The sequence below is a fragment of the Paramisgurnus dabryanus genome, chromosome 1 (genome assembly GCF_030506205.2).
Source record: "Paramisgurnus dabryanus chromosome 1, PD_genome_1.1, whole genome shotgun sequence".
Taxonomy (NCBI): Eukaryota; Metazoa; Chordata; class Actinopteri; order Cypriniformes; family Cobitidae; genus Paramisgurnus; species Paramisgurnus dabryanus.
Window position 1 is genome coordinate 39,802,337 of NC_133337.1, and position 72,032 is coordinate 39,874,368.

The 72,032-nt window shown below is 38.7% G+C and overlaps 1 protein-coding gene across 9 annotated transcripts; it reads left to right on the forward strand.

Annotated features, from left to right (window-relative positions):
- The first annotated feature begins 15,351 nt into the window (after window positions 1–15,351).
- pax2b (paired box 2b) lies at window positions 15,352–48,675 on the forward strand. Of its 9 annotated transcripts, none has more exons than XM_073814980.1 (10): window positions 15,352–16,191; window positions 17,332–17,509; window positions 18,344–18,553; window positions 22,500–22,579; window positions 24,071–24,190; window positions 33,833–34,008; window positions 37,937–38,038; window positions 43,087–43,188; window positions 44,392–44,478; window positions 45,732–48,675. In XM_073814980.1, exons 1-9 carry the CDS (start codon window positions 16,149–16,151, stop codon window positions 44,476–44,478), a joined length of 1,098 nt encoding a protein of 365 aa, XP_073671081.1. In that variant the 5' UTR covers window positions 15,352–16,148; the 3' UTR covers window positions 45,732–48,675. The 9 variants fall into 9 exon arrangements, with proteins under 9 accessions (XP_073671081.1, XP_073671080.1, XP_073671078.1 ...); XM_073814979.1 differs by having other exon boundaries at window positions 45,713–45,851; XM_073814977.1 differs by having other exon boundaries at window positions 15,355–16,191; window positions 17,344–17,509; window positions 37,937–38,042; window positions 45,732–48,673.
- Window positions 48,676–72,032: the final 23,357 nt, after the last annotated feature.

The following is a 72,032-nucleotide window of genomic DNA, read 5'->3' on the forward strand; positions in this document are numbered from 1 at the left end:
AAACCCATTTGCTCTTGTAAGAAACAACATAAAAGAAGAACTCTTCACTTTAAAGAACGACTGAAGTCTGATCCAAAATGATGGTTTTGTTGTCCTGGTAAAATAACAGCATATGGGTTTGGAAAGACCTAATGGGGAAAAAATTAATAACAGAAATCTTATATTTTTTTGGGTTCCATTAATGTTTTGAAACCTGAACCATAGGTGTGATGTTTTGATATCAAGAGAACAGTCAGTACAATCAAACACACATGAGTTCAGGAACATGGGCCATTTGTCAGGACACAGTGATAATAGTGTGTTGTGTACGGCGGAGGGGGGGTTACTCACAGCATTCACAGACAATTTGTAAAGCGCTCTGTGGACGCTGGGCTACAGACAGCAGAACAGCTGGGGTTCTGTGAGATGGATACGCGAGAGCTGCGAGCGGTCCATTTCAATCTCAATGAAGACAAAAGAAGCGCAGACGCAGCGAGCGTTGCCCGTCAGAACCATTAGGTGACGATTTCAGGCCGACCCAGAACTCCGGCCTGCCTGTCGTACAGACGCACAAACACACACACACACCCATTCACAAGGTTAAATGGGAGTTCATCACCCCGGGCTAATTAGCATTTTTATGTAATTTTAAGTAAATGCTCTTTTTGTCAACAACTCTATAATTAATTTACCCTTCAGACCTGACACCACTAACACACAAAACCACAATGTAAACAGATTTAGGTTAAACATTAATAGAGGGAAAACTGAAATTGAATAAGTTCAGCCTGAATACTCCTGTAGAAGTTGCTTTCTGTGTATTCAATGCATTTATGTGTGTATTTTTCACATGCACATCAGCATATAACTTGCAGTAAAATGTAAATCTAGACTGTGTTACAACAAATAAACATAACAAAAAAAGATGCCATTGTAGGAAAAAATATTAATAATAAATCGTGAATGTAACAAAATATTGGCTGAAGGTAATGCGGAGACTATCCATTAAACCTAAAGTGTATACACTTAACAATGCTGCCTTATTTTTAACCTGTTGGGTCAAAAAGGAACAAAGCCAACCTTTGGGTTAAATTAACACACATTTGACCCAACAATGGGTTTTAACCCAGCACTGGTTGAATTACAACCCAAAGGTTGGGTTTATCCCATTTTAACCCAACGCTGTGTTGAAAATAACTTATTTTAAGTGTAATGTTTATCTGTGATGGTTCAATTTCATTTTAAGACTGAATGTGTGTTTACTTGCATATCTTTTTGTCAACTCAAATCTGACAGTCACAGTTCACATTTTGGTAAAGAAATATATTCTTTTTTTTATTAGCAGTTATTATTGCACAGGTAGTTCCCTTTCAATACGGTTCACTTCGCATTGCGTCAGTTAGCTGACGCTATGGGGGGGAAACTCCTGTTTACTCCGTGACTGAAGCCTATTGGTTAACGTCTGTACAAAGTACAGACCAATGACGTTTGAACCCGCGCGCGGGAGGAACGCGTCCCTATATAAGCGCGGTTCAATCGTCAGGAGCTCATTATTTTCTCCTTCAGCGCGAACCTCTCGCTGCTCCGAAGAAAAAGAAGAAGCCTTACCTCGCCGTTGACAAAAGCCCTGCAGCGGAGTCCAGGCCTAGCGTCTTCCCCTGCCGTTTTCCGGCTGAGAACCGAAGATAGCAGAGTCCAGGTCTAGCGTCTTCCCCTGCCGCTTTCCGGCCGAGAACCGAAGATAGCCTTCGCTTGCCGTGGTACGAGCCCTGTGCAGCGGACACACGCCTGACGAGGTCTCCCCTGCGGCCGCCCGGTAAGATCAATATTTTTAATATAAAGCTATAAGCTAAAAGAGCAGGCGCTGTTGTAATAGCGTCCAGCACAGCGGCTCGGTGAGCCTCTCTGCTATGAATTTCCTCCGAGCGCGTTACCGGTCTGGCACCTCCCACGCCGGGACCGCGCTTATGCTTTGGTTGTCTTATCCATGTTTCGTGCTCCCCCTGCTGTTCCTCTCTCGCCGGGATGAACACACGGCGAGCCATGAGACTAGATGGATGCATAGACAAGCACACACGGACTAACCCCCCCTGTGTTCTGTCACACCGCAACCGTTCATGCTTACAGAGTCCCTTCGCTCCTCTTACATTCAGTGGCGAGATCTCTGGCACATATATTAATCCCCCGAGTGCATCGGGTGATACCGTCACGACGCATGGCTGTTCTGTCTGTGTTGCTGCTCCCCTCTGCCGTTCCTCTCTTGTTGAGATGAACAAGCGGGGAACCGTAGACCTGGATAGATGCATACGACAAGCAAACACGGGCGGTCTGCCCCTGTCTCTGTCATAGCACAGCCACTCGTGCTCCACGCTCGCGGAGTCCCTCGCTCCATTCCCCACAGTGGTGAGGTCTCTTAACGGCTTAGCTAGCACGCGGTATTACGGCTCGCTGCCTCTAAATGCAGCTGTCCAGTGTTCAACGATTACAGAGCTTCATGCCCCTCCCCTCTGGAGCGGCGCGATCTCATTCGTCTGCTCGATAGGGCCGATTCGCCGCTATTGGAGCACCAAGAACACTCATTATAAGAGAGCTTCATGCCCCTCCCCTCCTGGAGCGGCACGATCTCATTCGTCTGCTCGATAAGGCGGACACGCCTCTATTGGAGCGCTAAAACACTTATTATAGAGCTTTACTGGCCTGAGCCGATCTCACTTCAGATAGCTCATTTTTCGTCTGCCTGGTAATTTCTCTCTGGTTTAGACGGAATCAGAGGCAGAACGAATTTGTTTATAATATACTGAGGCCCGAATACCTCCCTTTATTCAGTCCTGTCCTATATCAGTGCGCTGAATATTGGTACATTCTATATACCCGGTTTTTCTGCCCTTTTAATAAACGGCAAAACCGCGGGCCTCACGGCAGACTTCCTCTCTGCGATGGGTTCAGTCTGACATTAAACCACCTAGACATACTACCCTGCTCCGTGAGCCGTTCGGTCACCGTCACTACTGAGGCTTGTGCACCTGAACGGCTGAGCTCTGGTCTCCGCAGCACAGCTGCATCAACAGAGAACGAAACTGTCTGGGAGAAAAGGGGTTATGTCGCGCCTCGGCTGGACTGCCCTGAAATGTTTTCTGTGTGCTGTTTATCCAAACATACTGTGTAATACTGTCGGCTATGCGACCTCACTATAGTGGCGAACGGTATTTAATTCCTCTAAAAAGAGTAATTTCCGTGCTTACTATACTGTGTTTTGACACCCACGGTTGTACGGTGTCTCTAAACACTTTATCGCCTTACTGACAAGCAATCAGTAATACGCACACACGGCCCGCTGTCCATAATTCTATCGACGCTAGCCGAAAAAACCCCGGTTTGGCCATATACTGTGTATTGACACCCCACGACTGTACGGTGTCTCTAACACCTTTCTGCCAAATTCGCTCGCAGCCCACCTCAGTTTCTCCGCTACGATGCTGATGGCGCAAACGAGCACGGTCTTACGGCTGTTATTCTCTCTTCCTAGAGGAAGGACAGCCTCAGACTTTTGCATGGCTCCAAGCGTTTGAATCGCGCCCTCTCCGGACGGCCACTCAAAGGCTTACAGCCAAGCGGTTTATGACGTTTTTCGGCCATATAGCTGATTTATATTAGCGGATCCGAAGACGCTCACACCTCCGCTCCAATACTCGGAGATATTAAGGGTAATATCAACCTCAAGTGAGCTTGCTACCCGCCACAATAAGTTTCAAAGCTTAAAGCGCGCGCACAGTCAGACGCGCGCGGCATCTCGTTTAAGACGGGCACACGTACCCCTCTAACGAGCCTCAGAAAGCTGAATATCGTGGCATTCTGTTCATAAGTCCACTTCAGTTTGACTAAGCAAAGGTCCCGCCCCGAGCTGACGGCCGGGAAGCTTGCTTAAGTTACACACGGTTGCATGAAGTGCTGTCATTACGAGCTAGCCCAGCATCTGCTGTGGGTTGAACACGCTTTACGACGGCAATCAGCCTTCGGCGCGTGGAACGCCGTTTGTCTCATATAAATCACCTTGTACTGTGAATACGGTACATTAAGAGGATGATTTAGCACTGCAGCACTCTCGACCGTGTTATTGTGATAATGCGGTCGGGCAATCTACGGTGGTTTCATTATTTACCGAACCAGACTGAGATCTCGCCCCCTGAACAAGCTGACGAGTCATCTCCTTTATAAACTCATTGCATCGCTTTATAAGCTATGTTCAATCAGAGTGATACGCATCTCATGCTTAACTACCAATATTAACCCATTACGATGGGCGTGCGGAGATGGCATCCGTGGGACACGACCTACATTACGTGCCTTATGACACATTGACACAAGCTGCTAGGACCCCTTTCACGAGGCGTCCTTATGCAAAGTCTGATCCATTCTGTCTAGTGACATTTGAAAGTCAAAACCCCCCGCGAATCGCCGGTGGAACACTTTTCTCCTCACTACAGAGGCACGGCGGCTCTCTCCCCTACCTATATCTATGTGGCCGTGATAACAGCGAACCACGCTTTTACGACCGACCATTCATTTAATTCACAAGCCTGTCATCTCTCAGATGCGGACGGCGGCGGTAACAGCGAACCATGCTTTTACGGCTGGCCATTCACTTTATTCATAAGCCTGTCATTTCTCAGATGCGGACGGTGCCCGAGGCACAGCGCTCTGGAACTGTCCAAGGTCCTGTATGACACATACGTCTGACGTACATCAGACGATCAGCTGTTCATCTGCGTCACAGATCACTCACTAGAGCACCTGTCAATACAGGCTATTTATGGATCGTTGACGTTATCACCTCCCGTGACAATTATGCTCACTTGTCTTAGAGCATGGGCATGGTCTTAGAGGTTTCTCATTGACAATTGTGACACGGCCGGCTGGTCCCCGCCGTCCACGTTGTCAGTTTACAGCTTCGACATCCCTGCTTCGCGCACTACTGAGGTTTGTTGCATTAAAGGTGCGCCCATTAGCTCACCTGTATGCACGATATGGTTTTTAATTATATGCGTCCACCGTGCGCTTAGAGAAGCTCACATGTACACGCTATAACATTTTGGTATACAATAAGATGCGCTTGGGAAAGCTCACCTGTATACACAGCTGTGTTATGCTTTGTGACACATACATTGTTGTTCATCTGTGTACGTTCACGGTGCGTTGGGTGCCCACCGTTACGTTCATCAATCATATCTGTACACATTCACGGCGCGTTCTGTGCACTGATTTATCTATACGCATTCACGGTGCACTGAAGAGTTCACCCGTGTGCGCACAATTTATTATCAGAACACATGACGGCGCGCTCGAGAATCTTGCCGGCCTGTGCATTATAACACTCTGATTCATCTATATGCATTCACGATGTATTCAAGTGTTCACCTGTGCCCGTGCAATTTATAGTCAATACACATTTACGGCGCGCTTGGAAAGCTCACCGATCTGTGCACTATAATACTACCTATATGCATCCCGATGCGCTCGAGGGTGCACCTGGGTTCACACTATTGTGGTATCTGTATAATCCCACGCTACGAACCGTTCTGCCGCATATTATAGTCAGATCGGCCGTTCGTGAGCTGCGCAGATCACTCACTACGTATGTCTGTTGCTAACAGTGGTTATTTAGATGGATCGTTGAAACCATCGCACTGGCTCACGCCCCTCTATGAGCTATGTCCTATATAGAGCCCACTCTGTGCGAGTTTGGCTTCTTCATGAACTTGGTCTACAGGGGTATCTATATTTGATATCTGCTACGCGGCCGGCTGGTCTTCGCCGTCTACGTTGTCAGATTGTACAGCTTAGACGTCCCTGCCCTACGAGCGCAGGTTCTCTCGGCTCAATCATGCACGCTCATGCGTTTTATGTGTACACCACGGTGCGCTCAGCGAGCTCACCAACGTGACTCTGAATTTACTTATCTCGCACAGCCGCGGCGCGCTCGGTACCTCGCCGTCTTGTGCTATGTTATGTGCCCCCGGTGCGTTTAAAACCCCACCGTGTGCGCGTCAACAATTTATATGGTGCTTACACATTTGCTTTTAAAGCTGTGAATATGCCGGGTATAGGGCCACACGCAGTGTCTCTCCGGTAAGGCACTTCAGTACGTTGTGTATGCACGGCGTGATGGGATTACGTTCCCCCATAGCGTCAGCTAACTGACGCAATGCGAAGTGAACCGTATTGAAAGGGAACGCTTAGGTTACTCACGTAACCCCGGTTCCCTGAAATAACGGGAACGAAGCATTGCGTCTCTTGCCGTGCTACAAACGTCTACGCAGCGAGTGTTATTCGGCTGCGCGCTTCAGTCGAATATAATGAGCTCCTGACGATTGAACCGCGCTTATATAGGGACGCGTTCCTCCCGCGCGCGGGTTCAAACGTCATTGGTCTGTACTTTGTACAGACGTTAACCAATAGGCTTCAGTCACGGAGTAAACAGGAGTTTCCCCCCCATAGCGTCAGCTAACTGACGCAATGCTTCGTTCCCGTTATTTCAGGGAACCGGGGTTACGTGAGTAACCTAAGCGTTTGTAGTTATGACAATAAACAATAAACAGTGTATTGAAAACAACAAACATCTATGGCATGTACAAGCTAAGAATGCAATATGTTGCTGCCTTAAACTTTTACGTTTAATGAAATTGGCTATGCAATTCCTCTTACTTACCTTACTATTGTAAATGTTGGCTAGTAATGGGTTGCAGTAACTTATAAAAAAAAACAAGTTGAAATGGTTTAACTTAATCTGACAAGTTAAAGTAACACAAAACCAACCTATCCACCAACCCATACAATTGTTTTGTTCGTTTGTTCATGGGTTTACTAAATTAGCGCCTTTTATCTTAATATATGTATATAATTATAGATGTTTCATCGGACACACATGCAGTGACGCGATAACGTGTCTGAGCACAACTTAACTTCCGCTCTGTGTTTGTTTAATGGTTTGACTAGTGGCTAAACTGAACTCTTAAAGAAATAACTTGTAGAAAATTACATATTTTTTGGTTTCCTAAAGACGAGAGGAGACGGCCAGTCTTCAGGATTACTTGGAATGGGTTAGGGTTGGAACTAAACTCTGCAGGACAGTGGCCCTCCAGGACCCAGGGTTCCCCACTCCTGAACTAGAGGATAGAACAAAGATGTCTGCTAAACCCCATCTTTGATTGTGAAATAGCGTTGGCGCTCGTCTGTCTGGTGATCAATTTCGTCTTTACGTTAGCTAAGAATGTGAAGCGTTATTGGCTGTCGTGACCGATTGCTTCATGCTCTAATGTTTCGGTTTGATTTAACTCTGCGTTGCATTCATGGATTTCTTCAGTTCGCAAGGTTTTCTGACGTATAAGGCAAAAAAACGTTAAAAGGTAACCACAGGTTGTATAAGTTGCTGGCCACTAGAGGGCATTAATCGCTTAGATGTACCTTGACGTCATAATACGGAGTTTGCACAAACAAACTATTAGGACGTTATTTTAAGATGACAGTCTCACAAAAACATGAACACCTCAGATGCAAAAGCTGCTAAACGCCACCTTTGTCAAAAATGAGATAATGGTATTAAACGAATGCTCTCGGCATGTATTATACGTTTATTAAATACTTTCTCTTCAAATACGCTTAATCCTCAGTCTATTCAAAAATACCGCTTTGTTGGCAGAATCCATTAAGAGTCTAATAAAAAAGCAAATTTACAAGAAATCATGTCAGACACACCTAGCAGCTTTTCCATTAGATCTCTTCATACAGTATATTGATGTGGTTTAATCACACAATTTTTTACAGCGTGTATAACCTCTACTGGACACTGGGATGTGAGACTGACAGCTTGCTTGTTAACTGCAGTGTACTTTATACAACAACTGTCTGTTTTTTATGCATTTATAAACAATTAAATGTGAAGTGCTTAGATAAATAAAAGATCTGATAGATCTCTCTCTTATCTCTGGAGGTCTCTGTTAGACAGTGATGTATTTAATGCTCTGAGGGGTCAGATGGACTTTGTCCAACACATCACCTGCAATCAATAGTCTTAGTAAAACTGCTCAGCCTGGTATACACAAACCAACTAACATTAATATTCTCATAAACATCACAACACAACCAATCAATTCAATTAAAACCTAACACAAACAAACAATCCTGCACTGTTATTGCTAAAACTACATAAAGACTTGACTGTACGGATTTATGAATATATGTGGTATGGACTCTCTAAATATATGGATGCTGTTGTATTAGATAACAATTTTATTATATAAACTTTTACAAACAGTGAAAGAAAGAAATTAGACATAATATAAGAAAGAGCATGCATAGTATAGTTAATGACATCATTTTATGTCATCCTGCATGCTGAAGGTGATGTCATTCATGTGTCATTCCCTGTTTACCTGTTAATTACTCCATTGGTCCCTCGTATCTGCCGGTGCACACCTCCAGTACAGACACACACGATGAGCATGCCACGCCTTCACCCTGAGCTCGGCCTGCTGGGAGTCCTGGCAGATGTTTACCTGGCACAGGTGAGACCCTGAGATGAGAAGTGTTACAGCTTGTGTACGGTCTTCCCACAAACACACACATGCTCTAACACACAGCAACACGCCACCGGTTTCTCATTTTACAGGAAGCGGATACAGATGTGTGGAGTGAGCCGTAAAAAGGTGAACAGATTTATCAGCAATCCACAGTACGAGACCGAATTTCTACCGGAACGAGAAATAATCTCCGTTCAGAGCATTTACCCGAGCACACACGAGCCTACCGAGGTCTGAGACCCGTGGTAATGTGCTGTTTATGTGTTTGTTTGTTTGTGCGAGTTAGGAGTGAGTCAGGAATGATAAACGAGAGCTCGTTTCCTCCGTGTCACAGGATGGATGAGAGCGGTGAGGCCGTTGCGTCACAGCGATGGAGGGGGCAGTTAATTACTTGTGATGGACTGATTCAGCCACTGACTCCTGCCCCATGGCAGCCATATTGGGCCATCCAGTACAGGTATGAAATGTGCAGTCTAATTGTAATTGATCTTGGTTAAACTGTGGACCAGAATAGGACAGGTAGATGCTTTAAAATGTGTGATGAAGTACATCATAACTTGCATTGGTTTGTAACGCAACGTGAACTAAATGCATTGCTTGTTTGCAAGCTTAAATGCTTTGAAAAAAGCATCTGTTAAAAGAATAAATGTAAAGCTCATTTCCAAAACCTATGTGCTATATAGATGCAATGATGCTTTAAAACATAGACAACATAATTTTGTCGGTATTGCACGCGCACTAAAAGGAGAAGATTATAATGCAAGCTCAGTTTAAAAAAAAAAAAAAAAATCAAAAGTGGCAATGTTTAAATTTATATTCATTCAATATCAAAAAAATAATAATAAAAATGGATCTAGTTTTAAATTGATTATTGCATATTTTATCCAAATTTTAATTGTAATTTAATTGTTGAATGCTTTATTGGCTGAAAAATGTTCCATGGGTGTTGATTATTTTCTGTAAATCACACACCTAACTTCTCAAATTTCAAACTCAATGACAAGATAAGTTGGGAACATGCTATCACCAAACTATATTAAATCGTTTGTGGTTCAAGCCTCTTCATATGATGCACATTATCGTTGCACCCCCTTTTAAAAATAAATGTGCTTAAAAGGTCAGCGATGGCGTAGAAGAAACATTTTTTGGTTCCACAAAAATTCATTCAAATAATTTCAAAAATCTTTTTCCACCACAAAGAATCGTTTGTGATACAGATAGGTTCTTCAGATGTTAAAGGATCTATAACGGAACCATAACGCCCAATTTTTTTTTTTTCTATGGCATTGTGCAGTATTTACATTTAAAGGTGCAGTGTGTAAATTTTATGGTAAGGTCGTGAATTGCAACCAACAGCTCGGTCCACTGCTCAGCCCTTGTTTTGAAACGCATAGATAAGCGGTAGCCGCCACCAGGAAAACATGTCATCGTCGGACACAACTTAAAAAAGTTTGTCCGGTAAGGGTTTTTGTAGAAACATGGCGGCACAAAATTGGCGACTTCCATGTAAGGGGACCCTCGGTGTATGTAGATAAAAACGTCTCATTTTAAGGTAATAAAAACATAAAAGTTAATTATAAAAAAGTCTTCATACACCTAGATAATAAAGTTTTGTCTATTATTTTGCATTTTGTCAAGAGATACTTCTAAAAAGTACACACTGCACCTTTAAGTATGTACTTCATGTACAACCAAATTGGTAACGTTAAGGTTTCACTATAAGCAAAATATAGCAAAGCGGCTGACTTTGAAACCAAGTTTTTTGTTTTTCAAACATGTGCTCAATTAAAAGTAAAAACATGCCAAATCACCACACTCAATGAATGATGGCCTATTAACAACACAAATGAACAACAACAGTAATGAAACATTGAGGATAAGGCTCTCACAAAACCTGAGGAACAAGAATACTGATAATTGAAGGTAAAACAATGAAGGTTTGTCATTTAGGGGCAGTTTCCTGGACAGGGTTTAGATTAATCCAGGACTAGGCTTTAGTTATATTAAGACATTTAAGTGGTTTATACAAACAAACCATGCAAAAAGGAAAAATGGTGTTCATCTTGTGACAAAACAAATGGAAGTGATATATATTAAGATACGTCAGTATAAGATGTTTTTAATTAAGGCAGCTCAAACATGTTTTTTAGTCTGGGACTAGGATAAACCCTTTCTGGGAAACTAGTAATAAACATAAATGTGATCGCAGTGACACCGTGAGAGGAAAGTAGGCTGGATGGAGTTATAATATGTCAGATGTGTTTTATTTATCAAATGCTTCAATAGATATTTCTTGTGATGTGCCTTAGGACAAATATTATGAAAAACAAAAAGATAATTGTTTACATATAGAGTAAAGAGAAAAAAAAAACGTGTGGATTGCACTGCTCAGAAAGTTTGATCTGGGAAGAATTTGATGAGAAATTTGATGGCATTTCTTGCCGAATGAGACTACACAATGTTGAGCTCTCATCTGAGACACAAATTGCTGATGAAACTTACTCAACATGGTCTTTTCTCAGGATTCTTAGCATTCAGTTTAAAAGTCTCCATAAACTCTTCATTTAATCTTCTGGTGCTTTTGAAGAAATCCTAAATATTAAACAGACGCTATGATTAAAAGCCATTTTCTTTCTTTTAATATAGGTCAGCAAAAGCACACAGTGTGAATGAAAACGTACTGTATATGAGAACCAGAAAGAAAATAAATAGAGAAAAAGAAACACATTTACCCAACATTTATTTATCTATAGTCATCAAAGCATCATTAGAGGCAGAGTCAGAATGGACTCTCCTGCATTATCATCTCAAAGTATTTACCCTCTATATCATTCACTCAACAGTAGATATTTGTGTCCAGATAACTGATGAGAGTATTAGCATAACTACAGGCTCTATAAGAGACCATGTCTGATGCCACGAGTCACAGGAATGAGAGATTATGCCCATGGGCCGATTCGGACAGACGGGCTGGTTCCCATATTGCACCAGGGTGCAAGAAAGCTGTTTTTTGTCACCACAGAGCAGCGCAGCTGTGTACCACACACACACAGTTCCTAGACCTGCTTTAGGGCATGCACTGGGAAAAGATGGTCTGTTGCTATCTTTAAACTTCAGATCATTAGATTGTGACTATATTCAATGCCTAATAAAACACAACTGAATTGATTAATCTACTGTCTGATTTCTGAGGTCTGGGCTATAAACAGAGCTGCTCGTTTGACCTGAACAACAGTTTTAGTTCAGATCAGTGTGGTAAGATGAGTTCGTAAAGGATTAAAGAGTATAAGATCATTTCTGATTTTCCCATGACAGCAACAGAGAATAACTTAAAATGACCCCAACACTATTTATATTTGAGCACTTCAGGGCACATTTAGGATTTCTTTTCAAAATTTGCATATTGTATGAACCACAACCCCTGGTATGAAGGATTTACCTCCCTTGTGTGTTAAATATCAGACAGATTAACCTGATTATCAGCCTGTGGGACACAAAATAAACCAGAAAATGAGACCTGAAACATGAGCTGTCATAGCTGTTTTTTACATTACTTTAAAGACATTTGAAGATAATTCAGAAACTATGCAATATTATATTATATTATATTATATTATATTATTAATCATAGAATGGTCTGGTATATAGGATTGTAAGTTTTATGTAATTATTTGAGTATAAAAGAGATAGAGAGATGATGAGAAGGAGGGACAGAAAGTCAGAAATCATCTGTTATTTCATCTGTGAAGAATTTCTCATTTCGTTTTATAATTTATATTTTCAGCGTATTGCGTTTTACTGCTGTCTCCTAAAAGGCACATTTCTGCAAAATCAGTTTTATGGTGTAAAACGTAGGGTGAAGAGCAGTAAAAGTTAAATATTAAACTTTAATTTATCAGCATATTTTTTGATGCTTTGCTGTGGGAACAGTAACTTTAAATGGTTTGTGTGGATGACAACACGTGTTTAAAATTTCAGTCAGTCTGTCATGGAAATTAATGTATTATAAAGTAGATTCTAACGTTTTTGCAATACATCAATAAATAAATAAATGTCATGATTAATTGCAGTAAATTATTATTAAGTATTAATATTAGTATTAAATTCTGCTATGAATATATAGTTCTGCTCTAAACACATTAATTCGAAAAACAAGCACCGCATTTTATTGTGTGTGTCCATTTACTAACTAATATGCCGTTGTTAATAGACAACATATATCTAACAGCTAACTGATTCACCTTTTAATTTTGGGCTTAAATGGCAAGATCAATGGAAAACTGTTGTAATGATCTAATTAATTATGTCGAAATTAAAGGCGAGCGCAGAATCAATCTCACGCGTAAAGCCTCCATCTGCCTCCCTCTCAACATAAGAACTGAGAACCTTTAACTCTTTATTACACATCATACCGCTCAATTTCTGACAAACCCAATTGTTTAGATGTTTTCATATCACTTATACTACAATTCAGCATATTCAGACATATTAAAAACGAACTAAGTCTCCTCGTGGCTTTCACTCAAATGTTTTTGTGCTGGTAATAGAAATGAAAAAATCTATATTATTAAATAGAAAGCGCGAATAAATGACGCTAAAAACCTTATGTGTACCAACATTTGCTCCTAAAGATCAAATATTAATATTGATTGGCATGCATGGCAAATTGTGATGATATAAAATGATATGATATATGTGCTGTTACATTATTCTAATGAGCAAAAAGCAATGTTAGCTATAGATCAGGGGTTATCTTTAAATCGTGGAATAAGCGTGTAATAAAAACGGCATGCATAACAATAAATGATAGCAGAATTTATTTTGAACAACGAAATTTTTATCTGTGTGGATGGTGTGGAGTCAGACTCACTTCTGGTGATGTTCTCGACTCGAGTGTTGTATACATGAAGAGCAGGGTGCGTCTGATCTATTAGTGGCGTTGCCATGAGAACGGGAGGCTGAGAGAAGGAAGAAATATCTTTACCTCTGGGCTTCCTCAATGAGCTTCCTCAATGCTCACCAGAACGACGAGTGAGAGAAGAGGAAAGTAAAAACGAGAGATTCATCTTCGGGTTGTGAGCGGTTCCCTTCTGGTGTTTGGAGAGCTCAGAGTCTCCGCGCAGCGCCACAGTGAAGATGGATTACTCACTGTCAGTGCGCAAGGCCTTAATGAAATTAAGATCCAAGATTTTTTTTTTTTTTTAAGATTTACATTTCATATTAGTTTTTGGGGATTTTTAAACTTTTAACATAGGTGGAAAGATCAGAAATCGGCTATAAAATGCAATTGCATGTAAATTACAGAATATAGACAAACGAGTACTGCAATTTGTTTTTATGTATAGCATGTTATATAGTCATATTGTTTAGTTTTATCGCTTTTATAATAAATAATTTAATGATTTAATATTTAAGTGTTTTTTAATAAGCACTTTTCGAGATCAGTCTGTCTGATGGCGCCATAAAAGCTCCGATGAATACACTCAAATATACAACACCTAAGTCTTGCTATGATTTACAATGTCTGCTCAAATTCAGTCTGAATTTTTTTCCAAGGGTGACAAAAACACTAACACTTAATTTTAGAAGTCTACAAAAAGCGCCAGAGACGCGGAGAGCACAAGGGCAGGGGGAAAGGCTGGGAGGGGGTCTTGCAGAAAAAAAACCCAGCTTTGGGGAAGGTGTGCAACGGAGGGTGAAATTAGAGCCCGCAGTGCTACATATTGTACCAGAAGCTTCTCCAAAAACACCAGGAGAAAGAAAAATCATCCTCCAACCTAACTAGGAGGCAGACTAGCCGACTTGCCCCCTGCGCTCCACAGAGATCCGACAACACTGCATGGACATTTCAACTAGCCACCGCTTTCTAGACACACGAATTATTTTCAGATTTTCAAGTTTTTCATTTCTAAGAAATTTCTAATTTTCATTCCTCATTTTTAAAAAACTATGTTTAAATATTGTATGGGGAAATAGGCTACATAAATATTTTAAATAAAATTATCTTATCGATACTATTACATTTTTTTCCATCTTTCATTGACACCCATTAAGGTAAGGCATAATTGCACCTTTAATATAAGTAATCTAGTTTATAGATTTTTTATTTTATATTTTTCACGCATCAGGTATATAAGAGAGAGTGGTTTAAATGAAATGCTGCTATATGTGATTGCTCATGTTTTCAATACAAATAAAAAATTCACTGTAAATAACAGACGTAACATTACATTTAGCCTATGTTTTTAAAGAATACCAACATGATAAAATAAATCGCAGAAGTGGAATATTTTGGGTTGGGAAAAATAAAAATGCTAAAAGAATATCAATGCATTGTTGTAAGCCCTGTAAGACGATTTTTTTAAGAGCTTTTACATATGTATTAAATCCGATCATTATCAAATGACAGATAAATAAATACTAAAACAAACACAGTCTCAAGAGAGTATGGAGACGATACAGCGCCACCTACAGACAGTCTCTCGCACCCTGAGCCGAGCCAAACTTGCTCACCGCAGAGACACGCGCAGAAAATCAAAACAAGATGGTGTTTAAATCAAACCATAATCACACCATCGACCTCACCATTAAAGATAAACTGGCGTCAGGGCGAGAAATGAGAGCTGCGCTTCACCATCAACCTGCTGATCTTGCATTATTTCTGAAGGCCACAGCTGCGCGCTTTTATATTTAAGCGTTATTACGGGATGTTAAGGACTGAAGGTGACCATGTTAATTTAGTACAAATGCCCATTTTACGCATCTAATTAGCTCTGTGCCGTCATTACCACCCTTCGTTATAACTCACTGTTAACATGGGAAAAATCACGCAACTGTTATTTTACTCCACGTCGGTTTAAAGGTCTCCAACAATTATCACAAAGAAAATGAAATGATTTGCTCATATCCTCGCCTAATTTCCACTAAACTCTCATTCATTTAGCTGCATTCAGCTCTTCCCTCCCCTTCTGGAGTGACAGGCACATCTGAGCGAATCACAAAGTGCTGGAATCTACTGCCTTTGTCTGATACACTCATCCAAAGAGGAGAAAGGGGGTCTGCGCAAAGGAGGGGGGCTGGAGCTTTTACAAACCAACACAACCGACCCAAGTCGTTCAGTCCCGGCCCGTGTGTACATGAAAACGTATCGCGTTATTATTTAAGGGGGAAAGACAGGTAGACACAGGAAACCCGCAGTCTCCGATGGTTCTGCTATCCGTCATCCATGCGCAGAAACGAACCACGGCATCCCTGCACCTGCTGAACGAAACCACCGGGATATAACAGATATTACAACCGAATGGACGGGACGAAAACTGGAAATCGACTCCTGAATGAATCATGCATGCTCAAAATATCTAAACAATTATTGCATTGAATGCAGTTTGTTCTGACCTAGAAGAACATGCGGTCATGACTGACACCTGACAAATCCTCCGTCCATTTGCACTGAGCGGACTGTTGCAACTTTCTGAAGTTTCCTCGTCCTCGGCTGGATTCACGTTACCTTTCCTCGTTTCTTACAGTTGTTATTCGTGTAAGAAAGACGAGACGGCGACTTCAGTTGATTTTCTGTCCTTTCTCTGTTATCAAATGGATATTCATTGTAAGGCAGACCCCTTCACCGCCATGCACCGTGAGTTTCCACAGGAGTTTATCTGAAGAATATATTTCAGCCAATTTAGATCATCACTTGAAAACGCCTTCATTAAGTGCTGAGCTCTAAGAAATATAAAACAGATAAAAACATACATTTTGCATTTAAAGAACAAATAGGCCTAACAATAATTATTAACATTAAATGTAAACAATAAAGAAGTAAATTAACAAGATGCATTTAAATGCATTTGACCAAGACATTGAAATCATGCATTGCAAATACGAATTATATATGGTTATATATTTACAAAAACAATTGAAGCTTGGAAATATAATCAGGTGAAATTCGTTGTAAAGCTATAAGGAAGATTAAGATTTTCACGCCGAAAATTTTTGCAATATTTACAATAAAAAAATTAAAATAGTCAAATGTAATATTTGAACCGCAACATAGGCTAAAATTATAATTAAATTGTTTATGCAATGCTGCATTGATTTTTAATTAAATTAAAACATCACTTTAAGAGTACGAAAAGATAAGATGAACAAAACAACGATATGTAATGCGATCAAACATAACTGTTTAATTATTTAATCCGGGGGCATGAAAACAATAAATGCTCGTGTAATTTAATCGCTCACCTACGAGTAACAAACCCCAGTATTGTCTCAGCAGGAATACATTATCAGGGTGGGAGTTTAATGTGTTTTACAAAAACAAATACAAATAAAAAATATATTTACAATTCTCTTTTATACTTCACGAAAACTTCGCATGCTCCTTATAAAACATTAGCCAATATATTATTTGTCGTAACAGATGGGTTGGAAATATAAATCTGTGTAATGGTTTTAAAACTATTTTTTTGGTGTTGTTTGGTGACAGCACCGCATTGGCCTAAATAAAGATCGGTGCATAGGCTATGAGTAGGCTATATTTTAGAAAAGATGCTAATGCGCATAAGCTATATAGCATGTTGTATATATTCCACGTTTTTAACGAAAATAATGCAAATAAGCTTAATTTTTAAATTCTCGATTTGTATTCAGTGAGTTAATGTAAGTTAAATGCAGTAATATGTTATAATGTACTGTAATGATAATGCACTTCATGTTACCAGTATTAAATAACGTACGGCCTGTATGTAATGTTATGGTTTGTGGTTTGGTGTTGTTGTCTCCGGTATAGGGCACGGGGGAGTGAACCAGCTGGGCGGGGTGTTCGTGAACGGCAGGCCTTTACCTGACGTCGTGCGCCAGAGAATCGTGGAGCTCGCGCATCAAGGAGTGAGACCCTGTGACATCTCGAGACAGCTGAGGGTCAGTCACGGCTGTGTCAGCAAAATCCTGGGCAGGTGAGACAAAAAAACAACATATTCACTCCAAAAAACCGCCCATGTACGAGCAATGCATGTATTCATATATGTCAACATGAGGTTACCATACTAGAATAAATGAAAACTTACCCCATCATATTTATCTGTTTATTTCGATCCCCTATCTAAGCTAAATATAAAATCCGTGTTAGTTATTGATGTGCCTCCTGAGTAAATTCTCAAGCTGTTATTTTAAGAAAAAATATTTTATTTATTTTATTTTTTATTTTATTTTAAATTATTTTTTATTTTATTTTAATTATTTTAATTTTGAATAGACTCATTCCCGCATGGAATCAGTAAAATGTCAAAATACAAAATAAAAAAATAATAGCTAGTTTTTTATTTAACAGAGCTGTGCCCACTTAAACCTGCTAATAGAAATTTGTTAGCAGCATCCGATTACTGGGCTTATTTCAATATAAAGGTCACAAGATGTAAAATGCTAATGAGTTTGCACAGTCCTTGCTTATTAAACAGATTAAATACAATAAATTGTTAAACATATTTGTTAATCCAAACCCATTTACACTGTACACTGATGTAAGATTTTAACGTAGCTGTTTGAGAGATTTGCCTTTGCTGTCAGTAAAAATACGTGAAATTTCATATTATAATTTCTTTCCAGAGACTAATACGAGAATAACTAAAGCAGATGGGCTGTTAGCTCACAATATTACATCAGTATTCTAATCATATATGATAATGTCCGAATAGTGCTGTTATGATCCGTGTAGCTTAGATTAAACATTTTCATGCATTTGTTAGCACGCAGCTGTTGTTTATTGGTTTTGGTCATGTTATGAATATCAGATGTTTCCTCAGGTATTATGAGACGGGCAGTATAAAACCAGGAGTTATCGGAGGATCCAAACCCAAAGTGGCCACGCCGAAAGTGGTGGATAAAATAGCGGATTATAAGAGACAAAATCCCACCATGTTTGCGTGGGAGATCCGTGATCGACTGCTGGCGGAGGGCATCTGTGACAATGACACGGTCCCAAGCGTTTCCTCCATAAACAGGTGAATTAACAACCAATATTGTACTCAATTAATGCACTGCTTTAGCGACGTAAAGGTTGTGGGTTTGATTCCCGCACTGATAAAACTACCCGTATGCACTGGAAGTTATGGATAAATGCGTCTGCCAAATGCATGAATATTAACCGTAAAAAATCTGTTGTGGCACGTCTCCTCACTGGAATGATGCCTAAAAAAATAATTATGCATTAAGTATAAAACAATATTTGGATATTATTAAAATAAAATGGAAATATATTTTAGCATTTTGTGTTAATAATAAGAAAACATACATAAATGGAGACATTTTTTAGATCAAAATGTTTAGTAATTTTGTATAGAGGGTTTATGGCTTTGTGTTCCGTGGTTTTATGGCTGTAATTCAATCCTCTGCTGCAAACTAATGCAACAATGACAGTAGCTCTAAAATCTTATCAGACCGAGTAAAAACCGATCAATGAACAGTGATCAGACTGGCTAAAAGAGACACAGACCATCAATTACACTCTATAATGCTCTTCTTCTGCTCAGTTTATTTTAGGAAAATATAGAAAAACTAGGTCAGGGTTTATAAGAAAAAAAGGATTTAATTTATTAAAATGCCACAATGTCAAGATGCTTTAAGCTTAAAAAAAGTGCCAAAATAACATTTATGAACATTAATATAAATTGAAAACGAAATGCAATGAATTTAATTGTTTATGAATGCATCGTTTTCCCAGTTTATGATTTGTCTTGGTGTAGTTTTAAATTGCACATTTAGCTTTCGATGTTTGTCCCCCAAAATAAACCAATGTGCACTAAAATATATGGAATCTACAGTCTGCAATCTATAATCCAATATGATCCTATTTACATTCTTATAATTGGTTAAATTGTGATTTCGGCTGTGTGTTAGACCTGCGTGGAAAATCAAGAAGGTCAAAAGAAGCAGTGAGGCTGAACTTTGGTTAAGATTCACTCTTCCATAAAACCAGACTCTGCATTACATTTTAATGAGCTGACGCCAAAGAATAGAAGAGCCCACACAAGAGAAGAGGAGGATAGAAAAAATTCATTTCATGCCTCGTGGTCGCCTAAAAAGCACAATTTGAACGTCTTTTGACATGAACTTGTGAGATAAATTCAAAATGTAGGTTCATGTAATTACTGAAGTCCTTAAACGTCTCTGAAATCTAATTGAATTCACTCTGGCTATTCTGAAACAAGAAAATATGACTTTGTTTATGAGGGAAATTAAAATATGAATGCAGGGCAGTGTGATTCATTTTTAGACTGTATAGTTTAACTTTAATAAACACAATTTATTTCTACATTTTTATTTATCAGTATGTTGGTTTAGTCATGCCTGAGGTCCTGTATGGAGAGAGAGAGAGAGAGAGAGAGAGAGAGAGAGAGAGAGAGAGAGAGAGAGAGAGAGAGAGAGAGAGAGAGAGAGAGAGAGAGAGAGAGAGAGAGAGAGAGAGATTCTATTTTATTTCATCCATCACCCAGCACCTTAGCTTAATTGCACCTTAATGTTTGTTACTATTGTGTTATTGTAGCCTATGTTTCTTGTTTAATGTATAATGCTTTGGCAATATTGTAAGTGACACTTAGTTCTTTAAATTGAATAGAAAAAAATGAGAGAGAGAGAGAGAGAGAGAGAGAGAGAGAGAGAGAGAGAGAGAGAGAGAGAGAGAGAGAGAGAGAGAGAGATTCTATTTTATTTCATCCATCACCCAGCACCTTAGCTTAATTGCACCTTAATGTTTGTTACTATTGTGTTATTGTAGCCTATGTTTCTTGTTTAATGTATAATGCTTTGGCAATATTGTAAGTGACACTTAGTTCTTTAAATTGAATAGAAAAAAATGAGAGAGAGAGAGAGAGAGAGAGAGAGAGAGAGAGAGAGAGAGAGAGAGAGAGAGATATTATTATTAGTTATTATTCTTTTATTTTATTTCTATAACTTACTATTTTACTTATAATTTTGCACTATATGCTTTTTTATTTGCACTTTTATTTGCACTATTTGTACGCACCCCAGCTGCAAATGCTTTGGCAATGCAAATGTACAGTTTGGTCATGCCAGTAAAGCACACTTAAATTGAAATTGGGAGAGAGAGAGCGAGAGAGACACACACACACACACACAGAGAGAGAGAGAGACTTTAATCATTTGATAAGGCAAGAAACAAGCAATCTATTAAAAATAATCTATACTGCAATATGAAGTCCATTTCCACACTGTAAAAAATACTTTGCTGCCTTAAATTTTTTGTTGAATAAACTTGGATTTACAAGTCATTTCAACTTACTATTATTTATCTTGACTAGAGATGAGTTGTTATAACTACAGGTGAGTTGTTATAACTTATAAAATTAAGTTGACTTTTCTCAACTATATTCTATAAGTTGTGACAACTCATCTCTGTTGACATGACTTGTAAATCTGAGTTGATGTAACAAAACAATTTAAGGCAGCAAAGTAATTTTTTACAGTGCATTGATTATAATGTCTTGAATTTTTAACTTCAAAACAACGTTTGTTGACTTATTAGCTAACGTGTTTTGTAAAAGACAAGAATCAGTCAACCACAAGTCTTATTTACTCATTTTATGTCACATCAAAGAAAAAAGATGAGCATTGTTTTTATTTGTGTAAACTGTAAGACTCTTAAAAGTGTTTCTTCAACATACGTTATTAAAATCCGACAAAACTGTCTCTACAACCAACAAGTGACGCACCAAAGCCAGCACTTACAAAAACCTCCCCAATGGCGCTCAATATTATTGATTCGCAAGTAAAGTCATTTTAATATTTCTTTAGAGGATTTTCAGACACAGCCAAGATATTAATTCACTCTTCCAAATGACTTATTCAATAAGAGAAACATGGATTGTGGATAAAGTCTGCAGATTTATTCTCCCCAGGCCATGCAAAGGGTCAAACACTGGTTTTAAAGAGAGAAATGAAATCTAATATTGATATGTTGTCACTGGTGGAAAACACGTTCTCTGTCTGATCTCTCTTACTCTGCCCTGAGGACACGTCTCTAAAGCTGAGGGTTATTTCAGCAGATATCAATATTACTAGCGCAGGCATTTTAATGGATTTATATATATGCACTTTGAACAGGATGCACGCTCACAATGCGTGTTTGAAATATTTTTACAATCGATAATCTTCATGGGGCATGAAATAAAAAATATGTTATGGGATATGTACGATACTGTATATCCTTACTGTAAAATGTCTCTTGACAGATGGCATCTTCGTCAAATTATTCCACACAGCGATGAAGCTTTAATAAACTATTTGTACTTTTACTGACGAAGCTTGTGACCAGTCACATTATCTAAAGCAAGGTTCACGGATGTTTCGTCCCTCTATAATGTGTTTGTTTGCAGATGTCTGCTAAAAGAGAATAAGTGGCATTAGTGATGAATGGATCTAAAGTTAACAAATGAGCGTGACAGCGGGCTCTTTTCCCAAAGTGCCGTTCAGATTAACGGACTCAGATGCTGGCGTAAGCTTGTACACTGCACTGAGCAACTATTGCTTTCCTGTCACATATAATTTATAGCTTTCCATTTGCATCCCGGTACCCATGTGGCTAATTCAGAACTTTTTATCCTAGAGTCTAGATCAATAGAACCTCATCCACGCTAGAACCAAGCCTAAGGCTCTCTTCAGGAACGAGAGAGAGAGCTGTAAGGATGATTATCGAGGTGAAATGTTGTGATTTCATGCTTTGTTTGCAAAATCACTGAAGGAAGAAGCAGCTCAGAGAGATTTTTACCTTAGAGGAACAAGCTAGCCAGTTTCTCGCTTGGCTAAAACTGATCTGCGATTATCTGTCCTGTTAGATCCTCCTGCTCTCAGACTTATGTGATCTATAGGCTAAAACTGAGATTAGAAACAGACAGCTTCAGAGTTTTAAGTGTATTTGTGTTTACCCTTCAGAATCATCCGGACAAAGGTCCAGCAACCGTTTCACCCCTCATCAGATGGGACGTCTCTCTCCACCCCAGGACACACTATGGGTAAGAACACATCATCATTAAATCTACAGGACATTTTTGGAGCTTTCTGGAAAAATAAAATGTTTGGAGGCCAATGGTTGCAGCTCAATGCTAGATATAATCTGTGACTAAAGCCTCGTTCAGACTACCAGCCACTTTCTTGCTGTGTGTCGCCTGTTCAATGAGACATTTCTAAATCTGGTTGTCATAAACAAATAAATACTGTCAACTGACAAGAAAAGGATGACGTGAACTCCACTGCCATTGGTAGTCGCTCCAAAAATCATTCATTTGCATAAAGTTGAACTTTTCTTAACACTCCATTCAGACCGCCAGCTATGCAATGCAATCTCATTCATTTAAATGGAAGCTCGACGACTTCCGGAGACACAAGTGAAAGTTACCGTTAGCTACCGGATTGGCTTGTCTAGCGATGCAAGAAAGTTAATTGTCATCCTTCTCTCGTCAGTTACTGGACAAGATTTAGAAACACCTAAAGCCTCATTCACACCACCAGCGACTTCCTGTCTCTTTCAATAAAATCTGGTTGTCATAAACAAATGAGTACCGTCCACTAGAGTAACTTACAAGAGAAGGAAAACGTAAACTACACTTCTTCGCTATCAGTCGCTCCCGAAAATCATTAATTATTTGCATAAAGTTAAACTTTTCTGAACTTTCTCGCTTCTTTGGACACGCCCATACGGATGACAACAATCACTTTCGCTCGTGTCGCCGAAGTCGCCAAGCTTTCTTTGAAATGAATGAGATTGCGTTGCTCTGCTACTTCTTGCCGCTGTCTGTCTGAATGGGGTGTCATTGAAAGAGACAGGCAACATACAGTGAGAAATTAATTGGTGGTCTGAACGAGGCATACATTTCTTGCGTTGTTGGAAACGCCCATCCAGTTGCCAACGGTCACTTTCGCTCGTGTTGCCGAGCTTCCATTGAAATTAATGAGAATCGTCGCTCTGCTAGTCGTTGGCGGTCTGAATGGGACGTCAGGCCGTTCACTACTTTATTTAACGTTTTATTTGAGCTTCATATCAAATCATGCAGGACTTATAATAAGGACGTTTTCACTTTTCACAGCTACAGATTGCTAAAATGAATATTTCTAAATAAATTTTGTAGTATGTTTATTAAAAGCTATATGACCCAATGACAGCTACTGTATAAAGCATTACTGATGCTTATTATTTTCAACATATTTAAACTGAACCTTAGCATTAAGACATTATTGTAATTCTAGAAGATTCATTTTACCTTTGTGTACCTCTACATGATGTAAGATGTATTGACATCACATCACTCACCTGATACAGTACAGTATGTTGTCAGGCGATGTGTCCCCTCCCACACTGGTTTTGGGTCACATGACTGTCCTTATTCTTGAGCCCTAATATGAACATCACTTTGAAAGCCAACACACATGTTGCTTTAAACCATTGTTTCCAGTAATTTGACAGTAAGAGTTTTGATTTTCTATTCTGTCTCATTCTTGGTCCATAGTTCCCAGTACGGTATCTCCTCCCGTCTCCAGTTCTTCCAATGACCCCGTGGGATCTTACTCGATCAATGGGATTCTGGGTATTCCTCGCTCTAATGGAGAAAAGCGGAAAAGAGATACAGGTTAGTCTGCGGTTTTTCTGTCATTTACAACCTGCTGGAGAAAATTGAGCTTGACGTCATTATTTTGGATGTCTATTTTTCATGCAGGACTGCATAGAACCAACATTACTATGAAATAGATTTTAATTTTATTAATGATTAATTAATGTTATTATTATGCAAACTAAACATTCAGTAAGATTTAACTGGTCAGCCAAAATAGTTTGTTATTTAAATTTATTGAATATATTATTATATATAATATTTACATTAATTATTATTGTATTAATTAATAATAAATAATTGCATTTATTTTTTTAAATGTATGATCAATTATTATATTTAAATAAATTATTATTATTGTTATTATTATTATTATTATACGCAATACCTGAGCATGCAACATAAATATCTGTATAAAACAAAATATGCTACCTGACTCTCCATTCTATTGTCCAGTGTGCCAATGAATTATAAATTCACATTAGGCTTTTTGTTTAAATAAACTTTCTGTTTTGCCTAAAATATTTCATGCAAATTGCCCTTGAATGTGTAATGATGGGCTATAGTATATATCAAATGTGTGACCGAGAGCGTTCGATGTGCCGATGTGACCTCTGTTATTAATCCGCACTGCTGTGATTAAGAGAGCTTCAGTAATTACATGTCAAGATGATGTAGCCAACTAACAAACTCAGTCAAACAAGAACGACAGTGTTGAGAGGACATTTAGCCCAGAGATACCCACCCCGTCTTTATGGCTCTTGCTTTGACCGACAGCATGAAGTCTGATCCACCTTGAAGTCGATTGTGGCAAAGAACCACAAGTTTAGATCTGACCGATATGTTAAGTTCTGAGGAGTGAGTATTTTTTTTATGACACATAAAGAAATAATTGGAATACAGCCACTAACCTGGCAAATTTTAGCTCATCTTTATTGTGGAGTTCGCAAGCTTGTGCCCTAAAATTCAAATATATATTTAACGACTTATAATATAATGTAAGGGAAATATGATATATTTTTTATGGTTTCTTCTTATATGGTGTTGAAACTACACACAAGACGACACAGTGCCAAGCAATAAAAGCTCTCTCTTTCATGTAATCTGTGTTTTGTCCTAACCAGCTGCAGCAAGCTACAAAATGTTTGTCGGTCTCTTATTTATACACTATACCATATATTTAACACTTTTTCAGTTTTCTTCATGTAAACCTGTTTTGAAACAATGCAACATTGAAAGAAGAACTACATCAATACATTTCTGTGGAGTCATTCAGATTGTTCCTGAACACTTTGGGCTTGGTTAAGACAAAAAAGTACCCTGATATAAAAACATAATAAAGTAACAAAGCTGAGAGCCATGCAGATTACATACTTCTGTGAGTGCACAAGACATTTGAATAATGCTAACAGACAGCTTTCTTCAGGTAATAAAGACCTTGTGGTTTAAACACACATGTTTATGGTGCTACAGTGGGCGTTAAAGGAGTAGTCCACTCTATAGATGGGGCCCATTGACTTACCATAGTATTTTTTTCCTACTATAAAAAGTCAACGGACCCCATCTTTAAAGTGGACTACTCCTTTAATAGCACATGGATTAACTCACTGTTAAATCTTCCAAATACGAAAATCTAAGATATTGTATACAGCTGTTACAGCACACAAATGGCGTTGTTCTTGTGCTTGCAATAATTTGTGTTACATTGCGATTCATTTTCTTGCTACCACACTCTTCAGGGCATTAGATGACATCAGCACAACAACAAAAGTCTGCTTGTGTCTGTGTTGTTCTCATATGATCCTCTTGATGGGTGGTCATTTTCTTGATTTGTCTGGGGGTTAAGGATGAAGAGAGGAGGATGATGAGAAGTGCAGTGTTTTAATGTACAATTTCACAAATGGTCATGTGACGGCTGAACACACACACACACACACACACACACACATACACACACACAAATGCATGCACTGTAAAAAAAATCAGTAGAAATTGCAGCTGGGTTGCCGGTAATTTACCGTAGATTAAAATTTATGTTATTTACTGGCAAGAGTTTGTTCAAAGTTAAATAAATTTTAAATATTAACAAGTCTTTATCTTTACAGAATAAAACTATACAATAACAGCCTCATGCAAAGCATTCTGGGAACCAGAAATCATCATCAACCTTTTTCTGTTTTTTGCTTCAGATTTTGTTTCCCAGAATGTTTTGCTTGATGCTGTTTTTTTAGTTTTACTCTGTAAAGACAAAGACTTGTAAATGTTTAATGTTCATTTAACTTTGAACAAAATGTTGACAGTAAATAACATGAATTTAAATCTACGGTAAGTTACCGGCAACCCAGCTGCAATGTCACTATAATTTCTACGGAATTTTTTTACAGTGTGTGACACACACGCACATGCACAGCTCTAAGACAGCAGACACCTGGAGTACAGAATAGATGCACTTTATCTTTGCCAGAGAAACATGCAACCACACAAACTCTAAGATGCTTTGAAACAGCGTCTTCCCTCCAGCAACATCCAGTAAAAATAGAAAGTGAAAGCCTGTAATGCCATAATGCAAAAGATCTTAAATGCAAAGCATGTGCGAGATCTTTGTCTAAAAATGAAAGTGCCACAGGATGCCAGAAGAATTATTTTTGGGAGTATGGTTCCATAAAGAACCTTCTGTTTCACAAAAGATGGTTTGTAGTTCCTTTAGATTATAAAAAGGTATGAAATAAATTATTCTTTTAGGAACCAGAATTTTTCTTCAATGGCATCGCAGTAAAATGACCATTTTATTGCACCTTTACTTTTTGACTGTTAAAGCGCACTAGTTTTAAGTGTAAAGGAGCTGTAAATGCGAACCCCACAGCTTTACATCACAACTGTGTATATGGTGCAGCACACTAGACATTCGCAGAGAAAACAACAACAGCAAGTATCTGATGTAATGTCACAGATGGGTGTTGTTGTGGCCCCGGTTGTGACGGCAGGCCCAGAGAGGTTGAGAGCTCTTGCGGGTCTTACAGTAAGTGTGAAGTCAGCAGCGTCCTCCGACACGGCCCCATTACGAGCCGAGCAGAGAGATAATGCACCATGACATGCGTTATGTACACGGCAAAGCTGAGAGAGCGGCCGCAGGGACACAGGTGTCACACCAGCCATTAATCTGACAGCGCTACTGTATTACTGCAAATTAAAAGTAGCATGATACAGAGAGAGAGAAAGAGAGAGAGAGAGAGAGACCTGGTATCCACATGGACCCTGGCTGTCTGAGCTGTGAAGCTGGAAGTGACATTTAAGAGAATTTGCAATTCCGCGGAGAAAAGCTATTACCACACAAATTAACATCTAACATCCACACCGAGCCCCTCCTCATCACGACCAACCCCTTCACAGCTGTCTGATAAGAGCAGACCATTAAAAAGATGAGAGCGCTTTTACAGCAACCAACCCCAATAGCACACAGTTCTGCTCCAGTTTCAGCTGAGCGTTGGCTGTTTTTCTCGTAACATTAAACTGGGTGCTTGTGTTTATGCCGGACAACGTACATTTAATTTTTTGCTGTAAAAAATACACCTTGCAATAATTATTGTCATAAACATTTATGAACATTATGGATGAGATTGTTTTCTCCAAGACATGCTGATGTGGCTTAACAATGTTGTATAGAGATCATTCTGTTTATCGAGCAACAATTTCATAACATCGCTTGTCACCAATCCTACGACTTATTAAACAATCCAAAATACTACGCATGTATTTTAATTGGGTAGGACATGCAGATTGAGAAAGAGCTTTAGTTTTTTTACCTCATATTATTAGTCAGTCTCTCTCTCTCACTCATGGGGTCAAGCCCTATAGGTGTGAATTCTGTGGTGTTATCTGCTTTGATAGAGCTTGTTCCCTCGTTACTTCAGTCCTAATACTGACTCACGTCAGAAGAAATCCGCTCCACTCAGTCATAGATCAATACCACAGCAGCGGGACAGCACACATCGCAACTGTGTGCCAGCGGCTCAACGGCGCGCCATTCAGGCTCCAGGTAAAAGCCATTACATAAGCCCTAATGAGAAAAAAATGGCTGAAGAAACCCTGCTGCGGTCTTGATCAACTATCTGAGCACTTTACTTTGGGAACCTAATAAGAAGAAAAAGATCAGAGAGTCTTGCCTTAATGAAACACGCACCTTTCATAAGCTCACATCTTTTCAAACCGGAAACAGAATGCTCTTCTACATACAATGTGGACAAATGCTTTCAAAATACAAAGCAACAAAAGTATGACATGCGTTATCAATCGCCACAGTGTTTCAGTTTCAATCTAAGTACTGTGAAAGTGCATAAAAATGTCTAAGGGATCTCCCTGAGATGTGAGGATGCAACAACTTAGTGATATATAATGATGCCAGATTGTGTACTGCTTTAAATGCCAACATTGAGATCTTATATTCTACTCTAAGTTTGACAGATAGCCACTGCAATGTGTTCAAGATAGGAGTAATGAGTTGAAACTTTTGACTGCCCATCAATAGCCTTGCTGCCTCATTTTGAACCAATTGCAATCGCTCCATGGAAGACTGACTGATCCCATAGTACAGCAAATAGCAATAATCAAATATATTTAAAATAAAAGCATTAATACATTTTCCAAAGGACTAGGTCGAAAGAAAGATTTTCACATTAGCCAAACGGTGCAGATGCAAGAAACACGTTTTGATCACACAGTTTATCTTAACTTTAGGTTGAAATCAAATAACACACCCACCTTTTTAACACATGGGGTGAACAATTTTTGCTGAAACACCCAGGTCCACAATCGGGACCTTAGAAGAGCAGGCATCAGTAGTGCCAAACACTATTGCTTCTATTTTAGCTTCATTTAGTGACAGAAAGTTATTCTTAAGCCACACTTTAAAATCTTGAAAACACATATAACATTTCCATTTTATCCCCAAGCTTAAAAAGAAATTTACAGCTGAGTATTATCAGCAAATAAATGAAATTTTGAATTTTTAAAAATAGAGCCCAGTGACAACATATTAATTATAAACAGGGTTGGACCAAGGATGGAACCTTGAGGGACCCCACAATTAAGGTGGGCATTTGAAGATGAGTGGTTACCTATCCGCACAGCAAACTTTCAGTTTGTTAAGAAACCCTGGAAACAATTTAACACAGAACCTCCCAAACCAACACAGTTTTTTGAGTAAGAGAGTAAAACGTTGTGATTGACCAGGTTGGAAGCTGAACTAAGATCGAGTAAGATTACAGCATTACCAGCATCTGTCAAAATTTAGATATCATTATAGACTTTTAAGAGGGCAGTTTCAGTGCTATAAAATTATAAAACCATATTAAAGACGTATTATGTATGTAGTTATAGACAATGAGGTTGTATAGTAGGGACTTAGTAATCTCTATTATTTAATGAAACACCATCATCTTTAGGCTATAAGGTTAAAGCAGATTTTACCATAACACTATTACGCTGGTTTTCTGGACAAAGTGGGGACTGGATGCTGATTTGGTCATTTATTTTTCTAAGCAGCTGAATTGTTAAGTTGATGGCAAACGCCAAAAAGCCACAGCGAGTCTGTGCAGTAATAGCCATGCATGTGTGTGTTGTTTATCAGTGAGTAGGAAGCTATTGTCGCTGCTGTAAATGACAGATGCAGTTGTATTGATCAGGTCTGTAGCCCGGGCTCCCTAATGGCACCTAATTAATGACTTCATTTGCCCCTGTGCCCAATAGTGCAAATACCCACTCCACCTGAAAGACCCCCACGGGAGCAGTCCACACCAAACGCCTCTTCAGAAACATGCAGCTGTAACAGACTGAAAGCAAATATCACTATTGCTCATTTAAGCAAATCCCAAACTCTTAAGTATTCAACTTCGGTACTTCACTCGTCGTCATGCATTGTTTACACTACAGACATGAATGATATCTTAATAACTGTACATTTTTAAATAATCTGACTTCATTGCAAGTCAAAGCAACAAGCAATCAATTAGCAACAACCCAGCAACCACGTAGCAATGGTGCAGCTATTCAGAACACTATGGAAACCACATAGTAACACCCTGGCAACTACTCACATGACCCCGACATCATGAAGTCAGGTTCTGCACTGGCAATCACCACTCACATTTTCTTCAGACATCTAGTTAGATACACACACACACACACACACACACACACACACACACACACACACACACACACACACACACACACACACACACACACACACACACACACACACACACACACACAGAGAGAGAGAGAGAGAGAGAGAGAGAGAGAGAGAGAGAGAGAGAGAGAGAGAGAGCAATGTCCAGAGTGTGTGAAACACTGAGCTGTGCAGAAAGAAAAGGTCACAGTGACGAGCTCGGTGGTAATAACCTGCTGAAATTGTGCCATTAGACAGACATGATTGATCAATTGAATTCAGCAGCAGTGAAAAATGTGAGTTCAATGTGAGCATTATAGACACGATGAGCCAGGAGACTCATTGACACTTCATTCACTCTCTGTCACCCCATACATCTATTCTATTCTTTTTTCTTTCTTTCTTTCTTTCTTTCATTCTTTCTTTCTTTCTTTTCTTCCTTCATTTCATTTCATTTCTTTCCCTTCCTTTCCTCCTCCCTGATATTTCTTTAAAAACACACTGTATAATTGTATGTTTATTGAGACATATTTTGCTAACCGTTTACTCTAAAAAAATAAATGCTGGGTTGTTTTCAATCCATAGTTAATTAAAAGATGGCCAGAGCCAACAAACTAACCCAGAAAAATACACTATTTGACCCAACTATTGATGGAACTGATTTAGCCTTTTGAGTTCAAACAACACATCATAGGTTTGTTTAAACCCAATTGTAATATTTGTTGAAATTTCTACCCAAGTATTTTTAGAGTTTTGGTTTACACCTGGGTCTAAAAGGGGACATTTCACAAGACTTTCAAAGATGTAAAATAAATCTTTGGTGTCCACAAAGTTCATATGTGAAGTTTTAGCTCAAAATATCATATAGATAATTTATTATAGCATGTTAAAATTGTCACTTTTAGGTATGACCAAAAATGTGCCGTTTTGGGTGTGTCCTTTTAAATGCAAATGAGCTGATCTTTGGACTAAATGGCAGTGCCGTGGTTGGATAGTGCAGATTAAGGGGTGGTATTATCCCCTTCTGACATCACAGGGGGAGCCAAATTTAATTGAGCTATTTTTTCACATGCTTGCAGAGAATGGTTTACCAGTTTACCAGGTTGATCTTTTCACATTTTCTAGGTTGATAGAAGCACTGTGGACCCAATTATAGCACTTAAACATGGAAAAAGTGTGATTTTCATGATATGTCCCCTTTAAATAGGGGATCTGGGCCCCTTGGGGGTCTGTGGCGGTTTTACTGGGGGTCCTCCAAATATAGTTTAAATTCAATTTTATTAAAAATAAAAGAAATTAGGCATCCAACAAAAATGCATTAAATACTAGTAATAGAAATTATAAAAAAAACTTGATTGAAATGAAGGTTCCCCTATTAAAATCTATTTAGTAAATTTTAAATGTTATGTTACTATAAGTATTTGTGTATAATTTTGTATAAATTTGTCATAATTGTAAAATCTTTGAAACATAACCGTCATATGTTGTAAATCCATAATTTGACATATTCATTAAGGGGTACTTTGTCTGAAAAGGTTGAAGACCTCTGGTGTATAAGATTGCATTAATTGCATTTGTTATGAATCTTACATTGTGTCATAACCAAACACAGCATAAAATCCCACTGATCTGAAATCATGCCAACAATTACTCTGTATAAAATCAGATAAGACCGTAAGCATTTTTGCTTTTCCATGTGGACAAACGTTGATTGTAGCCAGAAGTTTTAGGAGTGCAAAACGGATTGAGGTTGCAATAGCTCCTGCAATAATCATCTAATAAAAAACTAATGCAAGCCTTTGTGTGTGTGTGTGTGAGGGAGAGAGAGAAGGATTAATAAAGATAAAGAGAGAGATGAGAGACATTCAGTTAGGCAAGGCAAGTAACAATCACGAAGATTGCAAAGGACATAAAGGTACAGTGTACACCTGCCTTCTCTCTCTCTCCCTTCTCTCTCTCTCTCTCTCTCTCTCTCTCTCTCTCTCTCCCTCTCTCTCTCTCTCTCTCTCTCGATCAATAAAGGCAGTCCCTGTCATACATCACAAGGCCTGTGGGCTGCACACAGAACATAATATGCTGCAAATTTAGAGTGACACATTTGTAAGGGAGACGCGACTTTCCAGGGAACGCAGGAGTTGAAGATATTTAAAGGTCCTTTAAAGCGTTTTTCCGGGGTGAGAAAAGAGGCAGAGCTGAGGGAATTTTCCTCGACTGCTGAATGTAATCAGGTTAGAGGAAAACTGAGGAAAAGAGCTGTGTTTGTGAAGCGTCGTTTAACCGATAGTGTGAACAATAACAGCAGGTTTGTGTGGGTCTGTCCTCTCAACAATAAAGAGGCTCTGGAGTATTAAATCAGTGATACATGGCTAGGAAAAAGAAAATAAACTTCACACGTTCTTACCCAAACACATAGTTTTTTAAACATGACCACAGACCAGTTAAACGGATGGTTCTGTCCCAACTCATAACATTGCTTGATTGATCAGTGCAAAGTTTGGATAGCATCACAAAGCCCAGCTATGGACATCACCTGTGAAATACTAGATTTGTTGCTAAACTTTACAGCTAATATTTTTTTATTTTTACAAAATATTGAACACAATTCAACCTTATTTGCATAGCATTTTTCAGTGTGCATTGTTGCGAAGCAGCTTTACAACATTTTTATTGAATTGTATTACAATTTGTAAAGTATAAAAAAAAATGCACAATAGACCTTAGGTCACGCCACGGCACGGGTCTCGCAACCTTTTTGTGAGCAAGAGCTCCCACAATGGATAAAACAATCTGGAGGGCTACCTTTTTGATATAGACTACTCAAAACGTTTTTGTTTTACTTGTTGGTTTTATTTTATTTTACTTGTTGATATGTTTTATAATTGTTTAAAATGTTAACATAAAAGAAGTCAAGCTAATAGAAAAAAAGGCAATAAAAAATGAGGCTATTAATAGAATGCGCTTTGGCGGGCACCTCACAGACTCCGTGCGGGCAGACTGTTGCCCACGGGCACCATGTTGGAGACCACTGCCTTACATCTTAAGCACATTACAAAATTAGTTTTTGAGTCAGAACATTACTATAAATAAAAAAAATCTACCCAAGACGTCTAATAGCATCTCAGAAACTGAAGGACATGCATCTGTGCTATCCTCAATTAAATCACTGTAAAACCTTACAGTTAACTTAACTCAAACCATTTAAGTAAACCGGTTGCATTAGGCCATTTAAGTTTTAAAACATATATATTTAAGTACTGTGAACTTGAGTCATGGGCAATTATGCACTTATATTTAAGTAGTGTGAACTTAATAATAAGTGCATAACTGCATATGACTCAATTTATTTAAGTTCACAGTACTCAAATGTATGTGTTTTAAAACTAATGCAACCGGTTTACTTAAATGGTTTGAGTTTAGTTAACTTTTAGGTTTTACAGTGCAGAAGCTCTCAAATAGTCAGAAGAGTCTGAATGGTGTTTTATCTTTTTGTGTAGATGGTTCAGAAGGTTCAGCACAGAGCAGTGATTCTCAGGGCAGTGTGGAGAGTCTGAGGAAACATCTACGAGCGGACGCTTTCACACAACAACAGTTAGAAGCCCTGGACCGAGTGTTTGAGAGACCAACATTCCCAGATGTCTTTCCCAGTTCTGATCACATCAAACCAGAACAGGTAAGTGACAGACCGTCTCTCTCTTTCTGTGTGAAATATTTCATTAATGTATTTGTGTTATTGACACAATTTTCTGCTGTTTTTCATGCCACTGCAGCACAAATGTCTTTTTGTGTCACCCAACACGAATTTCTATAAATAGTTTTTCGTGTGTGTTGCACGACTTTCTTTTTCCTGTCATTTTTTTTTTCTCATAGTTTTTTCCTATTTTTAAATCATTGTCACTTGGGGTTAGATTCGGGGTTTGCATTAGGATGTCATTTTATGCATGGTTTCTACATGTTTTTCGTCCGCTTTTAAAACTAATCTCACTTGGAGTTGGGGTTTGGGTAAGGATGTCACAAAAAGTGATTCTAACAATTGTAAAGGAAACAACAATGAGAAAACAAAATATTAAAGACACGATAAAGAAAGTCATACAAAAAACAGCGAAAAACCATGTCAATAACACAAATACGTTTATTTAAATATTTTGTGAATATAACACGAATTTACATGAGATTGGGTTGTTGTGTTGTGGGGCTTGTGTTGTAGGAGCAGTGGTCAAAGATTTAACATTTTCTAAATTTTAAAACATTGTCGCCTGGCGTTATGGATACAGAGCGGCAATGGTAATAAAATAAGGACAAAACAGTTCAGTAACCAATACGTGACAATGACACATTAACAGAAATTCATGATATACTCACGAAAATACGCGGAAATTTGTGACGGTATCAAGAAAACAAATAAAAATACAATAGGTATTACAGTATGGTTCATGTGGAAACCAACATATGTGATGTTTATCGGCAAGCAATAGTGTTGCTACAGTACACAGATTATGCATTGAGGATCAGACAGTTTATTGATTTTCTGATGGAATAAATGTTATCTGGAAAAACAACACAAGATGAGCAATACCACCATCACGGCTCATAGAAACAACCTGAGCATATGAGAAATGATGTCATTTCCTGTAACATTACGTCTGAACCGCTTCACAATATCTAAATGTGGAAAAGCACACAGAAAATAAATGAATAAACAGGACACGAGCACCAGCATATGAACCCCTTTATGTACGATTTTTTATTAAAGTGTTGGATTTATTATAATGGATAACCTTTATTTACTTTCATTAGACTATTAAACAACAAGTGACGATTAATTTCTCTCCCTGAAAGACCGAGTCAGAGCCGTAAAGCAAAGGGAACGGCGTAATTGAGTTCATTTTAATTTGGGGGCGATCGGGAGACATTATTCCAGCGATTAATCAGGCCGACAGCGCTCACCTCCAGAAGAAGCCCTAATTTGCAGCTAATTACAAAACTGATTTTCACTGCAAGATCAATACCGAAATGAATTGGAAATGACTCGCAATCACAAAGGCCGTCAAAGAGGGTATTAAAAAGGAGGAAAAAAGACGAAGGCAACACGGAAAGCCTTTACGGGAAAAAATGGGGTAAAGGAACGCTCTAGAAAAATCAGTTTTCATTTAAAGCAATATTAATCAGGCTGTTTTCCCCCTCTATAGACCTAATTTTACCTTTATCCATTTCTAATGCAGACCACCATTGTATTATTATCTCTCCGTCCCTGTCGGGTTATAATTTGTGGATCTACTTAAAGACAGAGAGTTGGTTTCCTGCGTGCTGTTTACCTAGGCAGCATCTTAGCGAAATAAAACCTAACAAATGTACTCTAAAAATTATTATTTTCATCCCAGCGTTGGATAAAAAAAATGACAAACCCAACCAATTTTAACCCAAAATGCTGGGTTGTTTTAACCTTCTGTTGGGTCAAATATTAAATTTCTTTTTCTAGGTTGAATTAAGCCCGACGGCTGGGTTTATCTCTTATTAAAAGAGGAAGAAACTATGCACTTCATACTGTATATAATATTCCTCATGTGAAACACAAGAAAGACTCGACTTTACTAAATTGACGTTAGTAGTTTGTGGTGTTCATGCAAGTCAGTGACACAACAATCAACAAGACAAAAAATCTAGCAAGCATAAATACACAAACAAATGCTGGGTTGTTTTAACCCATTGTTGGATAACAACAACCCAGCACATGGTTATTTACAACCCAACAGTTGGGTTTGTCAATTTTTTGACCAAACTATGAGTTGTACTGGGTAAAGAATTCAATTTTGTAATGCTAAATAATTTGCAAAGATAATGAAAATGCTCAAATATTGAGTGCATGGACAGGTTTTATTTGATGCATTATGCTCTTAAGAAATGTTTAAAACTTTTTACCTTTTCTGTCGCTGGCATGGTACCCTAAGGTTCCATTTTCTACCTTTACAAGTAAACAGAACATAATGCAATGTTGTACCTATTACTGTACATTAAGGACTATGGTGTACCTTCAAATGTACAGTTAAATGTTTTAAACCCTTAATTTAAAATGGGACAAAATTGGTCCATAGGGTATAAGGTACAACATTTCAATGTGTTGTATACCCATAACGGTACAAAAATGAACCTCTGAGGGTACCACACCAATGACAGAAAAGGTACACTTTTAAACCTTTATTTTTCTGACATTATGGGATTACATATTCTGCAAATAATAATTGCGATGCAACCATTGAACTATGTCAAAATTAAAATCAAATTTAAAATAAAAAATGTAAATAAATAAAAAATAAGTAGGGCTATGTATCGAGAAGACATGTGGGTTGCGATGCAATATGTTGCTATGAAGACTATGAAGTCTGGCAATATATTGGGATATTTCTTCTTTTAGGAAAGCTGTCATTGCGAACACACTACCATGTGCAAAACTTAGCAAAAAAATAAATAAAAAAAATGCATTTTTTTTTGGTCAGGATGTAAACTCCAAAAGAAACAACTTCCATAAATCTTGCAATGAAAAAAATATGAATATTGCATTTTTGAGAATCGATACAGTATTGCAAAAATATATATTTTCTTACACCCCTAAAATAAGGCAACCTACTGAAACAGTCTTTGCTTTTAGGAGAGCACCTCTGACTTTACCCCTATATTAAACATGAACACTTTTCAATGGTCTTTTGTCATGCTGTTTGGTTCCATAAAGAACCTTTAGCAAAATGATTATTTAATAACTAATAATAATTAAAATTAAGAATAAATAATTAAACATAATTATTAACTGAAAGGTTCTTTAGGGAACCAAACATGATTCTTCCAAGGCATCACTGCACAGAACCCTTCTAGAGTCTTTATTTTTAAGAGTTTATGTAGGCAGCACACCAGGTTTTGAAACCGAGCCAGGGTCTTGGTTGTGTTTAGGGGCATTAAAAAGCCATTCTAGAGATGCTAAGCGTGATAGACTCTCCTCCCACACTTCTGCCATCCATGTGCTCGACCCTTTTACCATTTCTCCCATCTGCATGAGAAAAGGCCTGTTCTGCTTCACAGACTCCTCCGAAAAGAGGCAAACATCAGGCAGGGTCGCCGCAAACAGTTGTAGCCCACAATTAGAGTTTATCTGTGATAGAGACAGACAAGGCCGAGGTCAGAAACCTCCCATGTGACACGCACACACATTTACTTTGGACAGACATTTTCAACACGCAGACGCCGGAAGTCTCATCTCATTAAATAACAAAAGAGTGAGGGGAACAAAATCCCCCCCATCTGCTGACACGGTCTGAGGAGCATGCCTGTAATGGAAGGGGGTTGCCGTATCATAAATCTTATCGCTGTCATTTCTAAAGCAGCTCTAATAGCTGTAAGTGCAAAGATTAAAACAAATGAGCATTTACAACATCTGAGGTGTCAGGGCTACCCTTCAAAATTCATTAAATCCGAGTAGCACCTGACCATGCAAAACTTACGGTGGGTGGTTGCCAGTTGTTACACCCTAAAATGTTTTAGATGGCAAAACCTAATAATTGCTTGAAGTTTACAATCAAGATGCTCAGATGTTTTTCTTGATGTTTTTCTAGGCGAGTGAGTACAACCTCCCGTCATTGAACGCAGGCTTAGACGAAGTTAAATCCTCCAGCACGACCTCTGACCTAGGACCCAGCGTGTCACAGAGCTACCCTGTAGGTAAGATCACTCGATCTGTGTTATTACCCTTAATCGGCAACTGCTGACACCAGCATGCATTTTGTCAAACTGTTATGGTTTATTTGCAGTTTACATACCTAGTTTGTTAATCTAAACTAGTAAGGTCTTGACTTTGGTCTAAAAACGGACCTGAAACCAACATCACAAACTTCCAAAATTAAAACTAAACGAGTCGTTTGTTCCCTCCGCTGCCGCATGGCAGCCCTGAATTCTATCAAATATTTGCATTTACATAAACAAATTCATCATTTGCTGACGGCGGACAGGCAACGTGCTGTATTTGTTTCTTTGTCTCGCTCCCGCTAATAATAAATGATAGGACGGTTAATTAAAACGTTGCTCGCTTGTTGTGCCAGTTATTAATGTGAAATGTGTAAAGTTTACTGACAGTTTCACAACCATCTTCAGGTCAAAGATAAATATACAGCGCTTTTATTAAAATTCACATAATTATGCAGAAGCCATTAGAGCCTGTGCTGGGTGTGTGTGTCTGCCTACTGAGAGAGAGAGAGAGAGAGAGAGAGAGAGAGAGAGAGAGAGAGAGAGAGAGAGAGAAACAGAGAGACAGAGAGACAGAGAAACAGAATATTTTGTGTACTTGTTTGTATTAATCAGGTTTGTACAGTATTGTATTTTAAACATATTATCACATTTATTTCTGTATTTACAAACCTGATCTGTGCATTGACGTTATTAAAAAAATGCATCAGGGTGCAAATTATGGTGTCACAGAAAGGTTGGAAAAGGCTAAATTAGTATGATTTTTGCACCAAAGACATTACAAACATTCAAAATGACCTCAGTAAAAAAGTTAAATGTATAGAAATATAGACATCTTTCAATTTGATTATATGAACGTTTAAATATATATGATAAATGTACCGGATAGAAATTCAAGCCGGGCAAAGTTATTTAAACGATTTCCTTGTTTAGGCCGAGATCCAATTTTGAGATGAATAGATGCTTTCCGGGAAAAGAAACACAGATTACACTCATCCTTAAAATGTTTTCCAACCCCAATTAAAATGCCCACAGTTATTGATCTTGTTGACTATATGCAGGGGAATTTGCATAATCTATTAAAAATGAATGATTCATGAAGCGGTCCGTGCCAGAGGAGATGCAGGTTCTTGGTGAACTGTGAAAGCCCTCACAGATAGAGATCTTCTGTGTCCTACACTCGTCCTATGAATAATACGACTCAACATTATAGCACATACAGTATATTTACCTGAGAAAGATTTATAGTTTCAAAGTTGCATCGCTAACACTAGATCCTAAACAACTTGTATCACTGTAAGTGTTTTATGGTTCAATGATTTCTTTAAGCTTCGTGCAGTTAAACACAAAGCTGCTTGAAAATGTTTTTGGCACCTAGAAAAAAAAAGGCGGTAGGTTCTCATTCCTGTGTTCACCCGAGGGCAGCACGCTCCCAGTCACCCGAATTAATGCTCATTCCATCCACACGGAAAGCAAACTAACCTTTGAGCACACATTTGATAACAAACGACTTTCACTGTGCATCCAGGGAATTTCAGCGATTTGGCTCTGCAAACATCCTTTGCTTAGTCGTAATTAATTAGGGTGCCGTGTTTTTTGGCTTGTGATAAATCGCCAAATAGAGGTCAAAGTTTGCTGTAGCCTCATTGCTGTGTCCCTGTTTGTGGTGAAGCGTTTCCCAACCCTGTTGACTCTTTCGGCTAATAATAAAGGTCAACCTGATCTTTGTATCCTTAGCCTTTCCAACGACAGTAAGGTCCTGATGTAATGACTCAACATGCATTCTTACATTTGCATTCATGCGTTTGGCACGCACTTTTGTCCAAAGTGACTTACATCAATTTTAAGGTCTATATTTTATCAATGCATGTGTTCCTTGGGAATGAAGCCATGACCTTTTGCGCTGCTAACGCAGTAGCATTACTGTAAAAAAGCTCAACACTCAAATGGATCACAGAGTTACCTTCAGATGTCTTATCCATCATACTAGATGTGATGTGTTCACAGCAGGGTTGATAAGAGAGATGTACAGTATCTATAGAGAGCATCGGCAGATGTGTTTTTATCTAGGACAGATATACTGTAATGCGTTTTAATTAAGAGTTCAGGACTAACAGAGCTCATGACAGCTGGAATGAAGACTTTCTACACAGTAACTTCAGATTTAACACAGTCTTTAGTCATACAGCTTAACCAGTGAATATTACACAAACATCAGACCACTAAATGAAGGGTTTTCCCAGGGTTTTAAAGTTTTGGGAAATTAAAGTTTACTTTACATTATATAGTGATAAATAATGTCTGGATAACCAGAAAGGCATATGGCATGTTATCATTGTAAATATCCAGTTCAGTTATTTCACTAATAACTTTGTTAGTTTTGACCAGGTCACTAAATAATCATGTGCAGAACTAATATGGGACCCTAAACCACAAAACCAGTCATAAGTAGCAATAGCCAACAATACATTGTATGGATCAAAATTATTGACTTTTTCTTTGATGCCAAAAATTATAGGATATTAAGATCTTAATTAAGATCAAGATATTTAGTAAATTTCCTACTGTAAATATATCAATATTATTTTGGTGATTGGATTTTATTAGCTAAGAAGTTCATCTGGACAACTTTAAAGGTGCAGTGTGTACATTTTACTTGCATCTAGTGGCGAGGTTGCGAATTGCAATCAAAGATTCAGTCTACTGCTCACCTCTTGCTTTTGAAACACAGAGAAGCTACGGTAGCCGACACGCACAAACATGTAATCGCCAGAGATAACTTAGTAAAAACGTTTGTCCATTAAGGGCTTCTGTAAAAACATGGTGGCACAAAATGGGGACTTCCATTTTAGGGAACCCTCAGTGTATGTAGATTAAAACATCTCATTCTAAGGTAATAAACACATAACGGTTCATTATGAAAGGTCTTTATACACCCCTGATTATATAGTTTTGTATATTATTTTGCATTTCTGTCAGAAGATTCTTCTAAAAATTACACACTGCACCTTTAAGGGTTTTGCACACCAAAACTTTCGAACGCGGCTGAAAACGACTAGAGGACGCCGAATGTCAGCTGTTTTTTCAGCTAAGCACTTTGGTAGATGTGATACATCAGCTGTGAGCCGGTTGGTTGCTGTGGTAATGTCCCGCCCCTCCTCCACTGTAATTGGAAAGCCATGTGAGAACTGACATTGACGAGCAGAGCTTTTCACACAAAGTTGAATATTTTTCTCTCTCGGCGCTAAACGCTGCCCGACGGCTTTTAGCACGGAAAAATGCTAGCTGTGGGCTTTTTTGAAAAAGACCGAACTTCTATTTGAAACAATTGAAAACATACGCTGGCCGCGGGAATAAAAGTTTTGGTGTGCACGCTCCCTAAAAGGCAATTTTCTCAATATTCAGATTTTTTTCAATAATATCGGCCAAATGTTGTCCTATCCTAACAAACCTATATCATCAAACAACTTTTTATTCAACTTTTAGATTACATATAGACGGTTTCAGCAGTAACAACATAAACAAGCGGCTGTCGCGGTCCGCACGTAACTTCTGGTAAACTCCGCTAAGAATAAATAACAACAACGTTCTTTAAACGTAGTTTATTTATATAACAAGCAAAAAAAACAACACATCGATTACCTAGGAAACCAAAACATTTGTTATTTTCGACGAGGCATTTGTTCAAGAGATCAGTTTAGCAACTAGTCAGACCATTAAAAAAAACGAAACCGGAAGTAAGGTTCGGATCCAGACGTGTATCGCGTGCGTCCGATGAAACCGTCTATAAATCTTGAAAAATTAACCTTTAGGTCCAGGGTCACATATGATTATGCTTTAAATTTGTACATTTAGGTCCATATAGTACAACATACTTTGCCATAAATCAATCTATTCCACATGTAACTAAATTTCCAAATGAAAAATTATGGACACCTATAGGAATACTTGAATACTATTTGTTAAACCGCCAAAAATCAGATCAAAAATCTGAAAAATCAAAAGATCAGATTAAAAAATAAATATTTCACTTCATAATACCACTTTAAAAAAAAGTTGTTTATTCTCCATTCATTCAACAAAAATATCAAGAGGACTGTTACAGAAAACACAACAAATAACCATAAATTCTTTAAACTCAACTTTAATAAATTAAAATACCCTTCAGATTTGCAAAGAGGACATTATGGCACTAACATAAGATTATTTTCAGTTAAGATAGCTCAAATTTTCATTTTAGTCTGGGACTAGGGCTTAAGCCTTGTCTCTGAAACCGGGCATATCACCAAAAAATACATTTATTAAGGGTTGTGGTCAACTTTATCTTATTGAATCCTAAATGCTGTTTAGTCTTTGCATTGTGCTGCATTTTTTGGCAGATCTGTTGTGTCATGGTCCACATAGGATTGGACTCGAAGCTTTGATGGAAACGGTCCTGCTCATTAGAATTAAACTGGCGGCCAGTTTCCATTTTAAAGCCTCCACCCCGCTCTCTTTTTCTTGAACAAAAACCTGAATGTGGGGGGGGGGTGTTTAGGCTTCAGTTCTCGGCTGGGTCGAGGGCTTTACGTTGTTGGGAAACACAGCCAAGCGTCATCCCCAATTACTGCTATCAATGTGGAGCTTCTTAGGGCTTAGGAGAGAAATGGACTGTTTAACAGAGACCGGTACGGGGCCGGACCGAATGACCTTTGTTTTCTTTTATACACAATGTTATATTATCTGCAAATGTTGCTGCAAGGTGTTGCAATAGTACTGTTCATGCATGACAGAAAACCAATATTAATCTTTTTAAATGAATTAATTTACACAATACAGTTTTTTAATCAAGGTTGAATGAGTTCAAAATTAATTGGCTATCAAAGACTCTGTATGTGTGTTGTGTTATTGTTTTGAAATGAAACAAAAATAGGGCGATGAATACTTTGAATAGAGCTTTCACAAATTTCATTTTGCACTTTTACAAATGAAAATGATGTCAGACTTCAGGACATTGTGTTAATGTGTACGTTTGTATGTTCAGGTCGGGATATGGCCAACACAACTTTACCTGGATATCCACCTCATGTCCCTCCCACAGGACAGGGCAGCTACCCAACATCCACACTGGCGGGAATGGTTCCTGGTGAGTCTTTCTCTTATGACAAGGCCTTAAGATGGGAAAAATATTTGGGGATGCAATAAAATGTAAAACTATAGGAAGTGCAGTATCTTCTAAATCTAGCTTCAAAGTGTAATCATAATGATTCATTGTTGTGATAGATCTTAAAAGTCAAATCAATTCAGATTTTGAGACTTTCATACAACTGTACTTACATTTCTATTAAAGTCAGAAAATAAGACAAATTGAAGTTTGCAGTCACCATAAAATGGTAAATATAAAATAAAGGACAACTGTGTTGTATTTCAACTTCTTGAAAGTAACCCGACAACTTTGCAGACTCTTCATCCCTCATCTTCATGAAGTCCTGAGATGTTTTTTTAAAAAAGCAATAAAGAAATGCATGTTAGACATTTTTTGGCTGCTTTTCAGACACTATCTGGCCAAACTCCAGAATCCATTTTCCTTAAAATGAATGTCTTATACATTTATGTGAAGACACCATTTATACTTGTCTACAAAACTAATTTCAAACATTTAAGCAGAAGCTTTCAAAGTGAAAAGTTTCAGGATTATATGAAAGAAGATTTATCAAACATGTCCAAACTTTTGTAATGTATATTAATGCTTAACAAAGAAAATAAAACAATGGCACACGTTTATGAACTGTGTTCATCTGTGACTCAATGAAGTCCTGCAGTGTTCACTGCTGGCAGAATTGTAGAACCAGCAAACCTTTAACCAGACCGTCGAATCTCAATTGATTAAAAACTGAACTGGTCCAGAAGACTTACAAGTGAAATTTTGCAACTATCGAGCTTAAATCAATTCATCAAACATGTTTCGAACTCATTTTTTCCCCATTTAATTCTTATTCTACTGCTTCAAAGAGACTTGCAGACAGCCCTCAAAACACCCTTTTATTTTAGATAAATACACATCAAAGAAAATCTTCTGTTTGATCACTTAAATCTTTTGCATAACCTCATGTTTAATGTGACAATGATGCTTGTAGCATGGGTTATAGACACTAAATATGAATACTTATGGTTAAAGGTCTGTTAAAATCCTGGATATTAATAGTGAACTTGGCTAGAGACCTCAGTTCACTATATTAAGATTATGTGGGAGATTTTACCATTAATTTAACTCCCAGATTTAGAGTATTTACATGCAGTGTGATGTGAAATTGTTTCTTCAAACACATCTGTGTCTGTCCTCTTTCAGGGAGTGAATTTTCAGGGAATCCCTACAGCCATCCACAGTACACGAGCTACAACGAAGCCTGGAGATTCAGTAACCCAGCACTACTAAGTGAGTAACACTGAAAACCAGCTCCTTTATAAAACCACATAATAATGACCAAAGATTAAAACTGTTAACTAGATTTTGCACCCATTGTCATCAAAACACAAAATAACGAAAAACTAAATAGCATTTACAATAGACTGTTTGTTAATTTAGTACGGTTTCATTGTTTAACAAATTTTAAGCCACTTTATTATGGCAGGTACTATGGTAATTGCTGTAAAAAGTAATAAAATGAAAGTTTTATTAAGATTAACTTTAACTACTGCAGCCTGAAGTGATTCAAGTTACAGCTTTGGTCAATTTTGTGGCACTTCTTGCTTTATTTTTGCAGTCAAAACACTTTTGTAATCTTTATGTGTGATTATTAAACGCCTGCTTGCCAAATGAGTAAATATATGGACACTAAATATTGATTTGAAATATTCAGCCTGATCTCACAAGAATTCATATTTTACTAGATGGCTAATTTGTATGAATTTGTACGAAGTGAATCATAAAACATACAAATATCATAAACACAATAACGAAACCCCAATGTGACGGGGCAACAGCAATTCATACAAAAATGTATGAATGTGGTCACATGAATTAATATGAATTAATTTACAGCGTAAAATTAACTGTGTTGAAATATTTTAGTACTTTATTAGTAGCAAATGCAAACTTTGCACAAGGAAACCCGTTTCCAAGCAGCTTTAGGCCATGAACAGTGGTGGCCGGTGACTTCTTTTTCGAGGGCGCACACATGCGAACCTTGTCAAAACATTTAGCCCGTCATGTGTGGGTTCATCGTGTCAAAATATGTGTTCGGTGCATCATGTTAACTTATGTGCATCACCCGTCATGTCAAAATACATGTCTGTTGCAGACGCTACGAAGGGATTTATGATTGGCTTAATCTCATGCATATTCAGAGTTTAGTGTCAGTGTCTTGCGAGTATTTTGTTAACGTGAGCATTTCTTTTGTTATAAACCCTTTCGACACGTGTGCAGTTTAGGCACGTATTTTGACATGATGCATGATGCATATGCTTCACGTGATGCACCGAACGCATATTTTGACATGAAGAGCCATCCACAACACACCACATATTTTGAATTTCTGTCATCGGCCGTCACTAGCCATGAAGTTCTTTATTTATTTTTAACCGCCATGCAGGCGTCAATACTGCATAAAAATATCTGCAGATTTTCATGGTGTATTGAAATGGTGCATTCCTTTCTTATTAACTTTCAGGTTCCCCCTATTATTATAGTGCATCCAGAGGCTCCGCCCCCCCAACTGCTACCACTGCCTATGACCGCCACTAGTTACCACGGAAACCAATTTAGACGCCACGCCCATGGCCTTGGACTTCATATTCTGCCAGTGTGAGCAGTGAAGCTGATTGGACAGAAAGTGGTTTCATGTGGTCACGTGATGAGGGACAGACCAATCAGGATGAAAAACATCTTGACAACAATGCAGCCATTGAAACAAGACTGAGGAGAACTCAAAGATGTGAACAATAAATGTATAACTTAAAGACAGAGGGTAAAATGATTTTATAATCTACCATGGAAATCTGCTTTTTTTAATATTTTTTATTTTGTCCTCATGGATGAGCCAACATCATCTACTTGCTGTTTGTCTGCTACTCTAAATCTAAATTATGGTTTTTGCACACAAACATTTTAAGCACTTTGGGTAAATAATGATATGTACGATATCAACGTATAGACAGCTTTCATTTAAAGATTTTTTTGTTTTACATGATTGTATCTGAGTATTAAACTTGCTAATGCAAATTAAAATCTGGACTGATGCTGATTTAATTTTGTATTTTATGTTTTAAATGCTGTCAATACATAGATACGGTACATTTCAGTGTATGTCCAAATGTAAAACAATGTACGTGTGCACTTACATACGGATACCTGCAGATACCATCACCCTGGATAAACACATCGTCTTTCTGACCCATCGCATGACTGCTGAACAAAACCTACAAGAACTCCAACCTTTGCACAGTAAATATGTACTTAAACTCTCAGCATGGAAACAACAAATCAAACAGGCGATCTGCTCTCCTCAATGTCAGCAGAAGACGTGAGAAACAATCAAATAGAAAGAGGGAAGAAAAGACATGGAAAAGAGAAACTGATCTGCTGTCTGTCCTGGTCCTGTTTAGGTCAGATTGTAAATGGAGCTATTCTAAGATGTTTTTGTACATTGTTATTTAATATATATTATTGCAAAGATATCATGAAGGACATTACTGTATGCATTTTCTGTTTTTAATATCCCCAAAAGTATGAATCAAATTCTCAGGGGGGAATTCAATAGGATCCAATTGCAGTCACAGATAAAACCATTTTATTTTGTATGTGCCGTTTGCTTTCCATAGTAAATGATTCACTAAAATAAAACAAAAATGGTCTGGTTTATAGCATCACTGACATTCAAACTGCAGCAACCATCTGGAAATAATCCCAATTACACTTTTCTACCTTATTTGAGACATTATTTGACCACTAATAATGCAATAAACTGCAAAAAAATTACTTTCTTACTTAGTATTTTTGTCTTCTTTTCTGTACAAATATATAAACATTCTTGAATCAAGATGCAGTTTTTGATGAGTAAAATGACCTATAAAAATAAGTCTAGTTTTTATACAAAAAAAAAACAAACATAAAATGTTATTGAATTTGTGCTTAAAACTTGCAACAAAAAAAAAAAAAGGATAAGAACAAAATAAAAAATCTTAAACTTTTTTCTTAAACACTTAATTCTAGAAAAATTCAATTTGTTTACCCCACTGCAAGATTATTATTATTTTTGCTTGTTTTAGGCACAAAATTGTATATTTTGTCTAAAAACTATTTTCTAAGGTCATTTTGCTCATCATGATTTAAGATTTTTTATATTTGTTCTGAAAACAAGATAAAAATCTTTTTTTTTTTTGCAGTGTAGAGTTCTGGTTCTGTGACACAAAAGTAATTGAACTGTCATTTACTATTATTATTATTATTATAATTATTATTAATAATATTTTCTTTTTGCACTATGGGTCATGATTTAATGAGAATCTTGAAGATCCTGACTGATCTTTGAATAAAGAATAAAACAGAAACCGTGTGGTCACCTGATCAGATCAATTGGTCTAATCAGATACGGAGCAAGTTTTAACATTGAAGCATTTAAGATAAAGATATATAGGCCAACTGCTGATGAAATAAAGCACTTAATGCTCCAAACCTGAAGTCCGCAGTGCTTCACTAAACAGATTGAGCACTGGCTTTATGATTTATGAACTCTGAGCGAACAAAAACAAAAAGTTACTTCAAATATAACTTCTGTCCAATGCTTTACAACAAGTGCAATTTCATAAATGTCACATCATCGTGTACTGTACATTAAACTTTTCTGTTTTAATTACATGACTTTGGTTTTTATTAAATATTTTACAGTTGAGATAATGTAGCACATCTGCCAAAGACTTTTGTTGATGGTTTCTTTTAATTTACAATATGATGTTACATTGCACACACAGCATTATAGTCAAAACATTAATATGTATGTACAAATTCTACACAGATCAAAGAAAACTCATATATGCGTATAAACTACTGACATGTTTGCTTAATTCATTATTTATGTTACTTTGTGAAATAATGATTTTCTAAATAATTTTGAGTGAAATGTCCTTTCTGTCCAAAGGCCCTTATCAACCAGCTTATCTGTAGATAACTAAAATAAACTTTAAAAGGTTTTTTTTGGGATACGACACACATGGCTTGAATACAAATATGATATTTAAACATCTAATATGAGCTTCTAAATTAATGCAATGCATTTTCCATTCATATCATCAATCATTTTTATCTTTGAATACTTTTATGTTAAATAATTTATTTAATAGAAAGGTTTGACTGGATACGGTAAATTAAGGTATCACACACTTCACTGTTTTCTTAGTGTTTTGCATGATTACAGACACCCAACAATAGATTTATTACAATTCCTGCCAAATCAGAATCTGCTTCACTATGTATCAAATGTTACAACATGCCATCAGGTTATTTTTGACTCCTCTTATACAACGTTAATTTCTCTTTAATTTATTATTAAAAGCAACATTTGACTGAGGACAAGAGAGTATGCAATGTCCTTCATATGATCTTGTGTGAAGATGGATATTGTGTAGTCCAAGATCTCAGTGTTTGAATGAGAAATAAATTTTGTATGTCAACTAAGAAACTTGATTGTGTAGAAATCCTAATTCCTGCCAATATCATAACATGTTATTTAAACTTTGAAGGAATTGTCAAAAAAATTGTTTTAGGTATTTTACAAGTTTGCTAATTCATTCATATGAAATGAAAAAAAGACAAAAATCCCCACCCCAATCCCAACGTCACAGGGGCTAAAGCAAATTGTACAAATATATGAATATGGTGGGGCTGGCCAATTATGGACAAAATTATTATTGTGATATATATATATATACTTTTTTTTCATAATCACGATTATTTAACGAGATTTCTCTGTGACTTTGAAACCATCTTTTAAATTAAGTGTTGCAATAGGCTACAGGTGTCAAAGCAGTGGTGTCTTTAAAGACTTATAACCTTATAAACATATCGGTTCAGCAGCACGCAATTTATATTTAAGTCGCACAATAACTGTTTCACCTTGATTATCTTGTTTTTGTAATTGTTTGAATCAAAAATTGAAATTGAAAATCAAAAACAATTAATTGCACAGCCCTAGAATGTGCTCGTACAATACAAAATAGCCACCTCGTAAAATGCATATGAATTGCCATGAGATTATGATGTTGATACCTAGACTATTACTATTGCAACCCCAAGGACCTGTCATTATTCAATGTATCGTAGTCTTTACTGAGTTTTTATTTAAACAAATTTATCTTCTACTCGGCCAAAATCATAACCCATTTTTTATGTAAGCACACCTCTCCATAAGCCAAATGACCGAAATTATATGAATAACAATGATTATATGAATGTCTCCTTTTAATATGAATGATTCTTCCAAAGCTTCACAAATACCTTTTTGCTTTACGGACTCGTTTTGTTTTTCTTCAATTGTAAGTCATTTCATGTTAAACTTTAAGGGCATTGCAATGTAGCATTCTGTTGGCTCAAGAATGTTTTTTATGTACGGTTCGGCTCACCAAAGATATCAAAATTGTCTACCCTTTCCAAACCTGCACAAAATAAATTAATTTTAGAAATAAGATTTCAATTAGCAGAAACCTCACAAACAGAGGAAATCATTTATGTGGAGTATTTTAAGATATGAGTTTTTTCAGTCTCATACCTCTGCAGGATCACAAAGATGTCTTCTGGGCTTCATTATTGATTATGCATTAAAAAAAGAAACGATTAGACTAACTGAAGAAAATGAGGTCAGATATCTTCAAGTTAATTTTGCTTGAATAAAATCACTTGCCTTGGGTAAGAAATTTGATTTCCCTGTGAATAAAAGTCAATAGTCACAGACACAGACAGTACTTTTACATTATGAACATCCACAAAGAGAAGATTGAGCTATTGCTGCTACAATAAAATAATATAAAAAAACTCATAATCTTAGTCATTTTTTTTAATTGAATGACCCAAAATGTGAAAATGATCAATGTAATAAGAACTATGTAAGTATGCTTATGCATATGCACAGAATACTGAAATATTGCTCACTATGTACTGTGTTTATGTCGCTTGTTTCCCAATATTGCATCTCGCACATGCGTCTGTCTCTAACTGTGGCATGTGTTTGTCATTCAGGCCTTGTTAGGAGAAAAAATACTCCTTCACTCCCTAAGCAGTGAATTCCCTGTGGTAAAATTATTCCTTTTAGATGGAAACTTTTTGTCACTCTCGTCTAAATTGGCATATCTGGTTCTTTCACTGAAACCAGTAAACTGTGAACCCGGATGCAGCTGTCAATCAAACGGAGCGTAACTTCAGTGTGCCAGATGACGGGGATTCAGGGATGGATAGAAATAACAGACAGGGAAAGAGGTGAGAGCTGATTGGGTATGATCAAAACAGTATTATAAAAACACCTGTCACTGTCAGAGCTTTCAGAGGTTTTGCATTTCACACACAAACAGATCTTCAATCTTTAACATAAGGTGACCCTACTGCATATAGAGAACTATATTATATAAACACAACCCTGTATCACAAAATTATGTATACCTATAGTCACGTAATTTTGTGAGTCTTTTCCGTGACACTGACACGTTTTTCCACCTTTTTGCGTGAACATGTCGCATATTTCTGTTTATGTGTCACTGTCACGTATTTGTTACTCAACTGTTTTGTCCTATTTTCAAACCATTGATGCTTCGGTTTAGGGTTAGATTTGATGTTTGCGTTAGGATGTCACTTTAAGTATTGGTCTATACCTTTTTCATGATTTATTTTTTATATTTTATAATTTTTAAACCATTGTTGCCTGGCATTAGGGTAAGAGTTGGGTTCGGGTAAGAATGTCATTTTATGTAAATCTAACCCTAAACCGAAGCACCAGTGGTAAAAAAAAATGCTCTGGGTAGACCCAAACAAAGTCCAATATGATACTACCAACTAGTGTATTTCACTAGTCAAATTCCAGGAAACACACATAAATAAACATTGACTTTTTCATACCTTGGCACGATAAATTCTGGTACATATCATCTTTTAAAAACTATTATTGAAGTAATTAGAAAGACACAACAAAATGTTTTGTCTAATAAAATATAATAAAAAAAATTTGGCATTTAATTTAGGGATTAACGAGGTCGCTAACTCATATTAATTCATAAGACCACATTCTTACATTTTTTACAATTTGCTTTTGCCCCTGTAATGTTGAGGTTAGGTGTGTGTTTTTTTTTTTTTTTTTTTATGATAATCATACATTTTTGTATGAATTCTTACAAATAAGCCACCTCGTATAAATACATACAAATTCTTGTGAGATCAGGCTGGATCAGTATTTCACGACCAGACTGATCTCACGAAAAGTCGTGTTATAGTCAAGCAAAATCTTAATCATTTATTTGTGTCTATGGCACAAAATTCAGCTTTTTTTTATGTCTTGAGTGAATTTCTATTAATAGTTTTTCATGTCCGTTGCACAACTTTTTTTTGTTTCATTTTATGTATTATTTTCTCATTCCCCCCCCCCCCCTATTTTCTTACCATTGTCGCTTGTGGTTGGGGTTAGAATCCCTTTCTGTTAAATTTTTAGACATCCTAACCCAAACCAGAACTCCAACCTCAACTCCAGGCAAGAATAGTTTTAAAAGTAGAAGAAAAACAATACATACAAGTACATCCTAACCTAGACCCCAAATCTAACCCCAAGCGACAATTATTTAAAAATAGGGGAAAAGAGAAAATATACATAAAATGACACAAAAAAGTGCCACGGACACGAAAAAAATATTTACAAAAATTTGTGGGGGTGACATTCATGCTAAAGGCACAAAAAAGCTGAATTTCGTGACAAGGACATGAATAAATGTATCATTTTTTTTTTTTTTTTGACTTTCCGTGAAATCATGTTGTTCATGACATAATTAAAACGAGGGGAGATGGCGATCATGTATCACCGCTATGTGAAGGGAGGTTTGGCAGCCGATCTGTAGTTAACGTTGTATACATTCATTTTAAACAGTAACTCCATGTAGTTTTTGATACGCTTTAGCTATAATTTGAACTAAAATAAACTACATGTTATTTATTTTGCCTTTTATAAGAAATAAACTACTCTAGGAGGACTCATTTGTATTGATTCTTTGTGGAAGTTTACCGGTTGTTACGTTTGTTCCACGAAAGTCGTTTGTTTGTGTTGTTATTGCTGAAACCGTCTATAAGTGTTGTGATGGATTTGATGTCTTTATAAGACAATATTACTAATAAACCTGAAAAAAATATTTATAAATAATGTAAATAAACTCTATATGCTCTGTTTTGTCTGAACAAAGGCATCACTGTGATGAATTAACAAGCCATGCACGATTCAAACAAACTGGTGTCATTTTAGCAGCGCTAGTTTCCCATCAGGTCATAAATGTGTTGCAGTTTCACAATCCAGTGCACACCGAACAGACATTTAACAACATCTACCTACAGCTTGTGTAAAGTAAACCTCTGTTATGACACAATTACAGATTTCGTTATGAGTTTGTCATCTCATCAAATCTCATGAGCTCATTTTCATCGTGAGGTAGAAATAAACACTATTATATAGCTTTCATAACACCACATCATATATCATTCACCAGCATAATCCAACAGTGGGGCTGTCACTTTAAAGCCATACATCTAATGTGATTTGCCAATAAATAACTTGTCTCTTAAGAGCCCATCATGCCCAGTTGTGGTCTTCTTGGGTTAATGCTGACTGACCAACCTTATGAATCTCTGTAAACATGATCGCACAGGAACTATTTTTAAAGATGATTTACTATCATTAATTTGCATGATGTGAATAGTACAAAATGTTATTATTAATAGTAAAACACAGTAACGAAGCCCTGTCTTTAAACCAAACATCAGTGGTGTGAATGCAAATTGTACCAAAACGAATGAAATCATTTGACTTAGATGTGCATTAAGGTATCCGTGTTTCTTTAGACTGTAAATAATGTGGATGTTGTGTCCATCACCCATAGGTTTTTTGTACCAGGCTGTAAACACATTTATTTCTGCTGTTGGGTATTTAATATGGTGGGTTAATGGGACTGAATCCCTTTTGGAGCCAGTCTCTAGCGGCCCATCAAAGAATCGCAGTTTAAGTCACTTCCATGTTGGCTTCACGACAGAGATCAGAAGGTTGCCCCTAGGTTTAAACCCAAGACGTGTTGTGCTATTATGCTCATTGAACTACACATCTTAAATGATCTTGGGTCGACACCTTGTTTTTATTTACTCAAGTTCTACCCAACAATTTTGCAGTCGTAAATGATTTCATCATGAAAGTAAATCAATTTCGCATGAACTATTCCTTTTAGAAACAACAGAAAAAGAACAAGAAAGAAACTTCTACGACTTGGGCACCGCCACCATACTGCCTCGTCCAAAGTGCTTCTCCCTCACCACTCAATAATTAATCCTAATGGCCATTGTGTGATACATGATGCAATTAAAAGCTAATGTTATGCACGTATGTGATTACTGCAGGCAGAATGACAGCCAGTCAGTGGTCCTGAGTGTCAACAACATGCGGCCGTAATCGTCCAATCATGCGCAGCTCCCTAGAGAACCAACTCTCACGGTGACACGTCACTCACAGTCAGATTATTTGTGTTCGAACAGAAACACTTTTCCATGTTTGTAGCCATAACATTGAAATTAAAGAGTTTAACATGTACTCATCCTTTCATTCCTGCGTGGAATTATATTAAGCCTTACTAAATTAACTACAGTAATCATCACTAACAGATGCATGATCAAATGTAGACACAGGTTTGATATCAATAAAATCAACACTTATTGTTATTTTTGAACTATGAGCGATTGCTATGACTATGCAGAAGTGCAAATGAGATTTGAGTCTTGCAGGTGACGGTAAAGTTTACTGTGAAATTTAGTTCAATTTATCCATACATGCAGATATTGTGTTGATTCATATGAATGTAAGATTTAATAAATAAAGGCAATTTGTTTTGTTTTTTTTGGGGGGGGGGGGGGGTAAATTATTCCTTACACATAGAGAATAATAGCAGAATGATATTCTTAGTTTCCTCTGTCCTCCTGTATCTCTCCTCCACCCCACCCCTCCCTTTCTCTGTCAGACTAAACTCATGATGAATTACCCTGTCAACTGAATTCATTCAGGGACCAATTAATCCAGCAGAAATAAACTAGAGACATCAGACACAGAAAAAGCCAGAGCAGAGAAAGAAAGAAAGAAAGAGAGAGACACCAGGAGCTTTACTCTCCTAAAGAGAGAAGAAAGATGCTAGGACAGAACAAGACAATGTTTCTCTTTCAGACAGAGAAACTGTTTGAAAAATATAAAGCGAAAAAAGAAGTGTGGTCACTAGGGACGGCAGTGAAAGTAAGCCTGACAGGAGTTGGTCATTTAATGCTTTAGTGCACCTGAGACAGGTCCTGTCATAGCGGACAGTATCACGATGGTCTCCTTTATTAATTATACTGAACAGAACCAGGGGCATCCCACAGTCTCACGACAACTTGGTCACTTTTGTCCCGCAAATACTTTCTCACAGAAACAATCACTTTACAAAGGAAAATTCATATTTTCAGCAAGCATTCATGTGGAATGCAAACACTCAGAACCTGTCGGCTTTGGGCCAGCCAGATTTTTGAAAACAGCATGAAGTCAGGTTCACACTAAAGCTTAATGTATAGTTCTGCGTAGGTTCTATGCCATAGGTTATGTGTAGGCTGTGCGTAGCCTGGCGCACACCTCCCAAAAATTTAACAGCGCTTCCATTCTACACGGACCGCAAGCGCTGTGATTGGTCCGTTAGAACCCCTCCCATCAGGTAAAAAAAAATCTGAATTGCATTTCTTCATAGTCATTTCCGCTTGCTACAGTAAGAACTAAGATGGTCCAGGTTGAGGAGTGATTTAACTTAAACTGCAACAAAAATCGCTGTCTATTTACCTTCATCACTGCTGGTCTTCTCAAATCATACACAACAAGCTGCTTATTTTTTTGTGGGTTTATTGGCCAAGCAGCTTTTTCTTTGGCTGTTGCACTGCTAATGTGGATAACACACGAGGATACTGCCTACTAGTGGTCTGCATGTGTAATTCCACGTCAACGCAGACAACAAAGCAGAAGGCTACACCGTAGAACCTACGCAGAACTATAATGATCGCTTAAAGTTTATTCTGACCAAGAACCACACACTTATTAACTCTTTTCCCGCCATTGACGAGATAACTAGTCAATTGAGAGAAAACGCTTCCCTGCCAATGACGAGAATTTCCGGCTTTCTGCATTACCGCTATTACTTCCACAACTTATACAACCCAGAAGTAGCGCCTCACATGAAAGAGAAAGAACGTCTCGGTTACGGATGTAACCCTCGTTCCCTGAAGGAGGGAACGGAGACGTCACGTCGTGACCGACGAATTGGGAACTCGCTTAGAGAGACCAATCTGCTTCGTATACTACTAAAACGCCAATGAACTTGGCATTGAGATATTTGCATAATGCTGGCGCCGCCCCGCCAGGTGCCTTTATAAGCAGCAGGTGCAAATAGGGAAATTAGCTTCTTTTCGCTGAGAAAGCCGGGAAAATGAGACCGGCCGATAAACAGCAGGTGGCAGCACCTGTGGCGACGGGACGTGACGTCTCCGTTCCCTCCTTCAGGGAACGAGGGTTACATCCGTAACCGAGACGTTCCCTTTCAGTCGGTCACTACGACGTCACGTCGTGACCGACGAATTGGGAATCCCTACCAAAACGCCACTAGGGGCTGACCTCTTCCAGTGTCTGCGTAAAGCCCTCCGGTTCCACTTAAGGAGGAGGAGATAGGTTTTAAGGCAGAAGGCCGGGCACTAGATGTTCCTTTAACCCCACAGAAGTGCCAGCGACTGGGAAGCGCCCTACCTGAGCGGGATAGGAACGCTGCGGAAGCCACCGCCCGTCTTAAGGGCTAATGGTGGGCGAAGTCAACCGTAGTTGAGGAATAAAGACAGCCGTGGATGTGTAAGCAAAGCAGTGCTCTGCTAAGGGAAACGTGGGCTGGTAGGATTAACCCCACGGAAAAATACTCACAAAGGAACCCGGTGGGACACAATGTGGAGCCCGAGCCAGACACGTAGGTTCGCGAGGATACAGCTAGTGAAAGGCTGACAGCCAATGCTCCGCAACAAAGGCTGCCAAGGCAGCGGAGGAAGAACAATTCAAACCATTACGCATTTTTGTTCTGAAGGCCTTCCATACTGACACAGTTATGAAGCATCAGTTGGAGGCTGCAAGCCGACCTGCGAGACTGCTCTCCGTGCTCCCCCTGATGAGGAAAGAACACGAGAGGATACAGGCTCGATACGAACACTGTAAAATCTAGTGAACGTATTAGGTGTCGCCCAACCAGCAGCTCTACGGATGTCTGTTAGCGAGGAACCACGAGCTAAAGCCCAAGATGAGGCAACGCTCCGTGTGGAGTGCGCTCTAAAATTAAAGGGGCAAGGAATACCCTGAAGATTATAAGCCAGGGCGATAGTATCAACTATCCAATGAGACATCCTCTGCTTAGTGACAGCTTTCCCTTTCTGCTGGCCACCATAACAAACAAAGAGCTGGTCTGAGGTCCTGAGGCTTTGCGTGCGATCCACGTAGAGTCGCAGTGCGCGTACGGGGCACAACAAAGCCATGGTTGGGTCTGCGTCCTCCGGGGGCAGCGCTTGCAAGCTCACCACCTTATCTCTGAAGGGAGTGGTGGGAACTTTGGGCACGTAGCCTGGTCTGGGTCTCAGTGAGACAGCAGGACCAAACTAAAAGCACGAATCGTCAACAGAGAATGCATGTAAATCCCCTACTCTCTTCATGGAGGCCAATGCTATCAGGGTCAGAGTTTTCATTGATAAAAACATCAGACTCGTAGACTGCAAAGGCTCAAAAGGGAGACCTGAAGGCTTCAGCACCATGGACAGGTCTCAGGAGGAAAGAGGGAGGGCGCGAGGGGTTTAGCCTGCGAGCGCCTCTTAAAATGAAATAATTAAATCATGCCGGCCAACTGATCTGCCGTTGATAAGAGAGTGATGAGCAGAAATAGCGGCGATATCAACTTTAATGGCGGAGGGACAGCCTACCATCTAACCTATGTTAAAGATATAAAAGCACAATGTTAATGGGCATTCTCTGGGGTCCTCGCGTTGCGAAGAGCACCGGGTGACGAAAAAGGTTTCTTTAAGCGCGTAAGCCCGTCTTGTGGACGGTGCTCGAACCGCGTCGATGGTGTTAGATACCGCTTGCGATAAATCACCTAAACCTTGCGCGCGCTCAACGACCATACATGGAAATCCCACAGGTCGGGGCGCGGGTGCCATAATGTGCCCCTTCCTAAAGAAAGAAAGTCTTTCCTCAGGGGAAATCGTCAGGGAGGGGCTGTCGCGAGGAGCATTAACTCTGAAAACCAATCCAGTACGGGGCGACTAATAAAAGGCTCTCCTCGTCCTGCCTGACTTTGCACAGTGTCTGCGCAATAAAGCTCACTGGAAGGAATGCGTATTTACGCACCCCCCGCGGCCAGCTGTGTGCCAACGCATCCACGCCGAGGCTGCCCTCGGTTAGTGAATAAAATAGGCGACAGTGGGTATTGTCCGGCGACGCAAACAGATCTATCTACGCACAACCGAACTTCTTCCAAATTAGCTGGACCGTCTGGAGGTGGAGTCGCCATTCGCCGGGGGCGCAGCTCGGGAAGCGCGTCTGCCGCTGTATTGAGCGAACCCGGGATGTAAATGGCACGAAGGGACCTCAGATGCTTCTGACTCCAAAGGAGGAGATGACGAGCGAGATGCGACAGGTGACGAGAGCGCAAAACCGCCTTAACGGTAAATAACGCAACAGTCGCAATGTTATTGGTGTCGGCTAATACATCCTTCCCTCGCATCTCCATAGCGGAGCGTACAAGTCCCAGATATACAGCGCACCGCTCGCGGCAGTTGGGGTGCTATGCACACCCCTGAGACTGCAAGCCCGTCATACGTGGCTGATCATCCCGTGCTGAGGGCATTGCAATATACAGAATGCCAGGAGACCCCTCAGGGGCATATCTTCTATCGGAAATGCCGGGTCTACCACAGGGAAAATTTTAAATGACACGCAGGTGCAATGTTTACACGGTGTATGTCGGTGTGCCACGCTCTCCTCGAGACTCGATCGTAAGCCAATGCTGAAGCGGTCTCATATGAAGCAGCTCGGGCGGCGTCACAACCGCAGCATGCTGTCATATGTCCAGGAGCTTCTGAAATTGTTTCAGAGGGACCGCGTACTTCCCTCGAATTAAACCGAGGCAAGTCAGAACTGACTGGTTGCGCGCTCTTGTTAAACACGTCAATTAGTCGACCGAGTCTTATTTCCATACTGAGAAAAAGGATCCTCTGCACGGGGCAAAGTTGCTCTTTCTCAGTCGACCTGAAGACTTAAACGAGCGAGATGCCAAAGCATTAACTCTCTGTGTTCGCGCACGTCTGCCAAGAACGGGCTATTATAAGTCGACGTAGAAAAAAGCAGAATGCGAACAACGCTCTCTCTCTGACATTTTAATGCCGTGACTAGCACATGGAGACACGGAGAGAGAGAGACAGCTCGAATGGTGTACTTCGTATTAATATGCCCACCCCACGACGCAGAGCGAAAAACGGTCTAAAGCGAGGGGAGATGGACACATAAAGTACACGTCTACAGGTCTAAGGCTGCAAACCGATCTGAATATTGAAATACGAGCCTCGGCGTTATCATCCAAAAAGGACACCTTCGTAGAGCTGGTGCGTAAATCAAATCGATCGTAACCCGCCGCGTATTTTGGGTACTATGAGATAAAGGCTGGAAAAACCCTATCATCATCATCTCGGTAAGAGGGACCGGCTCGAACATCCTTCGCCAACAGGATATCGACTTTTGCACGCAGTACATGTGCATCGGACGCTTTCACTACAGTGAAACGAAAGCCCGAAATTTTGGGGTGTGCCGGATTCGTAACCGAGGCGGATCGTGCGTAAAACCCAACGAAACGGGCTGGGAACTGAAGCCAAGCACCCAGGCACCGTACGAGGAGAAATAACGACACTACCGAAGTACCCGCGGTGGGGCAGCGAAGCGAGACAGGTGGGACTGCCGGTGCGTCTGCTGTGACAGCATAAACATCTACAGTATGTGTGTGTGACACTGACCTGAGCCCGCTGAGGGTGACGGTCGTCTGGTCTCCTCTGCGGAGAGCGCAGACTCCAATAAGGGTGCTGGTGGTCCGGTCTCCTCAGCGGAGAGCTCGGACTCCTCAGGTCACCCGCTGGCGATAGAGGAGAGGTAGGGTGAGCTGGTGTGTGCCCGCTCACGGCTCTCTCGATCCTCTGGAGACCTGGAGAGGGAAGAGGAATGCACTCTATGTGTGGTTAGTGGGTACCGGCTAAACAGCCGGTGGAACATATGCAAACCAAGGATTTTCCACCCGACCCTCTATCGGGGGAAGGAGCTCCATCTCCTGAAGAGTGATCCTCTGCCAATCCGGGTTGCCCTTCACTGGCCACTTAAACTCCCGATTTTCACGGGAAGCGGCTAAGCGGGCGGGGCGAGCTGCTGACGACCGGTTCCCCTGCGCTGCCGAGATGGGGTCCGAGGAGGGGAACGGAGGTGGTCGCCGCAGGACGCCGACGGCGAGAGGCAGACTGAGGAGCCGGCGTGGTGGACCAAGGGCAGCTCTGTTCCGCCGGGGCATGACCTAGGAGATCGCCTCAGTCTGTGCAGCGGAGCTGTACGACTCCCCTGGCTCGCCGAAGAGGCCGGTCTGTGAGACAGGAGCATTCAAGTTGTTCTCGTCTGCGTCCGTCATGTCAGCCAGACACAGCCAAAGGTGGCGATCTTGAACCACTGAGGTGGACATCGCACGACTGAAGGTCGCGGCCTCCCTGGTAAATCCTTTGTGAGCCTGCAGCAACGTTATTACGTGCAGGGCTGAAGCCGCCTCTCCGGCATGCCTGATGGGCAGCGTCCGTAACCGGACGACTGTCTACAAACACGGGAGGGAAGGGTTGGGTGGTCCCTCCAGGAACGCATCCCGCTCCACTGAAGGGGTCCCCGCCCTCAGCGGCTCCGTTGGTGAGGGAGGTGAGGGGTGAAAGCTGAACGGCCGGACGGCCGCAAATCACGTCAGCTCTTCGTGCCGTCGGGGAAGAAAGGCACAGGAGGAGAGGACCGAGAGGCCCGAGCAGCTCCGAAGTACCAATCATGTGGGCGGGACGGTTCGGGCGGAGAGGGGTTAACCTTTCCAACTCTACCGTCTCCGCCGCTCGCGGGCACGGCCGCCATCTCCGGAACGACTCTGCCTCGGAGGAAAAATGGACACCCCTCTGATGCTGCAGAAGTGACGGGACCAGAAGGAGGTCCAATGGATTCGGCAGACATCGTAGAACACGACTCTGCAGTCTCCACCGGAGCCTCAACCGGCTGAGGATGAGAAGGCCGGTAGGTGGAGGACGCATCCTCCGTCCTACTCAGCGTAGTGACGCGAAGGGCGCCCTGCGAAAGCTTGACAGCCGCACCATGGCGGCGTCAGCACTGCAAAGGCGCGGACAGCGTTCCCGTAGAAACGACAGTCGTCTCCGCAATCCAAGAGGGTTATGCTCTCACAGAGAGAACAGAAACTCTCCACGAACGCAGCCCCGGAGTGCTCGATGCCTGAGCACGAAGACAGCGCTCGTGACCGTCACTGGAACCCTTATACTTCTCGCATCCAAGATCGCACGGGCGAAAAGCTATCCTGAAAAGGACGCTGATCCCCGCATATACGAGAGAGTGGCTGCCTTTAACAAGGCACAAAGCTCTCTCGTATCACTCTTTTAGGGAAATTCACTCAGATGCTTAGTTGATGAGCGCACAGGAAGGCAACGCACACACTAAACTCAAAACAATAAACAGATGTAGAGCCGTGGAATAAGCGAAGCGTCCGCTGTGATACTGCTAGTTCAACCAACTTCAGCAATCAAATCCCAACAGAGTAAAGTAGCTTCTCAGTAGCAGATAAAGCCGGCTTTCGAAGCGAAAAAGCTAATTTCCCTATTTGCACCTGCTGCTTATAAAGGCACCTGGCGGGGCGGCGCCAGCATTATGCAAATATCTCAATGCCAAGTTCATTGGCGTTTTAGTAGTATACGAAGCAGATTGGTCTCTCTAAGCGAGTTCCCAATTCGTCGGTCACGACGTGACGTCGTAGTGACCGACTGAAAGGGAACTCTGTGTATGTTTTAAGGATCGCTCTGCATATGATCTCTATCAAATGTCCTTCACAAAAATTGAATTATCCTATTTTTTAGCTTAGAAACCTATCCATATTTGAGAGGTGATAAAAAGAGAACTTTTTTTATTGGTTGTTTTTTGATAGCAGAGGGTTTGTTCTTTCATTTGATGTATTGTTTGTTTATATATTTAAAGGGGAAAAAAAGGCATTCAACTTTTGTTAAAATCATGAAAAATGCTGGCGCTGGCTGGCAACTTTTTTAAACGCTGGTGGGGAAAGAGTTAAGACTGTAAGATTATCTGGAACCTATGAAACCTGTAGCACAAAGGTCATGGGTTCGATCCAAGCGGTCTCTCTCCTGAGTGACTTACAGTCAAAATGAAATTGAAATGAAAACCTTTGGGGGGAATATTGTGGTATGTTTTACAAACGACTTATCTGTGAGCTTCATTTTTTTTTTATTAATGTGCCCTCATAATCGTTTATCAAAAAATGCAAATCTCCTCTCCTACTCGAAAAAAATCTTTCTTTACTTTTGTTCATATGGTATGGCAGGTGGGCGGGGTCTGGGAAAAGATTGCAGAGATTAGAAATTAGCTAATTAGATTAGCAAAAGTCTAGCCCTGCCTTTTATTAATTTCAGAAGCTGACTTGGATATACGTCACCACGGGGAAAATAAGACAATTCCAAGTTTCGTTTCATGTCGACTTTAGAGTGTCATTTATCGACTGGCCACTAAAGACTCCCCTAAAGATCCCCCCATGTTAAAATGTCCAACTATGCAACAGAAAAATAAGTTAAAAGTCTGGTACAAAAAATGGTTTTGGTCTATATAGCTCATTTTGCCCTTAATGACAGCTGTGAGGAGGTGAATCAGTTGAAATTATATTAAGCATTATAGTTATGCAAAATTAAGGGCGTGGCCACTTGATTGACAGATAGATTGTCGCCGCTGTCACAATCACCAGGCTAAGTGGGCATGGTTTCAGCAACCAGGCACCTCAGCTCCACCCACGTTCCACATCTTTGCCCATTTCAGTTATAAAAAAGCAGCCAAGATGGTGACAGCCAGCTCCGGCCACTTTTGGCTTTAAAAAGCTCTTCAGAAACTGACTAGTGACATTACAAACACTGCTTCCATTGTTTTATAGTGTCTATGGTTCGATCACCCAGGACCACGCGCACTGATAAAATGTATACCTTAAATGCACTTTAAGTCACTTTGGATAAAAGTATTTGCCGAATGCACAAATGTAAATGTACCAGAGTGATACACATCATTCTGGAAATGCATATTGTTTGCAATCCATTTACATACACACAGTCTCCATTAAAATGCTTCTGCTTTAGTTTCACTTCTACACACTAATATGTGGGTGAGGTGACCACTGACAGGGTCACTATCAGGGTGTAATAAACAGAGCCATGTCGCATAAACCTCCATCCTCCATATGGTGATGCAAAAGGAGGAAACTCAATAAGGTTGTTGTCAAAGACTGCATCTAAAATTAGTTCTGGTCTATTGTGTTATGGTCGATCAGGCAGTGAATATTTTATGGGTACTTTTCTGGTACTGTGGATGAAGGAGATATCAGACAGCTGGGAGGCAGGCGACTCTGACAGGTGTCCTCTACGCGGATCAGGAGGGTGGAGACTGCACACCTGATTACAGGAGACTCTTATTGACGCTTATGAGTTACATCACTGTGAGAAAGCATGTTATGTCATGACACATGTCAACTGACATAACAACAAATGCCTCAAGGCAATATATTGGGTGCACGCAGTCACATATCCAAAATGACTTACAGTCCATCTAAGGTACATTGATTTTTTTTTACGAAAGCCTTTTCATGCAATTTGTATGTGCATTAAGATCAAACCCATAATCCTTTGCAGTTGTTAGCACCATGCTTATACTGAATGATTGACATGAGCCACTGTTGATGAAAAAAAAACAATAACTACAAAACAACTCCATCAATATGTAAAAATTTACAATAATTACATTTAATAATCAAGCTTGTATAAACACTGCTCAAACTCTTATTGTAAATGTCAGGTCAAAACAAATATTTAGGGCTGTAGATGTAGTCATGATGCATTTTGTTTTATACGTGCATGCAAGAACTAGGTTTCTGTGCTGCTGAATATAATTAATTAATTCTGACTAATTAGGAATTTGAGAGCAGGTGCAGACTGCGGCTTGACAGCGACTGACAATGGGAAAAAAACACCAGCGAAAAACATACAGAGTGACAAAACAACTTTCTGTGTGTTTGTCATGTGAAACCTCAGAGGAATCGAGTGTGACGGAGAGAGAGAGAGAGAGAGAGAGAGAGAGAGGGAGAGAGAGAGAGAGAGAGAGAGAGAGAGAGAGAGAGAGAGAGACTCAGTCTCATGCAGGTCACATGCAGATGGTTTATTTGGTTAAATCCATGTGAGATGTTCATCACGCCATTACACACATTTGTGCTGAACATCAGATGGGTGCAAGAACTTCAATGATGAAATGATGCAACATCTTCTCAAGAGATCCAACCATGCTGCCAGATACTGTACCTTAACCATACTATTAGTTTAAGTCAGTTTTAAGTTACCTTCTCTCTTGAGCTAGTTTGTGATGTTGCCCAAGTATAAAATCAAATGTCCAAAAACATGAACTGACAGTGAAATTATCAAAAGCAAAATGGAGATAAAATTAGTAAAAGCTGGCAACATATGGCATTCAGGGCAAGTCCAGCTTGTTTAATGGCACCTACAGTAAGAGTGGGACCACACTCAATTTTATTACAATTTGCTCCCTAACAAAGTACAAATGTGGCATGATGACAATAATGAGGTGTGATATTTGAGAATAAGTGAATATGTGTCTATAAAGACACTTACTTTACCAACAGAGCTGTAGATTTGTGTTTGTGTACACACCGGAAAAACCAACACCAAATCAAATAAAGAATACTGTAACGTTAAATATGCTAAAAACAATTGCCAAAAAAACAAAAAAAACAAAAACAAAGATGCAGTTAATATATTGGCTGCATCTTTAAGCTACAACATAGGATCTTAAAATAAAAAAAAAATTTCTTACCTTTTCACAGGTCATTCCAGTTAATGACTAACTTGTTGTTAGACGAAATATGTCATGTGATGTATCAAATGATTTATTTATACTATCCATTATCACAGAGTACGAATTGAGGGGGGGGGGGTCTGGGGTGGTCTCGGACCTCCTACTGTATAAGCATTGAGGGACCCCCTATAAATCACAAAAAGATAAATTATGGTCCCCTGGTTTTATCCAAATTAAAATAGGCTACAACATGAATTTAAAATTATTGCGCTGCGCTACTGTTCATTATTTGTCCCAATTTCACAGTAAACTAATCCAAAAGTTAATTCGAGTTTGTACTGTCTGGTTGGTTTTGAAACCTTTGATAAAACTGAAATTTAAAATCAATATGTAATTTAATAATTTTTGCAAAGATAAACGACAAAATATGTTTGCAATTTCATATTAACGAAGTCATATACATTCATATTTACCTCATGTGAATCTGGTGCGTGTTTTTCACCTCTGAGAACACTGCAACATAAATTTAATGTAAGTAAAATGCACAGTACATATAATAAAAATAATAATAATAATATTGATATGAATAATGATAATAATAATATTAATAATAATAGTAATATAACAATAATAATAATAATGTGGTTAAACAAAGTCACCAAAAATTTGTCTACACAGTCTGTAAGCGTGGAAGCTTTATGTTATCTCAAGTTAATTATGGAGCAATCATCTGTGAGCTCAAGATTAAAGTAGAAATAAAATATATATATTGTTCTATAGAAAATAAATGACTAATTTAATAAAATCTGTAGGCCAGAGACCAGAAATATCCCACACTGACTTTAAATGATATTATATTTCAGATAGATAGCAACAAAAATGTCTTGATTTAAATGATATTCATTTTAGGTTTGTGAGACACCAATAATCAAACTAAGTTAAAACAACAGATCAAATTCTGTGACCCCTATGGTGCAGATCAGGGAGCAGTGGATAAATCCTGCATGTGAGGCAGAATTCCCTGCAAACTCTGCCAGAAGCGATTAGGCTAGTCACATTACACACAGTTCAATATTTTGTTTTGCGTGTGCGAGTCTGTCAGATGTGGCTAGTGCTAAAGCATCGAGGACAGGTTTTTTTCTTTTAATTATCATGGGATGTTTCACACGGTGAATCATCATTAGCCTGTCTGAATGGCCACAGACTCCGAGACTTTCACTGAGGTAAACGACACAATTAACAGCACAGCGAGCGAGAGGAATATTCAATCCGACATCCATCTGTCTCCATTCATCTCATCTCATCACGTGAAATGCTGAACTAGGGGCTTTAACATTCAATTACATTCATCAGGTTAATCCCAAAGAAGGTGTCAATGTTTTAATCATGAATTAGCAAACCTTAGCAAAAACAACAGCTGGATTCTCCCAAAATGTCTATTTGACTACTGTTTCCTCTACAGAAGCTGTATAAATGCATGCCTGTAAAATTGTTCAGTATATTCTAGAAACCAAATTACTTTAAAACAAGTTCAAAACCATTTTTTTTTACTAGTTACTGGAATATAGTCTTTGTGTCACCTAACCCATTGTCCTATACGTTTAAATGCAGAATTTACACAGGATGTTTACAAACGTGTAGCAATGACAGTCTTACTATGCAAAATGTCAAATTTTTTTAAAGAATAGATAAAAACATAACTGATGAACATTTCTGAGTGAAATTCATTTCTTGCTAAGCCTTTTGTGTGATCTCTGCAGGTGTAACAGAAAGCTATAAACACAGCTGGTCCAGACTGACCCACACTTCACACAACCTGTTTAACCTTCTGAACTTCTCCACTTTTAACCCCACATACCATCATTAACCAGTAGACTTAAAAGACATATTTACATGCATTAACACAAAACATGGACATAGCTTCAAAATACATGTATAGATAAGATCTGTAAACAAAAAATCACAATGCTTTTTATGCAGATAAGGCTGCATTACATTACAGTATTAACAAAGTATATTCTCCATTTACTTTTTAGCACACAAATATTGTAAATATATTATACTGTCTCATTTGTTGTTTTGCAAAAACATTGGTATGATTTAGTTCTAATATAATGATAGACACAGGATTTATTATAAATGTTTACCATAAAACTTTTGCTTGCGTGGAAATCAACGCAACTATATAACACCTGCTGTCCATTGTTTTCTGCAAAGCTTTGCGTTTTCTACATATTGATGATCAGTGTCTGTGACTCTGTGATGCTGGCACTGATTATAGAGGAGTCTGAGAGCAACCTGCTGTTAATCAGCACAGACAGAAGGTTAGAAAAGCTCAATACAAAAGATAGCAGAGCTTTGATCCGAACAGCCATGCAGAACATTTCGGCCAAACCGTCAGAAACCGTGCTGTCAGGCCTTTTGGATTTAAATTAAACCCTGTTAACCCGGAGAGGAAGATTCTGGGAGAGAAGGAAGACAGAGAGCAGAAGTCAGGGATGTGCCATTTTCTCTGATGTTCAAAGTGGACAACCATTAACAATTTGTGTGCGCAGCAGAAAGAAATAAGTGCCCGCTGACAGAGAGATCAATCCTGGGTTTCAGGTAGAGAATTCTTAACTACAGAAGTTTTCACCTCAGCTATCATTGATATACATACATTAGTAAGGATTAGATATGAAGAGTTCAGATGCAAAACCCTTTAAGTGCGTCCAACGTTTTATTGTAAATTAGCCTTTTTTATCAGGCTATTATGTTTAGGGTCAGTAATTTCACTTTAATGATAATAAAAAGGTTATTAGTCAGTTATTAAAATGCCTTATTTTCACAAATGTCATTTTAGTCATTTCATTGGACTTTTTTTTACAAAAAAGTATTTCGCTTCAAAACCCTCTAAGGGACCGATCACACAAAACGAGTTTTAAACCGGTGAGGGGGACTTTATTCGATTGACTTTAGAAAAGAGCAGTGGCTGCGTTTTTATGTTACTAGTCAACCACCAAGTCAGCTGTCCTTTAGTCAAGCATTTCCCCTCAGAGTTTACCTTTTTTTTACTTCAGCCGCTCAGAGCGCTCCTGCAAAAATGCATGGCATAACAGGCGGCAAAAACGTGAGGCGTTCGGTGCACATAAACTGCACGCATAAAGCTCACTGCTCATAGAAAATATGTTTTTGTGGCAATCACGCCACCCAATTTGTCATTCATCCTGCATGAGTTTGCGTCTGTGTCTTTGAATAGACTTTGAATGTAATCTACTTGTGCAAACTGTTGAATTCATATTTAGTGTGTACACCCCATTATGTAGCGTGCACACCAAAGCTTTTACGTCTGCGGCTGGCGTATGTTTTCAATTGTTTTCTATGGAAGCACAACACTTTTCAAAAAAGCCATCTGAAAGCCGGCGCTCACCTTTTTTTCGCGCTTAGCGCAAAAGTTAAAAAATATTCAACGATGGGTGAAAAGCTCAGCCCGTCAATGTCAGTTCTCCCACAGCTGTCCAATCACAGTGGAGGATCGTTCAACAACTGATAAACAAAGCAGAAGTATTACAGCAACCAAAGCGCTCAGCTGAAGAAAGCTGGCAGTCGGCGTTTTTAAAGCTTTGGTGTGCACTAGGGATGGGACGATTACCGGTTTCACGATCAACCACTATAATATGTCCTGACGTTTAGTATTATTGTTTAAAATTTAATTACCATTACAACCGTGTTTGATTACCGTAATTTTGAAAACTCGCTGTAAATCCTGTCCAGCCAGAATTAGTTTGACGCAGGCGCACACATGCAACATAGTTTTTTGCACAAGAAGGCATTTAAGGGATAATGTATTGTATTAATTCACGGTAAACTTATTAGACAGATTTATTTATTTTTTAACACAACAATAATTTAAGGGACATGAAATATTAAATTGTGATTTTCAAAAATAAAACTTAAAAAAAAATGTTTTCAGTGCGTGTATCAGTTATTTTTGAACATTTCCTTCTCAGTTTAACAAAACCATGATAATATTCATAACCGTGATAACTTTGGTCACTATAATCATGATATCAAATTTTCATACCATCCCATCCCATCCCTAGCCTACCCCCTTAGTCTTCACTTTTTAAAAAAAGTCTTCACTGTCCTTTCTGAATAATGTTGAAAGGCTAAAAAAGGGTCAATATTCTAATATATATTCAATAAACCTGCAGTAAAAAAAATGCTTGCACCTTCACGTATACACGCCGTCATTCATGCAAAAATTTTTTACTGTGCACTTAGAGGACTTTGATGAAAAATGTATGCAATTCTGCCAACAAACAGGTATTTCTTAATAGCCTGAGGCTGGGATTAAGCAGAGTTGAAGCAAATGTATTGGATGAACGTACATTATAATACGTGACGAGAGCATGCGATTAATATCATTATCTCATTTTTGACGTAGGAAGCGTTTAGGAGATTTTGCATCTGAGCTCTTTTCTCATAAAGATTTTTCCCATGCTAAATTTAAAAGGCCATTACATTATGTAAAGTTACATTATCATGTATCTACTGGATTAAGGGAAACACAGAATTTCCCAATGGACTTCAAAGTGTAAAATGAATCAACAAACATATTATGCTTTAATGAAAAACACGCCTTCCATTAGCAAACCTCAACGAGTTCTACTAACCTTTGTTCTCTCCATTGAGAAACTAATAATTGATCAGAATTAAAGTCCTCGGCCTGTCAGATGTCTTGATGGTTAATAGATGTGTTTACCAGCACATGATACAACAAGAGAAAAAATGCTTTCCAATTATACCTGCAATCACAATGAGGTCCTAACCACAATCAATACGCTGCTGATTTATTAATTTACTTGTCCCATATTTGCCAATTTGGAAGAGTTTTCCAGCACTACACTACGTCTCTACTGCCGGCTGGATGAGGAAAACTGCAGAACGGTTTGGTTATAGGGCTGTTGTTTTTCTCTTTAGGGAGCATTAAGTTCCCCCTCATCTCATGGCACTTATATTAAATGAGTTAAGATCACTGCGAGGTGATTCTGCAAGACCTGTGAGAGTTTGCATTGGAAAGCATCAGCTGAAGCCCAAGAGACAATTAACTCGGCTTTAATGAAGTCTCTTTTGTTGCCATTTTTTCTTGGATTGCTTCTGTTTTGTTTTAAGTTGACTTGAACTTGTCGTCTCCCCCCACTTTTGCTCGGAGATGAAAGCAGATCTTTAGTTAATAGGCCCTCTGTGATCAAATTGGTCTATTAGGGGAATAATGTGAAGAAGAAGTAAGAGAGAACGAGAAAATGGAGTCAGTCTACGGGCTATTTAAAGGGAAATCTGGACTTCACGTAACGACCGCTGCAGGATTTTACTTCACTTATCAGACATCTGATTACACATCATAACTGCTGGTGCACTGAATCTATACGAGAGACAAAAATGTCTTCATTCCAACAAAATACTAAAGCTCCATCTAGATTTTTTCTTTAGTTTGGTTTACAGGTATTTACATCATTTTAATAAAGAGCCATGATACAAATTCAACGTGAAGAATCAAATTGTTACAGACTTTGTGATGCTTGTTAATATTGTACAATATTGTAATGTGTTAAATTAAATCAAAGTAACATCTTAAAAAGAAACTGGACAATGATGATAATGATCAGCATATACATTATATTATTATATATACATAAACACAATTATCACATATGTATTAAAGAGCACTTATGGTCTGATTCACGTTTTTCATTTCCTTTGGTGTGTACATGTGTATAAGTACATGTTGACAATATGCAAAACGTACAAACCTAAAGAACACGATGACACGAATTATCGTCTACAAAGTAAATCTCTTTTCTTGGACTACAAACAACACACGGATTGTAGGCAACAATTTACTTCCTGTGCTGGATGACGTGAACAAGATCAACATTTCAACGTTATCTCACGAGAATTCACACATATTTTACGAGTTGGCTAATTCGTATTAATTCATACGACTGCTTTCGTACAATTGCCTTGACCCCTTTGACGTTGGGGTTAGGTGTGGCCGGGTTAGAGATCGGTTTCGTTGTTGTTGTTTTTCATGAGAATTGTACGATTTTGCTTGATTAACTTCATATAAATTGATACAAATTAACCAACTAGTAAAATATGTACGCTTTCACATGAGATCAGGCTGGACATCATCATAATTCCTCCGCTTGGACTTACAGCCTGTAACTTCTGTTAGCATTGCATTGTGAGCAAATCTTTCAAACATGGTAAGGAGCGTCACATTTCCGGCTGACGTCAGAGTATTCAGGCCAATGAACAAATTAGCTGACCAATCATGGACACAGCGCTTTTCAGATCAATGAGTTTTGTACAAAATCAAAGTGTTTGAGGAAGACGGGGATATCTGGAGCTACAAAAATGTACGGTATGTGGAAAATAATGTGTCTTAACCATAAACCACGCAAACACATTGTATGATACAAAATACACAAAATAATGTTGTTTTTTAGCAATAAAATGGGTGCCCTTTAAACTATATATTTGTGAGGAAACTTAACTTAATCCCCGCCAGCCATTTTTTTTTTTAAAGGTGCCCGCCAGCATTTTCTTTGATTTTCACAAAAGTTTCACAAAATGCCTTCCAGGAAAATGTTCTTCTAAAAATATATAAACATACAAATAATCAAATGAAAGAACAAACCCTCTGCTTTCAAACAAACAAACAAACAAACAACAAACAAAACGGGAAAAAAAACGTTTTATCTTATTTTTTCCTCTGCTTATAAACTACTTATATGGGTATGTTTCTTTAAAAAAAAATAGCAAAAAGATGAAATAATAGCTTTTTTTAAGGAACTTTGTTAGAGATCAAATTCAGAATGATTATCAAAACATACACAGCGTTTAAAATTAGTAAATAACGTTTTGGCTTCAGTTTCTTCATAAATTTGGTAATCGGATTATCTAGTGGATAATCGTGTTATTGCAGATTAACATAAAAATTAATCAGGAACACGTTATTTTTAATCAAATGTTTACTCTCAATTGACGAGATAACTCGTCAATGGCAGGGAAAGAGTTAAAGCTCACGTAACACACGCTGTTTCTGCATTTCTGATATTAATCTGGAGTACCTATGGAGTAGTATGACATCCTTTATATCTCTGAAGAGTCTTTAGTTTAATCAGATTTATAAAAGAAAGATTAGCTTTACCGAATCTTTCCGATAACGTACGAAAAAATGAAGAAGGAGGAGTTATAACACGGGAGGAGCGAGTACGAGTCATGCAACACTATACAACACTGTTTTAACTTATGATTCACTACATGTTCGTGTCATTTATATAATATACACGCGCCTATTTCCAACATAAGACAGAAGTCTTACTTACCACGCGTAACTCGTCATGAAAATCCACCGCATCAAACACACACGCAAAACTCCGCTGCTAATCCGGATAATAAACTATATCCATTGTTTCCATAAGGCTGGATGTCTTCTCCTTACATCCAAAAACACACTTCTTGTTGTGCCATTGTTGACTTTTGAAATTAA

Bases quoted from the DNA above. Each gene is read 5' to 3' on its own strand.
- pax2b (XM_073814974.1), top strand. From the start codon at position 16,149: ATGGATATTCATTGTAAGGCAGACCCCTTCACCGCCATGCACC. The intron at 24,191-33,832 runs GTTAGTCTGCGG...CTTTTTGTGTAG, and splicing joins AAAGCGGAAAAGAGATACAG to ATGGTTCAGAAGGTTCAGCA. The intron at 38,043-43,086 runs GTAAGATCACTC...TTGTATGTTCAG, and splicing joins GTCACAGAGCTACCCTGTAG to GTCGGGATATGGCCAACACA.